Source organism: Oncorhynchus clarkii, chromosome 7 (assembly GCF_045791955.1).
Source record: "Oncorhynchus clarkii lewisi isolate Uvic-CL-2024 chromosome 7, UVic_Ocla_1.0, whole genome shotgun sequence".
Lineage (NCBI taxonomy): Eukaryota > Metazoa > Chordata > Actinopteri > Salmoniformes > Salmonidae > Oncorhynchus > Oncorhynchus clarkii.
In genome coordinates this window covers 83,071,758-83,143,846 of record NC_092153.1, presented here as the reverse complement: position 1 = coordinate 83,143,846, position 72,089 = coordinate 83,071,758, and the positions used below count along the sequence as shown (strand labels likewise).

Genomic DNA, 72,089 nt, shown 5'->3' with positions numbered 1-72,089 from the left:
TCTTTAGTAGGGTATGTGGGGTAACATGGCCAATGTCTATATAATGTGTGGTCTTGTCCGTTCAAATAAATCCATTTGCCTTCTTTCAAACTAAAAATCCAATTCATGTTAATAAATCAGAAAGATTCATGTTCATCGTATTAGATGTACTGTACATACGTATTTACAGGTTAAAAACAATCGGCCTCTCATGCACATCTAAAAAGAAATCAGGCCATATTCTGTGAGTTATATGGTCTAGGCGAGGAGAGGAGTGGGGAGGGGAGGAGAGCGGGGGAGAGAGGAGCAGAGAGGAGGAGAGAGGAGGAGAGGAAAGAGGGGGAGAGCAGAGGAGAAGAGAAGGAGAGGAGGAGAGGGCAGATAAGAGATGTGTGGGCCGTGTTGGGCCGTGTTGGACTGTGTTGGACTGTGTTGGGCTACTAGCATTTCATCCAGTGTTGTTGTTATGCAGAGGAGAGCAGAGAGAGACACAGTCCTGTGCCAGGCAGCCAGGACCGAGAGGAGAGCAGAACAGAGAGAGCAGGGAAACAGATTTAGCTAGCCCCTTTAGTCTGGAGCAGATTACCTCTGCTCGACTGAATCTGTCATTGTCACTACGCTGATGGCTCCTAAGAGGCTCTCTCTCTCTCTGTCTCTCTGTCTCTCTCTCTCTCTCTCTCTCTCTCTCTCTCTCTCTCTGTCTCTCTCTCTCTCTCTCTCTCTCTCTCTCTCTCTCTCTCTCTCTCTCTCTCTCTCTCTCTCTCTCTCTCTCTCTCTCTCTCTCTCTCTCTCTCTCTCTCTCTCTCTCTCTCTCTCTGCGTCATCCACCGTCACTGCTTTGCATGGCTTGGACCCCCCCCAGTCAGAGACTAATTTCAATGCAATCTCTTACCCTGCACATCACAGGGCATTTACAGACTGCTAATCTGTTAATAAATGCCATGAAGTAATTGGCATTTGAGATTTGTGCGTTCTAGTGACTGATAGTCATGCAATACCGAAAACAAGATTTCCTCTGTAACGTGAAGTTTCCATGCACCAGATTATTTTGTGACATTTCTCTCTCTCTCTCTCTCTCTCTGTCTCTCTCTCTCTCTCTCTCTCTCTCTCTCTCTCTCTCTGTCTCTCTCTCTCTCTCTCTCTCTCTGTCTCTGTCTCTCCTCTCTCTCTCTCTCTGTCTGTCTCTCTCTCTGTCTCTCTCTGTCTCTCTCTCTCTCTCTCTCTCTGTCTCTCTCTCTCTCTGTCTCTCTCTCTCTCTGTCTCTCTGTCTCTCTATCTCTCTGTCTCTCTCTCTCTGTGTCTCTCTCTGTCTCTCTCTCTCTCTCTCTCAATGTTTTATGAATAATTTGAACAAATTGTCATCTGCAGTATACAGTACCACAGAGTGAGGAGATCCAATCCAATACGAGGACAACGGCTATGATGACAGAGGCCATACTGGCAAGAGACTGCACCCGCAGGCTGTGAATCACTGATTCATTCTACATTATAATAACTAAGCCATGGCCGCAGTTCATATGTGTATTTTTGAACGTTTAAGGACTTACACTACCGGTCAAAAGTTTTTCGAACACCTACTCATTCAAGGGTTTTTCTTTTTCTTCCCAAACCAGATGGGATGGTGTATCGCTGCAGAATGCTGTGCTAGCCATGATGATTAAGTGTGCTTTGAATTCTAAATAAATCACAGACAGTGTCACCAGCAAAGCACCAGAACACCTCCTCCTCCAAGCTTCACGGTGGGAAATACACATGCTGAGACCATCCGTTCACCTGCTCTACGTCTCGCAAAGACACACAGTGGTTGGAACCAAACACCTCAAATTTGGACTCCAGACCAAAGGACAGATTTCCACTGGTCTAATGTCCATTGCTCATGTTTCTTGGCCCAAGCAAGACTCTTATTGGTGTCCTCTATTAGTGGTTTCTTTGCAGCAATTCGACCATGAAGGCCTGATTCTCCTCTGAACAGTTGATGTTGAGATGTGTCTGTTACTTGAACATTGTGAAGCATTTATTTGGACTGCAATATTAGGTGTAGTTCACTCTAATGAACTTATCCTCTGCAGCAGAGGTAACTCTGGGTCTTCCTTTCACGTGGCGGTCCTCATGAGCCAGTTTCATCATAGCGCTTGATGGTTTTTGCTACTGCACTTGAAGGAATTTTAAAAGTTCTTGAAATGTTCCTTATTGGCTGACTTTCATGTCTTAGAGTAATGATGGACTGTCATTTCTCTTTGCTTATATGAGCTGTTCTTGCCATAATATGGACTTGGTCTTTTACCAAATAGCGGTATCTTTTGTATACCACCCATACCTTGTCACAACACAGCTGATAGGCTCAAATGCATTAAGAAGGAAAACAATTAACTTAAGGCACACCTGTTAATTGAAATGCATTTCAGGTGACTACTTCATGAAAAGGTCTGAGAGAATGCCAAGAGTGTGCAAAGTGGTCATCAAGGCAAAGGGAGGCTACTTAGAAGAATCTCAAATATAAAATATATTTTAATTTGTTTAGCACTGTTTTGGTTACTACATGATTCCATATGTGTTATTTCGTAGTGTTGATGTCTTCACTCTTATTATACAATGTAGAAAATAGTAAAAATAAAGAAAAACCCTTGAATGAGTAGGTGTTCTAACACTTTTGACTGGTAATATACATGAAAACCTCCTGCACTAACCTGTTACAGTACATAACATACCTCCTGCATTAACCTGTTACAGTACATAACATACCTCCTGCATTAACCTGTTACAGTACATAACATACCTCCTGCACTAACCTGTTACAGTACATAACATACCTCCTGCACTAACCTGTTACAGTACATAACATACCTCCTGCATTAACCTGTTACAGTACATAACATACCTCCTGCACTAACCTGTTACAGTACATAGCATACCTCCTGCACTAACCTGTTACAGTACATAGCATACCTCCTGCACTAACCTGTTACAGTACATAGCATACCTCCTGCACTAACCTGTTACAGTACATAACATACCTCCTGCATTAACCTGTTACAGTACATAACATACCTCCTGCACTAACCTGTTACAGTACATAGCATACCTCCTGCACTAACCTGTTACAGTACATAGCATACCTCCTGCACTAACCTGTTACAGTACATAACATACCTCCTGCATTAACCTGTTACAGTACATAACATACCTCCTGCACTAACCTGTTACAGTACATAACATACCTCCTGCACTAACCTGTTACAGTACATAACATACCTCCTGCATTAACCTGTTACAGTACATAATATACCTCCTGCACTAACCTGTTACAGTACATAACATACCTCCTGCACTAACCTGTTACAGTACATCCTGTACTAACCTGTTACAGTACATAACATACCTCCTGTACTAACCTGTTACAGTACATCCTGCACTAACCTGTTACAGTACATAACATACCTCCTGCATTAACCTGTTACAGTACATAATATACCTCCTGCACTAACCTGTTACAGTACATCCTGTACTAACCTGCTACAGTACATAACATACCTCCTGTACTAATCTTCCTCCTGCACTAACCTGTGTTACGAAACCCTTTGGCCCGGCAGCCTAGGGGGGGGGGGTGGTATCGAGACCCGTAACATAGTGTAATAGTGACAAAGTAACGGTGAGAACGAAATAACCACCGACAACTAAAATCTACCGTCAAACACTCAGGGTTTATTTGCATACACACGGTAAGGGGGCTGAGCTGGCCCCAAGGAAAGAAACAAATATTTTAAAAAATACCCCTAAGCTAGCCTAGCCTACTTCAATACAGCTAACTAACTATCCAAAAATACAGTGGGTGGTCCGCCCAGTTCTAACTAGTGTATTTAAACAACATTTACCTACGGGTAGTGTTTGCCCATGGGCAACTTGTCTTAGTACCCCCTTTTCCCACCAACAAACAACATAACAAAAACAACACTCACAGGTGGGGACAACGTGACATGTAGTAGTGAAAACAAAACAAGAGAACTACCGAGAGATTGACATAGAGATGGAGCTCATGAGAAAACTGACAGTGTTTTTAAACCAAGAGAAAGGGGGGAGAGTGTCTTCTGATTAGTGACTGATTGATGACTGATTGGGGATTGATGATTGCCGCCTGTGAGGAGGGGGAAGGAGAGAAAATAAATACACACACAGAATACTTGTATCCGTAACACTCCCACCCTTAAAAGAGCAACCCTAGGGGGGGGATTGCGACCACAATATTTACAAAACATACAAAAATCATTATTTTGTTACACACGAGACAAAGCATCTACTAATGCATTATCAGAACCCTTTTTGTGGCGGATCTCCAACTTATAATTCTGTACAATCAGCGCCCAACGCATAAGGTGCTGGTTCTGGTTGTACATCCGGTGGAGAAACACTAAGGGGTTGTGGTCAGTATATACAATCACTGGTAGGGCACTGGAACCAATATATACCTCAAAGCATTGCAGAGCCAACAACAAAGCAAGAGCTTCTTGTTCAATAGTTGCATAGTTTGTCTGACATTTGTTAAACTTACGTGAAAAATAACAAACGGGATGATCCACTCCACTCTTGTCCTGCTGCAGTAGAACAGCACCAGCACCTCTGGCACTAGCATCTACCTCAAGTTTGAACGGTTGTTCAAAATCCGGAGAGGCAAGTACAGGGATATTACATAAGAGTGCTTTAGCAGATTCAAAAGCTTACAATCAGGGGACCACTCAAACGCTCTGAGCAAATCAGTCAATGGAGCAACTACTGCAGAGACATTTTTACATAAACTACAGTAGTAGTCAACCATCCCTAAAAAGCGGTGTCGCGAATGCAGTTATAGCCAAGACCTTGGCATCAACAGGGCGCACCTGTCCATGGCTGACCTCTTTGCCGAGATGGGTAACAGTAGCCTTCCCAAACTCTCACTTTGCCAAGTTCAGGGTTAGAGAAGCAGCTGCCAACCGTTCACATACTACCCTTAAAGAGTCAACATGATCTGACCGCTCAGACAAATAAATCACTAGGTCATCAGGGTATGCACTACAATTGGGAACGTCAGCTAATAAGGAGTTAACCAGTCGTTGGAAAGTGTCTGGTGCATTTCGCATTCCAAAAGCCATGACTGAGTACTGTAGGAAGTTGTCTGGGGTTACAAAGGCAGAAATCTCAGAAGCACGTGAGGTTAACGGAACCTGCCAGTAACCTTTTAAAAGGTCCAACTCAGTTACATAAGTAGCAGCACCAACAATGTCAATACAGTCGTCCAGTCTGGGTAACGGGAACGAATCTGGCATTGTGACAGAATTTACCTTTCGACAATCCGTACATAACCTGGACGTACCATCAGGTTTAGGAACCAGAATGCAAGGAGAACTCCAAGGGCTGGAACTTGGCGTAGCCAGGTCATTCTCCAACAAATATTTCACTTCATCCCTCATTATCTTCCTCTAAGAAGCATTGGCACGATATAGATGTTGCTTGATAGGGGCAGCATTTCCAACATCAATGTCATGTTCCAACACGTTTGTGCGAGTAGGAACGTCATTAAAGAGACATGGAAAACTGTAGCAGCCTCACAATATCATCGGCCTGTCCGTCCGTTAAATACCAGACCTGATTGGATAGACAGCAGCATTTCTGAGTTGGGCAATCTAACACACTGCTGCTGAGTATTGAGCAACTCCAATCCATCTCCATCAACATCATCAATATGACAGTCCACTATCATCGCAGTAGTAGCAGAAGAGACAGCAGTAACTGCCTCTGTTTTTGAACTATCTACCTGGGTGATGGGTCGGGTGTGGTATGCTTTCAACATGTTAATGTGGCGACACACGAGATTGGAGGTTTCTCTCAGGAGTTTGAAGCACATAGTCAGTTTCACTTCATTAATTTTCAATGAAATAAGGACCAGAGAAACGAGCTGACAGCGAAGATCCTGGAACAGGCAATAACACCAGTACTTGGTCACCTGGCTGTAGTGGACGAGAAACAGCCTCTTTACCATAGTGACTTTTCATACTCTTCTGTGAGGAAGACAGAGCTTCCTTTGCGAGAGCACAGGCTTGGTGTAGGCGCTCACGAAAGCGACTAACATAGTCCAACACATTCTCATCTCTTCTCATTCTCAAAACTGTTCCTTAAGGACTTTTCATTGGTCCTCTCACTGTGTGACCAAACATTAGTTCAGCCGGGGTGAGCCCTAGGGACTCCTGCACAGTTTCACGAGCAGCAAACAAAACTAGAGGAACTCCCTCATCCCAATCTTTCTCAGATTCCAAACAATATTTACGTAGCATAGACTTCAGTGTCAACCACCACATGTTTGAATGGTTCACCTATGACAGGTATTGGACAAAGAGGAGCGGGAGGAATAACCTGATTTAGTTTTCCTGTTATCTGACGTGTGGCATGTCCGACAGAACTGAGCCCCATATTGTTTTAAACCTGGCCAAAAGAAATGTCGAAAGATCCGATCATAAGTCTTGGTGATTCCTAAATGACCAGACCACTGGTCATCATGAGCAAGGGATAACACATTTTGTCGAAAGGCTGTAGGAATCACTATTTGGTAAACAGCATTCCAATCTCCGTCCACGTCAACATGGGATGTCCATTTACGCATGAGGAGATTATCATCAATGAAGCACGCCACGTTCTTCTTCGTTACCTCTTCCAATGAGACAACATTAGAAAAACATTTAGCCAGCTTGTTGTCAACCTTTTGGTTAGCAATCAGCTGCTCACGAGTGACTGGTAACTGTATTGCATCAGCAATAAGTTCAACATTCTTTGATTCTTCCCAGAGCTGTTTGTCAGAGGTGATCAGCTTCCCAGAGGTATCACACAACCCATCCTCTTGATCAACATCTTTGAACAGAACAGTGTTCGACAAATCTATCTCATCACCCTCTTGTCGTGCCTGAGCACGAGTGACAGCACAAGCGGGGAACACATGTGGATAACTCTTTGCCAGCTCATTCGAGAGAGAGTGGTCACTTTTATCCAATACTTCCAATACGGGTACTACCTTTTCTCCGGCAATATCGTTACCCATTATAAAGGTCACACCTTTCACTGGCAACATAGGACATACCCCCACCCTGAATATTCCACTGATTAACTCAGAGTGTACTTTCACTGGGACAAAACCCATTTCAATACCCTGCACTAACACACTGGAACCACAGTATGTATCGTCAGATAAGGGCAACACATCAGACAATATAAACGACTGCTCTGCACCTAACCTGTTACAGTACATAATATACCTCCTGCACTAACCTGTTACAGTACATAATCTACCTCCTGCACTAACCTGTTACAGTACATAATCTACCTCCTGCACTAACCTGTTACAGTACATACAAAAATATGTTGTCTTTAACTTCTTGCGGATTAGTGGGAAATTGCAGAGCGCCAAATACAAATTAAATTACTATAAATATTAAACTTTCATGAAATCACAAGTGCAATATATAAAAATAAAGTTTAACTTTTTGTTAATCCAGCCGCTGTGTCAGATTTCAAAAAGGCTTTACGGCGAAAGCAAACCATGCGATTATCTGAGGACAGTGTCCATTTGTCCAGCACACACATGCATAACAAATCATTTTCAACCAGGGAGTTGTGACACAAAAGTCAGAAATAGCGATATAATATATGCCTTACCTTTGAAGATTTTCTTCTGTTGGCACTCCAAAGCGTCCCAGTTACATTACAAATGGTCCTTTTGTTCGATAAAATCCTTCTTTATATCCATAACTTGGTTTAGCTGGCGCACTTCAGTCAATAATCCACTCGGTTTCCCCTCCTTCAAAATGCATACAAAATGAATCCCAAACATTACCAATAAACTTAATAAATAAATCCAAACAAGTCAATCAACGTTTATAATCAAACCGTAGATACCCTAAATACACACATTTTTATTTTATTTTTATTTATTTCACCTTTATTTAACCAGGTAGGCTAGTTGAGAACAAGTTCTCATTTGCAACTGCGACCTGGCCAAGATAAAGCAAAGCAGTGCGACACATACAACGACACAGAGTTACACATGGAATAAACAAAACATACAGTCAATAATACAGTAGAACAAACAAAAACAAAAAGTCTATATACAGTGAGTGCAAATGATGTAAGATAAGGAAATAAATAGGCCATGGTGGCGAAGTAATTACAATATAGCAATTAAACACTGGAATGGTAGATCGGCAGAAGATGAATGTGCAAGTAGAGATACTGGGGTGCAAAGGAGCAAGATAAATAAATACCCGTATGGGGATGAGGTAGGTAGATAGATGGGCTGTTTACAGATGGGCTATGTACAGGTGCAGTGATCTGTAAGCTGCTCTGACAGCTGGTGCTTAAAGCTAGTGAATGAGATGTGAGTCTCCAGCTTCAGAGATTTTTGCAATTCATTCCAGTCATGGGCAGCAGAGAACTGGAAGGAAAGACGACCAAAGGAGGAATTGGCTTTGGGGCTGACCAGTGAGATATATCTGCTGGAGTGCGTGCTACGAGTGGGTGCTGCTATGGTGACCAGTGAGCTGAGATAAGGCGGGGCTTTACCTAGCAAAGACTTATAGATGACCTGTAGCCAGTGGATTTGGCGACGAGTATGAAGCGAGGGCCAACTAACGAGAGCGTACAGGTCGCAATGGTGGGTAGTGTATGGGGCTTTGGTGACAAAATGGATGGCACTGTGATAGACTGCATCCAGCCGATACAATTGAAGACGGAGAATCTTTATTGTCTTTATCGGAGAAAAATACCAAAGAACACGCTCTCTTCCACGCGCTTGGAAACACTAGAGCCAAAATGGGAGCCACCTAGAAAAACTACAATCTCTGACTCATTTTTCCAAAACACAGCATGAAACTCTTTCTAAAGACTGACATCTAGTGGAAGCCCTAGGAACTGCAATCTGTGAGGATTTTGCCCTATTATAAAAGTGCCAGCCATTGAAATCAGTGTTATTTTTTTTTTTTTTGGGGGGGGGGGGGGTTATTCCTCTGGGTTTCGCCTGACATTTCAGTTCTGTTATACTCACAGACATTATTTTAACAGTTTTAGAAACTTTAGAGTGTTTTCTATCCAAATCCACCAATTATATACATATCCTAGCTTCTAGGCCTGAGTAGCAGGCAGTTTACTTTGGGCACGCTTTTCATCCAGACATCAAAATACCGCCCCCTATCTCAAAGACGTTAACCACTAGCATTGTCTTTGCTGATAGCTACTTTATTGAGGAGATGTGTAGCTGCTACAATTGTGATATGTGGTTGTCCCACCTAGCTATCTGAAGATGAATGTACTGACTATGACTGTGATATGTGGTTGTCCCACCTAGCTATCTAAAGATGAATGTACTGACTTGTAAGTCGCTATGGATATGAGCCTCTGCTAAATGACTAAAATGTGACGTTCTCAGGGAAACAATTGGAGATTTTAGGGGCTTGTAACTGAACAATGTAAAAACCTCTTAACATCTTAAAATGTCTAAATAAATTGTGTTCCCCCCCCCAATTCCTGCCCCTCGCTACGGTATATTTTGGAAGGATGTTCTTTATCATTAACAATGAATTAATATCTTGTTATTAAGTCAAGGTTGCTCAAGTCTTGTAAGACGATTTAATAATAAGCAGGAGTTGTATCAATGGTAATTTTGGAGTATTAAGACAATTTAGACGCAAGTCTACAATAGTCGTCCGCTTGCTAATTTTAGTGCTCACTCAAAATTATTTAATGTTTAAAAAAAATATTTTATTATTCAAAGTAAAGGTCACCAATATATTAATATATCATATTAATTTATAATGTGTATTAAAAAGGACAGGATTCCATTCTTCACTATGTAGAAGAATCCCATTGTTCATGTGCATTGTGATGAAACTAAAAATCTGTCATTTAAAATCCAAATGACATGTTCCCAATATTGTCTGATGGATCTAATTTTTGTACTCTGGGCTTTTAAAGGTGAGAGATGCAGTTATTGTGTCAAGCGTTTACTGTACTGTTCTCCGGTCTCAGTGTCATGCCATAATATCCCTTTACTGATTTATAAAACACAGTCCCTACTTACTCTTTGTAATACTACTGTCACGAACCTCGCCGAAGATGGTGCCTCTTCCTGTTCGGGCGGTGCTCGACGGTCGTCGTCGCCGGCCTATTAGCTGCCATCGATTCCCTTTCTGTTTGTTTTGGGTTATTGGGTAATTGGGTACACCTGTTTTGTATTAGGGTTTGTTTGTAGGGTATTTAAGGACACTAGGCCCGCTGGGTATTTGTGCGGGCTTGTTTCTTGTTACTCTGTGTTTGATGGTGTGATTTATTCGAGTCTTTATTCTCCGGACTATTTTTGTCCTGTTGTTTGGACTGGCAACTTATATACATACGCCCTGTGTGTTGGCGTGACTGTTTTGTTGCGCTGGTGAATAAATTTGACAAACGACAGAACTCTGCTCTCTGCGCCTGATTCCACCCACCACTCCTAGTTGATCGTAACAACTACATCTAACAACATTTTACATCTGATTTAAATACATTTGTTTGAAATAAATCAGCTGTAAAATATATATATATATATTTATAAATATAAAATACAAATATTTCCCCCATAAAAAAAATATACATGATGAAAGCACACGTTATAATCTATAGTTCTTTATTTACTTCTGCAGATAACATATATGGCAATCATGCTTTTTCATATAACACCATCTAACGACATGTATTATATATTGTACATAGAATATTTTACATTAGGCCCATGAGACTGGTAGAAATATACAAAACAAGATTCTTTGACTAGACAAGTGTATCTATGATTTAATTATTCTACTATTATTGTTATTGCCATCTATTATTTTTTTTACATTTCAGAAAGATATATATAATATAAGATATATGTGCTTTAGTTTCTGAAATAATCCTATTATTGCAGAAAACAGCAAATAATAGCAGATTTTTTTCAACATTTAGACAAAAAAACTCATCTGGACATTCACAGTTACATGTATAACACAGTAGAGTTTTACAACACCATTTAAGACAGAAAACTGCAGTATGGTAACTTTATACAAAATTAATGGGAACCTTAATTCATTGCACATTTTAGTTTTATATTCTTTGCAGAGACTAAAATGACTCATTTAAACCAGATCCTTGTCATTTGTCGCTGCCATGGAAACAAACTAGTTTAATCTTTATAGAAATACAACTTTGATAATTTGTTTGGATTACTATATAATCGGTCTATATATGTATATGCATATATACAGTACTAATCGGTCTTCACAGTGGGGAGAACAAGTATTTGATACACTGCCGATTTTGCAGGTTTTCCTACTTACAAAGCACGTAGAGGTCTGTAATTTTTTTATCATAGGTACACTACAATTGTGAGAGACGGAATCTAAAACAAAAATCCAGAAAATCACTAAACTAATTCATTTGCATTTGCCCAACTGTATATGTATATGTATATATACAGTACTAATCAACAGTTTGGACAAATCTATTAATTTCAGGGTTTTTTCTTTATTTGTACTATTTTCGACATTGTAGAATAAAAGTGAAGGCAGAAAAACTATGAAATAACACATATGGAATCATGTAGTAACCAAAAAAGTGTTAAACAAATATATAAATAGTCACCCTTCGCCTTGGCATTCTCTCAACCAGTTTCACCTGGAATGATTTTCCAACCGTCTTGAAGTTCCCACATGTGCTGAGCACTTGTTGGCTTCTTTTCCTTCACTCTGTGGTCCAACTCCTCCCAAATCATCTCAGTTTGGTTACTACATGATTCCATATGTGTTACTTCATAGTTTTGACGTCTTCACTATTAATATACAATGTAAAAAATAAAGAAAAACCTTTGAATGAGTAGGTGTGTGCATATTTTTGATTGATACTATATATATATTTATTTATTGAAAAAAACTTGATAATTAATGTTTCCTCTTTCAAAAAAATGAAAAATAAAAGTATAATTTCAGTAGTAATATTGGCCTATGTTTTCGGGACCAGGGTAGGTTGTGGTCCATCTATAACACTTCTCTTACAGAACCTGACATAGGAAACCTGCACAGTCAGACTAGGACTAGAATGATTGACTAACAACAGACGACTGGCTATCATCTCAGTAGTTTCATCTGATAATTTGGTCACTTTTCACGACTGTTCCTGAGGTCTGGACTAATGTGGGAAACAAGTTTGAAGTTAAACAGTATCTCTGGGTTGTTAGAAGGAATTGTCATGCAGTCACTGCTCAAATGCTACTTCTGTGATAATAATGCTTATAGTACTGTGTTATCTGGATTGACGGGATGGGAGGGATATGTCTCATGTCAATAGGTTGGTAATCTTTTTTATTTATTTTTTATTGACATGTGTATGATTTTGGTCCATCTCACTCTTACATAGAACACATCCTACAAAATGATTCTTAAAAAAAAAAGAAGTTATTGTTCTTTAGAAAACAAAGATACAATTGTAACAGTCTCTGGTATGATAATGTTAATCTGCATTTTGTAATAGTCATACCGAATGGGAAGCTTTGAGATCCACACTGGAACTTTGTGCTCCGGGAAAATAAGTAAAAATGACCGGATCTTGGAAAACAGTGATAATATTATATACATAGATATGGAGATTTGGCCTTTTCAGGTTGCACTTTCCCATAATGGTCATTGCTTATAATTGGTCAATATTCAATTCCACTATGCATCTTTCATTTTGCATTAATTTCACTACTTTCTGTAACACATTCCATTCCTTTTTCTATATTTATTTTAAATACAAACACATATGAATTATAATCTATATATAACCTTTTTACAATAATTGTATTTTTAATAGATTAATTTAAGTAAATATCTTAAATTAGCACAGTAGTGTTGAATCATATTGGGCCTCCAAATTTAAATTACAATTCAAATTACAGTAATTTTCTAGGTAATAATTTCAGAAAAGACTGTTTTGCATATGAAATAGAACCGTTGACAATAACATCATGCATGTCCTGTAACATAGCTTTTCTTCATTCTGATCTGGCTAGTTAATCTACCTTTCTTCATTCTGATCTGGCTAGTTAATCTACCTTTCTTCATTCTGATCTGGCTAGTTAATCTACCTTTCTTCATTCTGATCTGGCTAGTTAATCTACCTTTCTTCATTCTGATCTGGCTAGTTAATCTACCTTTCTTCATTCTGATCTGGCTAGTTAATCTACCTTTCTTCATTCTGATCTGGCTAGTTAATCTACCTTTCTTCATTCTGATCTGGCTAGTTAATCTACCTTTCTTCATTCTGATCTGGCTAGTTAATCTACTTTTCTTCTTTCTGATCTGGCTAGTTAATCTACCTTTCTTCATTCTGATCTGGCTAGTTAATCTACCTTTCTTCATTCTGATCTGGCTAGTTAATCTACCTTTCTTCATTCTGATCTGGCTAGTTAATCTACCTTTCTTCATTCTGATCTGGCTAGTTAATCTACTTTTCTTCTTTCTGATCTGGCTAGTTAATCTACCTTTCTTCATTCTGATCTGGCTAGTTAATCTACTTTTCTTCTTTCTGATCTGGCTAGTTAATCTACCTTTCTTCATTCTGATCTGGCTAGTTAATCTACCTTTCTTCATTCTGATCTGGCTAGTTAATCTACCTTTCCTCATTCTGATCTGGCTAGTTAATCTACCTTTCTTCATTCTGATCTGGCTAGTTAATCTACCTTTCCTCATTCTGATCTGGCTAGTTAATCTACCTTTCCTCATTCTGATCTGGCTAGTTAATCTACCTTTCTTCATTCTGATCTGGCTAGTTAATCTACCTTTCTTCATTCTGATCTGGCTAGTTAATCTACCTTTCTTCATTCTGATCTGGCTAGTTAATCTACCTTTCTTCATTCTGATCTGGCTAGTTAATCTACTTTTCTTCTTTCTGATCTGGCTAGTTAATCTACCTTTCTTCATTCTGATCTGGCTAGTTAATCTACCTTTCTTCATTCTGATCTGGCTAGTTAATCTACCTTTCTTCATTCTGATCTGGCTAGTTAATCTACCTTTCTTCATTCTGATCTGGCTAGTTAATCTACTTTTCTTCTTTCTGATCTGGCTAGTTAATCTACCTTTCTTCATTCTGATCTGGCTAGTTAATCTACCTTTCTTCATTCTGATCTGGCTAGTTAATCTACCTTTCTTCATTCTGATCTGGCTAGTTAATCTACTTTTCTTCTTTCTGATCTGGCTAGTTAATCTACTTTTCTTCATTCTGATCTGGCTAGTTAATCTACCTTTCTTCATTCTGATCTGGCTAGTTAATCTACCTTTCTTCATTCTGATCTGGCTAGTTAATCTACCTTTCTTCATTCTGATCTGGCTAGTTAATCTACCTTTCTTCATTCTGATCTGGCTAGTTAATCTACCTTTCTTCTTTCTGTTTTACTCCTTTTTTTTTTTTTACAAACCAACAAAAAGAAAATAAAAACATTTTTAAAGAAAAAAAAGAAAACAAAATAGTAATCAGGTTGGTCACATGTTTCCCCTGGAGGTAGGTGATTAGATAGACATCGAAGTCATTTTTTTTCCATCTCAAATAGAACACTTTTCCCTATGTAGTGCACTACTTTAGACCAGGACCCATAGGGAATAGGGTTCCATTTGACCAGGGCCCAGAGGGAATAGGGTATCATTTGACCAGGGCCCAGAGGGAATAGGGTTCCATTTGACCAGGGCCCAGAGGGAATAGGGTTCCATTTGACCAGGGCCCATAGGGAATAGGGTTCCATTTGACCAGGGCCCATAGGGAATAGGGTTCCATTTGACCAGGGCCCAGAGGGAATAGGGTTCCATTTGACCAGGGCCCATATGGAATAGGGTTTCATTTGACCAGGGCCCATAGGGAATAGGGTACCATTTGACCAGGGCCCAGAGGGAATAGGGTTCCATTTGACCAGGGCCCAGAGGGAATAGGGTACCATTTGACCAGGGCCCAGAGGGAATAGGGTACCATTTGACCAGGGCCCATAGGGAATAGGGTACCCTTTGACCAGGGCCCAGAGGGAATAGGGTACCATTGGACCAGGGCCCAGAGGGAATAGGGTACCATTTGACCAGGGCCCAGGGGGAATAGGGTACCATTTGACCAGGGCCCAGAAGGACTAGTACCTATATGAAACACTATCTATATTGGCCCTGGTCAAAAGCAGTGTAACTACATAGGTAATTGTGTGCCATTTGAGACGAATCCCTTGGTTGCGTTTCACCTTGATTACGTTGTTTTCTGCAGAGAGTTTGCCCTCGAGGGTTTAGGATGTAGTAACAAGGTTTAGATGTAAGCCTCTTCAGTGGCCAGGTTCTCTGCTTCTGCTGCAGTCTGCTCAGGGCCGTTCTCCTGGCGTTCTCCTTTCACCATCATCGGGGGCTGGATCATTATCCGCAGACGCTGTAATGTGCGAGAGAACGATACATTTTTTTTTTTAAACGCCCGTGGTGCTGGATTCTTTAGGCTTTCACATTGTTGAGTTACAACGTTACCATGCAAACGCTGCAAAGAAACGATACGATTCAACAACAACAACAACAACAACTGCAGTCTGCTTGTTGACATTTGTAGCCCTTTCCTGCAGTCAAATTATCTACTGGCCTCATGGGTGGAATGTTATTCATATTTTTTTTATAATTTAATAAGAAAGAAAAAACATTATTTAAAAAAAAAGGACGCAAAAAATCCAGTGTTTCTATGGCAAACGGTGTTGTTATATTTCAGTCTTCTGTGATGTATATAAAGTGTAACATTGGGAGGCAAACTCAAAATGTAATACATTTCAACTCTGTATCTGACATGGTACAGGTATCTTCTTCCTTTTTTTAGGCACATAAACCATGTGTAGATTTGTTTAGGACTACCAAGAAACACTCTGCGTGACCCTGATTTAGCCCACTGCAGTAAATTAAGCTTTCACATTGCTACCATCGAATATCATGTTATTATGCTACACATTGTATCATGATCCACTAGATAGCTAGCTGTCTCAGTGTCTGCCAGAACCTACTTCCATCTGTTGCTTGACACATACTAATCAAGTGAACTGATTGCTACAATTTAGGCAATCAAGACTCCACTGACTGACACAAAAGGGGCTGACAGCTGCTCGTCTCGTTGCAAGTGACGACTGCAGCGGCGCCTCCAACCGAACCGACAATTACTGATCAGCCTTTCACTGCAAGCTGCAGCTGAACAGCGATCACGTGACTGACCGGACTCATACTCCTCCCTGTGACCTTTTTCAACTGAATATCTATGTCTATTTCTATGTCTATCTGTCTGTCTATGTCTCTTTCTCTATGTCTGTCTATGTCTATGTCTACATGTCTATTTCTATGTATATATGTCTATTTCTCTGTCTATTTCTCTATGTCTATTTCCCTGTCTGTCGATTTCCCTGTCTATTTCTGTCTATTTCTATGTCAATGTCTCTTTCTCTATGTCTGTCTGTCTATGTCTACATGTCTATGTCTATATGTCTATTTCTCTGTCTATTTCTCTATGTCTATTTCCCTGTCTGTCGATTTCCCTGTCTATTTCTATGTCAGTGTCTATTTCTCTATGCCTATTTCTATAGCTATGTTTATTTATATGTCTATTTCTATGTCTATGTCTGTTTCTATCTCTATTTCTCTGTCTATTTCTCTATGTCTATTACCCCTGTCTATTTCTATGTCTATTTCTACGTCAATTTCTGTCGATTTCTATGCCTATTTCTGTCTATTTCTATGTCAATGTCTATTTCGATGTCAATTTCTATGTCTATTTCTCTATGTTTAATTCTGTCTATTTCTACAGTGCATTCGGAAAGTATTCAGACCCCTTGACTTTTTCCACATTTTGTTATGTTTCAGGCTTATTCTATATTGATTAAATAATCATTTCCCTCATCAATCTGCACACATTACCCCATAATGACAAAGCGAAAACAGCTTTTTAGAATTTTTGTAAATGTATTTAAAATAAAAAAACAGAACTTATTTACATAAGTATTCAGAACCGTTGCTATGAGACTTGCAGGTGCATCCTGTTTCCATTGATCATCTTTGAGATGTTTCTACAACTTGATTGGAGTCCACCTTTGGTCAATTCAATTGATTGGACATGGTTTGGAAAGGCACACATCTGTCTATATAAGGACCCACAGTTGATAGCGCATGTCAGAGCAAAAACCAAACCACGAGGTTGAAGGAGTTGTCCGTAGAGCTATGAGACAGGATTGTGTCGAGGCACAGATCTGGGAAGGGTACCCCCAAAAAAAGATTCTCTGATCTGAAAATAGCTGTGCAGTGACGCTCGCCATCAAACCTGACAGAGCATATTTTAGGTGTGCAAAGCTTGTAGCGTCATACCCAAGAAGACTCGTGGCTGTAATCACTGCCAAAGGTGCTTCAACAAATTACTGAGTAAAGGGTCTGAATACTTATGTAAATGTGATTTCAGTTTTTTATTTTGTATAAATTTGCGAACATTTCTAAACCTGTTTTTGCTTTGTCATTATGGGGTATTTTTTGACCTGAAAACGTCTGTCTAGCAATGATCAAAATCCAAGAATTTTGAAAAAGAATAATGGGCAAAGGGAGTGGGAAGCTCTTAGAGATTTACCCAGAAAGAGTAACATCTGTAATCTCTGGCCAAAAGTGATCCTCTTTAAATTATTGACTCAGGGGTGTGAATACTTATGCAAATTAGATATTTCTGTATTTCATTTTCAATACATTTTTAAACATGTTTTCCATTTGGGGGATTGAAGGAAAAAAAACAAGATATTTAATACATTTTGAATTCAAGCTGTAACACTACAAAACATGGAATAAGTCAAGGAGTTAATAATTTCTGAAGTAATTTCTGAAGGCACTGTATAGGTCCAAGTCTAATGTCATGCTCAAGACATAACGCTCAAGCCATAATGGGAAACATTTGCTGTCCTCAAACTGGGCTTTTACTATGTCTGTGAGAAGGCGACGATTATTTATGCAGATTAAGATAAAAACAGTAATCGCCAGCAGCAATATTCCAAACTTGTTTTTGGATTAAGTGCCTTCCCATCTACTTAAAATACTACAAAATCCAAACTCTGCTGCAGGCCATTGGTCCTTCGAGCCGGATCTCTTTCGGAATCACATGATATGGTTATTTTGGGAAGCTTTTTTGGATTTGTGAGGGCTGAGCTGTTTTGTGGACACAAAATGGCCACCCCATGACTCTGAATATACAGTATGTGAGCTCTTGTAACGCCAGAATAGTGGGTTCGATTCCAGGGAACACCCGGATTGCGAAATACAAAAAAATGTCAAAGTTGATTTGGATAAAAGTGTCTCCTTTTTAAAATCTTTACTAATGACAACTAAAAGTTACATCACTTCCGGTTAAAGCCACTGGCTTTGAATAAAAGCAGAGTTTCTATGTATGTGGATAACTCAACACTATACACGTCAGCTACTACAGCGACTGAAATGACTGCAACACTTAACAAAGAGCTGCTGTTAGTGTCAGAATGGGTGGTAAGAAATGCACTTGTTCTAAATATTTCCAAAACTAAAAGCATTGAATTTGGGACTATTCATTCATTAAACCCTAAACCTCAACTAAATCTTGTAATGATTAATGTGGAAATTGAGCCAGGTGAGATGACTAAACTGCTTGGAGTAACCCTGGATTGTAAACTGTCATGGTCGAAACATATTGACACAACAGTAGCTAAGATGGGGAGAAGTCTGTCCATAATAAAGCACTGCTCTGCCTTCTTAACAACACTATCGACAAGGCAGGTCCTACAGGTCCTAGTTTCTACCTTCTTAACAACACTATCAACAAGGCAGGTCCTACAGGCCCTAGTTTCTACCTTCTTAACAGCACTATCAACAAGGCAGGTCCTACAGGCCCTAGTGTCTACCTTCTTAACAACACTATCAACAAGGCAGGTCCTACAGGCCCTAGTTTTGTCACACCTGGACTACTGTCCAGTTGTGTGGTCTGGTACCACAAAGAGGGACTTTACAATTGGCTCAGAACAGGGCAGCACGGCTGGCCCTTAAATGTACACAGAGAGCTAACATTAATAATATGCATGTCAATCTCTCATGGCTCAAAGTGGACGAGAAATTAAACAGACAGCTCGGTGCATTCAACATGTCAATACCTCTCACAAATACAAGTATTAATGAATTCAAACTACTGGCACACAGCTCGAACACCCATGCATATCCCACAAGACATGCCACCAGAGGTCTCTTCACAGATCCCAAGTCCAGAACAGACTATGGGAGGCGCACAGTACTACATAGAGCCATGACCACATAAAGTATCTGCATGCAAGCAGTACAATCAGATTTATAAAAACAGATACAAATACACCTTATGGAACAGTGGGGACTGTGAAGCAACACAAATATAGGCACAGACACATGCTAACACACACGCACTGTACACACACGTCAACATGGATTGTGTATTGTAGATCTGTGGTAGTAGAGCAGTGGCCTGAGCTGCTGCATTTGGCAGGAACTAATGGGGATCCATAATAAACCCCAGGAAGAGTAGCTGCTGCATTTGGCAGGAACTAATGGGGATCCATAATAAACCCCAGGAAGAGTAGCTGCTGCATTTGGCAGGAACTAATGGGGATCCATAATAAACCCCAGGAAGAGTAGCTGCTGCCTTGGCAGGAACTAATGGGGATCCATAATAAACCCCAGGAAGAGTAGCTGCTGCCTTGGCAGGAACTAATGGGGATCCATAATAAACCCCAGGAAGAGTAACTGCTTCCTTGGCAGGAACTAATGGGGATCCATAATAAACCCCAGGAAGAGTAACTGCTGCCTTGGCAGGAACTAATGGGGATCCATAATAAACCCCAGGAAGAGTAACTGCTGCCTTGGTAGGAACTAATGAAGATCCATATTAAACCCCAGGAAGAGTAGCTGCTGCCAAGGCAGGAACTAATGGGGATCCATAATAAACCCCAGGAAGAGTAGCTGCTGCATTGTCAGGAACTAATGGGGATCCATAATAAACCCCAGGAAGAGTAACTGCTGCCTTGGCAGGAACTAATGGGGATCCATAATAAACCCCAGGAAGAGTAACTGCTGCCTTGGTAGGAACTAATGAAGATCCATATTAAACCCCAGGAAGAGTAGCTGCTGCCTAGGCAGGAACTAATGGGGATCCATAATAAACCCCAGGAAGAGTAGCTGCTGCCTTGTCAGGAACTAATGGGGATCCATAATAAACCCCAGGAAGAGTAACTGCTGCCTTGGCAGGAACTAATGGGGATCCATAATAAACCCCAGGAAGAGTAACTGCTGCCTTGGTAGGAACTAATGAAGATCCATATTAAACCCCAGGAAGAGTAGCTGCTGCCTTGGCAGGAACTAATGGAGATCCATAATAAACCCCAGGAAGAGTAGCTGCTGCCTTGGCAGGAACTAATGGGGATCCATAATAAACCCCAGGAAGAGTAGCTGCTGCCTTGGCAGGAACTAATGGGGATCCATAATAAATACAATATATATATATATATATATAGTGATTGGCAGCATCTGAGGAAGAAAGAAGAAGATGTCCATACCTCTTTGTAATCCCCCTTGAGGTTGAGGAACATATAGACCATGTATCCAGGTATCAGGAGCATGGAGGACAGCGCCATGCACCAGCCTACTCCCTGTCCCCAGGCCGGGAACACGTAGTTGTTCATGGTGAGAGGAACCATCTGGACAGCACTGAACAGGAACACTCCCTGGAAGAGAAGACAGAAGAACAACCTGGTCACGAAACAACGGAAGCCTTAGTGCTTTATTTTGTTTATTGTCCTCTATATTGTTTATATATCATCGTTTTTTAAATTATCTACTAAATTCAAATCAATCAATCGACCTGGTTACATCCCAGACACAAACCAAAATCGAGCTGTTTTTTTTTCTATACGTCGGAAAGAACGGCAGCGTCCTGTAAACTCAAGTGGGGTGGTGATGTCTCTGTTAACAGCTGGTGCACGGTCTCTAATATTAAGGAAGTAATTGAAGTTCCCCTCGCCTGAGTTAGAATACCTCACGATAAACTGTAAACCATACTATTTATGAAAAATATTTATCTATAATATTCTTAGCTGTCTATTTACCACCACAAACCGATGCTGGCACTAAGACCACAATCAATGAGCTGTTATTGGGCCATAAGCAAAGAAGAAAATACTCACCGAGAGGCGGCGCCCCCTAGTGGACGGTGATTTTAACGCAGGAAAACTGAAATCCGTTTTACCTCATTTCTACCAGGTGAAAAAAACTCTAGATCCCCTTCACTCCACACACAGAGATGTATACAAAGCTCACCCTCCATTTGGCAAATCTAACTAGTTTCAACTGTTCTTCCTGCGGCTATGGAACCCTGACCTGTTCACCGGACGTGCTATCTGTCCCAGATCTGCTGTTTTCAACTCTCTAGAGACAGCAGGAGCGGTAGAGATACTCTCAATGATCGGCTATGAAAAGCCAACTGACGTTTACTCCTGAGGTGTTGACCTGTCACACCCTCGACATCCACTGTGATTATTATTATTTGACCCTGCTGGTCATCTATGAACATTTGGTACCTCTCTTGGTTTTGCTAATTTGAGTTTTTAGGCTGGGTTTCTGTACAGCACTTTGAGATATCAGCTGATCTAAGAAGGGCTTCATAAATTAATTTGATTTGATTTTGATTTGATGAACTGTAGCAGGAAGTAGCAGTGACTCGCTCAATACAGATGAAGCGGATGCTAGGCTACAGGACTGTTTCGCACAGAATGGAATGTGTTCCTGGATTCATCCGATAACATTGAGGAGTTTTACCACATCAGTCACCGGATTCATTTAATAAGTGCATCGAAGACGATATAGGTACATTTCCCAACCAGAAGCCATGGATTACAGGCAACATCCGCAACTGAGCTAAAGGGTAGAGCTTCCTCTTACAAGGAGCGGGACACTAATCCGGACGCTTATAAGAAATCCTGCTACACCCTCCGAGGAACCATCAAACAGGCAAAGCTTCAATAAAGGACGGAGATCGAATCCTACTATACCAGCTCTGATGCTCGTCGGATGTGGCAGGGCTTGCAAACGATCACATATTACAAAGGGAAACTCAGCCATGAGTTGCCCAGTGACATGAGCCTACCGGACGAGCTAAATGCCTTGTATGCTCGCTTCGAGGCAAGCAACACAGAACCATGCATGAGAGCATCAGCTGTTCTGGACGACTGTGTGATGACGCTCATTACACAGTCGTTATGATGACGCTCATTACCAATGACGATGAGACAGCCTATAGGGCGGAAGTCAGAGATCTGGCAGGTGATCGTGGACTACAGGAAAATGGGGGCCAAATACGCCCCCATTCACATCAACAGGGCTGTAGTGGAGAGGATCGGGAGCTTCACGTTCCTCTGTGTCCACATCACTAAGGAACTATCACGGTCCAAACACACCAACACATTCGTGAAGAGGGCACGACAACACCTCTTCCCCCTCAGGAGACTGAACATTTTTGGCTTGGGTCCTCAGATTCTCAAAAAAGTTCTACAGCTGCACCATCGAGAGCATCTTGACTGGCTTCCTCACCTCCTCGTATGGCAACTGCTCGGCATCTGACTGTAAGGAGCTACAGAGGGTAGTGTGTACGGCCCAGTACATCACTGGGGCCAAGCTTCCTGCCATACAGGACCTCGATACCAGGCGGTGTCAGAGGAAAGCCCTAAATATTGCCAAACACTTCAGCCACCGTAGTCATAGACTGTTCTCTCTGCTACCACACAACAAGCGATACCAGAGCGCCAAGGCTCCTGAAGGCTCCTGAAAGGCTCCTGAACAGCTGCTACCCCCAAGCCATTAGACTGCTGAACAGTTCATCAAATGGCTACCCGGACTATTTACATTGACCCCCCTTTTTTTGCATTGGTTCTATCTACACTCACTGGACTCTACCCACACACTTACACATACTACACTGACAAGCTCACACACACGCTCACACTTTAATACTCTCACACCCTTCACATGCGCTGCTGCTACTCTGTAAACTCGGTAAAGTCTATACCTGTTGTATTCGGTGCATGTGACAAATACAATTTGATTTGATTTGATTTGACCGAGGTTGTAGGAATATAGAGAGTTGTTAATGACAAAAATAGACTGTATAGTTTGGTCTTTATTTTTGGCATTAAAAGCCCTCCATATAATAACACCAGACAGACAGCTGTATTCAGTGTGGTAGTTGGCCAAAATTCATGAATTTACATTGATTTGTAGTGCTGTGCTTTGAGAGGGTAGACAGAAAAAAGACAGAGACAGGGGAGGAGATATAGAGCGAAGGAGAGAGGCGGGAGGAAGATAGAGAAGGGGGAGGAAGAGAGAGAGAAGGAGAGAGAGGGCGAAAGGAGAGAGAAGGAGAGAGAGGGGGAGGGAGAGAGAGAAGGAGAGAGGGGGGAGAGAGAGAAGGAGAGAGGGGGAAGAGAGAGAGGAGATAGAGGGGGGAGGAAGAGAGAGAGGGGGGTGAGAAGGAGAGAGAGGGGAGAGGAAGGGAGAGAGAAGGAGAGAGAGGGGGAGGAAGGAAGAGAGAAAAGGAGAGAGAGGGGGAGGAAGGAAGAGAGAAGGAGAGCGAGGGGGAGGAAGGAAGATAGAAGGAGAGAGAAGGGGGGGAAGAGAGAGAAGGAGAGAGGGGGGAAGAGAGAGAGGAGATAGAGGGGGGAGGAAGAGAGCGAGAAGGAGAGAGATGGGGGTGAGAAGGAGAGAGAGGGGGTGAGAAGGAGAGAGAGGGGGAGAGGAAGGGAGAGAGAAGGAGAGAGAGGGGGAGAGGAAGGGAGAGAGAAGGAGAGAGAGGGGGAGGAAGGAAGAGAGAAGGAGAGCGAGGGGGAGGAAGGAAGAGAGAAGGAGAGAAAAGGGGAGGAAGAGAAAGAGAAGGAGAGAGGAGGTGGGAAGAGAGAGAGGGGGAGGAAGGGAGAGAGGAAGAGAGAGAGGAGGAGGAAAGGAAGAGAGAATGAGAGAGATGTACTTACAGCCACAATAAGAGGAGTGAACACGACCCAACAGAGCTTCCACCACAGGCAGGGCTTGTGGCCAATCATCTCCTCAATGTTGGCAAGGAACTTATCGGCACCTACAACATACATAAGACATTGTAGGTCAAAGGTCCTATGATGGAAGACAAGAAGCTGCACTCACTGGAAGCAGTCTTTAGATATGGAATTTGGTAGCAGTATCAGAAGCCCAGCACCCAAACCTTTTACCCAATGTCTATTACGTTGAGTACACCCCAAAGACTATTACGTTGAGAACACCCCAAAGACTATTACGTTGAGAACACCCCAAAGACTATTACGTTGAGAACACCCCAAAGACTATTACGTTGAGAACACCCCAAAGACTATTACGTTGAGTACACCCCAAAGACTATTACGTTGAGTACACCCCAAAGACTATTACGTTGAGTACACCCCAAATACTATTACGTTGAGTACACCCCAAAGACTATTACGTTGAGAACACCCCAAAGACTATTACGTTGAGTACACCCCAAAGACTATTACGTTGAGTACACCCCAAATACTATTACGTTGAGTACACCCCAAAGACTATTACGTTGAGAACACCCCAAAGACTATTACGTTGAGAACACCCCAAAGACTATTACGTTGAGAACACCCCAAAGACTATTACGTTGAGAACATCCCAAAGACTATTACGTTGAGAACACCCCAAAGACTATTACGTTGAGAACACCCCAAAGACTATTACGTTGAGTACACCCCAAAGACTATTACGTTGAGTACACCCCAAATACTATTACGTTGAGTACACCCCAAAGACTATTACGTTGAGAACACCCCAAAGACTATTACGTTGAGAACACCCCAATACTTTTACACAAAGAATATTGAGATGCGCCGGACAATTCTTTGTGTATCCTTTACACATCAGTCTGAAGACATTGTTATTGGTGTCAAGTTAGTGATGTCACCGTAGCTTTAACAGGAAGTGATGTAACTGACTTACCGTAGAACCAGGATATGGAGACGCACTCAAAGAAGACCAGGAAGAGCAGGCACATTCCGCTGGCTGAGTAGTAGTCAAACAGCTTGAACACATACAGCCCACCCTATTGGATGAAACAGGAGAGGAGAGGAGAGGAGAGGAGAGGAGAGGAGAGGAGAGGAGAGGAGAGGAGAGGAGAGGAGAGGAGAGGAGAGGAGAGGAGAGGAGAGGAGTGTTAGAGACTCAATCATTTGTTTCCTCATTTATATAATACTCTTTGTTTTAATCATTTGGGCGGCACACATACAACTGGTGGTGGCATAGAGTGGTGGCATAGAGTGGTGGCATAGAGTGGTGGCATAGAGTGGTGGCAAAGAACTGGTGGTGGCATAGAACTGGTGGTGGCATAGAGCTGGTGGCATAGAACTGGTGGTGGCATAGAGCTGGTGGTGGCATAGAGCTGGTGGTGGCATAGAGTGGTGGCATAGAGCTGATGGCATAGAACTGGTGGCATAGAGCTGGTGGCATAGAGCTGGTGGTGGCATAGAATTGGTGGCATAGAGTGGCGGCATAGAGTGGTGGCATAGAGTGGTGGCATAGAGTGGTGGCATAGAGCTGATGGTGGCATAGAGTGGTGGCATAGAGTGGTGGCATAGAGCTGGTGGCATAGAGCTGGTGGTGGCATAGAGCTCGTGGTGGCATAGCACTGGTGGCATAGAACTGGTGGCATAGAGCTGGTGGCATAGAACTGGTGACATAGAGCTGGTGGCATAGAGTGGTGGCATAGAACTGGTGGTGGCATAGAATTGGTGGCATAGAGTGGCGGCATAGAGTGGTGGCATAGAGTGGTGGCATAGAGCTGATGGTGGCATAGAGTGGTGGCATAGAGTGGTGGCATAGAGTGGTGGCAGAGAGCTGGTGGTGGCAGAGAGCTGGTGGTGGCAGAGAGCTGGTGGCATAGAACTGGTGGTGGCATAGAGCTGGTGCATAGAGCTGGTGGTGGCATAGAGTGGTGGCATAGAACTGGTGGTGACATAGAATTGGTAGCATAGAGTGGTGGCATAGAGTGGTGGCATAGAGCTGGTGGTGGCATAGAGCTGGTGGTGGCATAGAGCTGGTGGCATAGAACTGGTGGTGGCATAGAGTGGTGGCATAGAGCTGGTGGTGGCATAGAGCTGGTGGTGGAATAGAGCTGGTGGTGGAATAGAGCTGGTGGTGGCATAGAGCTGGTGGCATAGAGCTGGTGGTGGCATAGAGCTGGTGGTGGCATAGAACTGGTGGTGGCATAGAGTGGTGGCATAGAGCTGGTGGTGGCATAGAGCTGGTGGTGGAATAGAGCTGGTGGTGGCATAGAACTGGTGGTGGCATAGAGCTGGTGGCATAGAGCTGGTGGTGGCATAGAGCTGGTGGTGGCATAGAACTGGTGGTGGCATAGAGCTGGTGGTAGAATAGAGCTGGTGGTGGCATAGAGCTGGTGGCATAGAACTGGTGGTGGCATAGAGGCGGTGGTGGCATAGAACTGGTGGTGGAATAGAGCTGGTGGTGGCATAGAGCTGGTGGCATAGAACTGGTGGTGGCATAGAGCTGGTGGTGGAATAGAGCTGGTGGTGGAATAGAACTGGTGGTGGCATAGAGCTGGTGGTGGAATAGAACTGGTGGTGGAATAGAGTCGGTGGTGGAATAGAGCTGGTGGTGGAATAGAGCTGGTGGTGGCATAGAGTGGTGGCATAGAGCTGGTGGTGGCATAGAGCTGGTGGTGGAATAGAGCTGGTGGTGGCATAGAACTGGTGGTGGCATAGAGCTGGTGGCATAGAGCTGGTGGTGGCATAGAGCTGGTGGTGGCATAGAACTGGTGGTGGCATAGAGCTGGTGGTAGAATAGAGCTGGTGGTGGCATAGAGCTGGTGGCATAGAACTGGTGGTGGCATAGAGGCGGTGGTGGCATAGAACTGGTGGTGGAATAGAGCTGGTGGTGGCATAGAGCTGGTGGCATAGAACTGGTGGTGGCATAGAGCTGGTGGTGGAATAGAGCTGGTGGTGGAATAGAACTGGTGGTGGCATAGAGCTGGTGGTGGAATAGAACTGGTGGTGGAATAGAGTCGGTGGTGGAATAGAGCTGGTGGTGGAATAGAGCTGGTGGTGGAATAGAACTGGTGGTGGAATAGAGCTGGTGGTGGAATAGAGCTGGTGGTGGCATAGAGCTGGTCATATGCATAACAACGAAGGCTGGGAAGTTCAGGGCTCAGGAGCCCAGCTCTAGTGCAGGGTGGAGGGTGTTGGGAGACGCTACACTGGACTGGTACTGCAGAGCGGAACAACTGATTTAGGCCGATTGTTTCAATCCAAGAAGAATGCAGACATGAATCTCCAGTGACAGACGATGATAATGCTGTGAAGAGCGGTGCAGTAGGGTAGGGTAGTGTTCCATACAAGCAGGGCACTAGAGGGGGTACTTGGGAGCGTTCAGTGATCGTGTCAGTGACCACAGTACATCAGTGAGTAGACGACGGTTTAAGAGGACAGTTATGGACCTTAAGAGTTTGGGATGTGGAGCTTGAGAAGACATCATCGTTTCCCTGGCTTGATCCTGTGGGGGGGGGGGGGGGGGGTTGCTCGTGGAATTAGTTTGAATGAAGAAGTGGTAGCATGATCAGATACAAGATCAGTTACAGGATCAGATGCCTGACCAGATACAAGATCATATTCAGGATCAGATGCATGACCAGATACAAGATCAGATTCAGGATCAGATGCATGATCAGATACAAGATCAGATTCAGGATCAGATGCATGAACAGATACAAGATCAGATTCAGGATCAGATGCAGGACCAGATACAAGATCAGATTCAGGATCAGATGCAGGACCAGATACAATATCAGATTCAGGATCAGATGCATGATCAGATACAAGATCAGTTACAGGATCAGATGCATGACCAGATGCATGACCAGATACAAGATCAGATTCAGGATCAGATACAAAATCAGATTCAGGAAGAACTTGTAAAGTAAGATGTTTGTACTGATGGAAAATGAACATGGATTCAATGATTATATATTAATTATGTAATGCTGACCCGTCATAAAGGCTACGCAGAGAATACAGACTACCCAGAAAATATAGACTACCCAGGCTACCCAGACAATATAGACTACCCAGAAAATATAGACTACCCAGAAAATATAGATTACCCAGAAAATATAGACTACCCAGAAAATATAGACTACCCAGACAATATAGACCACCCATAAAATATAGACTACCCAGAAAATATAGACTACCCAGAAAATAAAGACAGAAAATAAAGACTACCCAGAAAATAAAGACAGAAAATAAAGACTACCCAGAAAATAAAGACTACCCAGAAAATAAAGACTACCCAGAAAATATAGACTACCCAGAAAATAAAGACAGAAAATAAAGACTACCTAGAAAATAAAGACTACCCAGAAAATATAGACTACCCAGATAATAAAGACAACCCAGATAATAAAGATAAAGTATAAGTACATCTATCTGACTGACAAAGTATAAGTACATATATCTGACTGACAGATAAAGTATAAGTACATCTATCTAACAGACAGATAAAGTATAAGTACATATATCTGACTGACAGATAAAGTATAAGTACATCTATCTAACAGACAGATAAAGTATAAGTACATCTATCTGACTGACAAAGTATAAGTACATCTAACTGACAGATAAAGTATAAGTACATCTATCTGACTAACAGATAAAGTATAAGTACATCTATCTGACAGATAAAGTATAAGTGCATCTAACTGACAGATAAAGTATAAGTACATCTAACTGACAGATAAAGTATAAGTACATCTATCTGACAGATAAAGTATAAGTACATCTATCTGACAGATAAAGTATAAGTACATCTAACTGACAGATAAAGTATAAGTACATCTAACTGACAGATAAAGTATAAGTACATCTAACTGACAGATAAAGTATAAGTACATCTATCTGACTGACAGATAAAGTATAAGTACATCTATCTATCTATAAAGTATAAGTACATCTATCTAACTACAGATAAACAGACAGATAAAGTATAAGTACATATATCTGACAGATAAAGTATAAGTACATCTAACTGACAGATAAAGTATAAGTACATCTATCTATAAAGTATAAGTACATCTATCTAACTGACAGATAAAGTATAAGTACATCTATCTGACTGACAGATAAACAGACAAAGTATAAGTACATCTGTCTAACTGACAGATAAAGTATAAGTACATCTATCTATTAAGTATAAGTACATCTATCTGACAGATCAAGTATAAGTACATCTATCTAACTGACAGATAAAGTATAAGTACATCTATCTGACTGACAAAGTATAAGTACATCTATCTGACTGAAAGATAAACAGGCAGATAAAGTATAAGTACATCTGTCTAACTGACAGATAAAGTATAAGTACATCTATCTATAAAGTATAAGTACATCTATCTGACTGACAGATAAAGTATAAGTACATCTATCTATAAAGTATAACTACACCCCCCCTATACAATACACCATGAAAGAGAAGCACCCCCCCTCCCCCCCCTATACAATACACCATGAAAGAGAAGCACCCCCCCTCCCCCCTATACAGTACACCATGAAAGAGAAGCACCCCCCCTCCCCCCCCCTATACAATACACCATGAAAGAGAAGCACCCCCCCTCCCCCCCCCTATACAATACACCATGAAAGAGAAGCACCCCCCCTCCCCCCCCCTATACAATACACCATGAAAGAGAAGCACCCCCCCTCCCCCCCCCTATACAATACACCATGAAAGAGAAGCACCCCCCCTCCCCCCCCCTATACAATACACCATGAAAGAGAAGCACCCCCCCTCCCCCCCCCTATACAATACACCATGAAAGAGAAGCCCCCCCCCTCCCCCCCCTATACAGTACACCATGAAAGAGAAGCACCCCCCCTCCCCCCCCCTATACAATACACCATGAAAGAGAAGCACCCCCCCTCCCCCCTATACAATACACCATGAAAGAGAAGCCCCCCCCCTCCCCCCCTATACAGTACACCATGAAAGAGAAGCACCCCCCCTCCCCCCCCCTATACAGTACACCATGAAAGAGAAGCACCCCCCCTCCCCCCCCTATACAGTACACCATGAAAGAGAAGCACCCCCCCTCCCCCCCCCTATACAGTACACCATGAAAGAGAAGCACCCCCCCTCCCCCCCCCTATACAGTACACCATGAAAGAGAAGCCCCCCCCCTCCCCCCCCTATACAGTACACCATGAAAGAGCAGCACCCCCCCCCCTATACAGTGCACCATGAAAGAGCAGCACCCCCCCCCCTATACAATACACCATGAAGTCTAGTCTCAGCTGGCAATATCTGGCATGGGACATTAGAGTGACGTTCTTTTCTGGTTGAAATTGGGGTTTTCTGGCTGAAGCAATGTCGAGATGACAACCAGATAAAGACGTATTTTCATGACGACATCAATAGCTTCGGTTGGTTATCTGGTCGAAGCCTGACGTCTTTTCGACCAGTTTTGCCCACTGAGAGGGTGTCAGTCAAACCCAGTGGTGTCAGACCATGTTTTCTATTGTTTGTAGTGTTGTTTTGTATATCATCCTGTGTGTGTGTGTGTGTGTGTGTGTGCAAGCACTGTACCTGTGTGATGTTGGACAGGCCGATGATATAAGAGACCAGGCAGACGGCAGCGATGAAGAGTTCTCTTCGTCCTCTCAGAGCTCTGGGGAACTCATCCACCAACGCAGTAATGAAGCCCTCCACCGTACAGAACTACACAGAAGATAACAAATGTGATAACCCAGCAAACCGGGAACATTCCAAGAACATTAGATTCCCATGAAGTTTCAGTTGTGGTTTTATCTAACGTTAAGATGTTAATAACATCCCAAAAACATTCAAAGAACGTTTTCGATAACAATCTGAATCTGAAATAGATTTTTGTCCGATTTTTTGTTTGTTTGTAATTCAATATCATTAGAATGTTCTCCTAACGTTCACTAAAACTTTTACACCTGTTACAACCACCACAGAACATTCCCCTAACGTTCTCATTAGGTTTCCAAGAAATGTAATAAAACAAACAGACAAAATGTGTTCTGGGAACGTTCTTGCAACATCAGGCGGATGTTTTATACAAACATGGTATAATCATTACCACAACCGAACCGTTTTTGTGATACAAGACCATTTGACGCAACGTAACAAAATGTTCTGGGAACTTTCACAGAAACAATTTTAGTTTGCTGGGAATACTATATCTCCACAGTACACTAATATACAACACATTATATAATACTATACCTCCACAGTACACTACTATACTACACATTATATAATACTATACCTCCTCAGTACACTACTATACAACACATTATATAATGCTATACCTCCACAGTACACTACCTCACAACACATTATATACTACTATACAACACATTATATAATACTATACAACACATTATATAATAATATACCTCCTCAGTACACTACTATACAACACATTATATAATAATATACCTCCTCAGTACACTACTATACAACAGACACTATATTAGATGGATAATACTACTGCATATCCATGGTCCAACACAACAACACAACACAGGACAACACAACAACAAAGGACAACACAACAACACAGGACAACACAACAACACAACAACAAAGGACAACACAACACAACAACACAACACAGGACAACACAACAACACAACACAGGACAACACAACACACAACAACACAACACAGGACAACACAACACAACAACACAACACAGGACAACACAACACAACAACACAACACAGGACAACACAACAACACAACACAGGACAACACAACACACAACAACACAGGACAACACAACACAACAACAACACAGGACAACACAACAACACAACACAGGACAACACAACAACACAACACAGGACAACACAACACACAACAACACAACACAGGACAACACAACAACACAACACACAACAACACAACACAGGACAGGACAACAACACAGGACAACACAACAACACAGGACAACACAACAACACAGGACAACACAACAACACAGGACAACACAACAACACAACAACACAACACAGGACAACACAACAACACAGGACAGGACAACACAACAACACAGGACAACACAACAACACAACAACACAACACAGGACAACACAACAACACAGGACAGGACAACACAACAACACAACAACACAGGACAACACAACAACACAACAACACAGGACAACACAACACAGGACAACACAACAACACAGGACAGGACAACACAGGACAACACAACACAACAAAAACACAACAATACAAACACAAACTCCAAATGGCTGTTGTTTCCTCACCTGACTGTCGATTCCAAGCATCAGCAACATGGAGAAGAAGAGGATCGCCCAGAGAGGAGAGATCGGCAGCTGGGTTACTGCCTCAGGGTAGGCCAAGAACGCCAAGCCAGGACCTGCAACACAACACAGACAGGCAGTTAGAGACGGAATTATGCCTTCCGGTCCTGGTAAAATACACAAAGAGGATGTGTTTTAAAATGTATTTGATGGCCCGTAGGTATAGGCAATTTATGTGTTTATGTGTATAGCATATGCTGAGTTTACACAGGCAGCACAATTCTGATCTTTTTTGTTGTTGATGTTGTCACTAATTGATCTTTTGACCAATCAGATCAGTTCTTTGGCCAATAATTTGGCAAAAGATCAGGTTCCATAGGTATGGTGGAAAGGATATGCTACCGTCCCTCTATGATTTTCTCATATTATTTGCTCAGTAGGCTAATGCTGGACATTATATATTATATATGTAGTTGTATATTTGCTCAGTAGACTAATGCTGGACATTATATATTATATATGTAGTTTTATATTTGCTCAGTAGGCTAATGCTGGACATATATATTATATATTTAGTTATATATTTGCTCAGTAGGCTAATGCTGGACATTATATATTATATATTTAGTTATATATTTGCTCAGTAGACTAATGCTGGACATTATATATTATATATGTAGTTGTATATTTGCTCAGTAGGCTAATGCTGGGCATACGTGACACCACTTCTAAAATCTGAACAACTTGGAGGTGCTCACATTTCCCGATTAACAAATCTTTACCTCCGTCCACCCTCAACCACAGGATGTGTGTGATCACATTACCGATTCCCTAGTTGATCCTGCCCATGCCGACATGCAGACAGCTGTTGTTGTACATTATGTACACAGTTCACATTTCTGTGTGCAGAAACATCCCAAAAAAAAAGAGACAGAGGTGCAAGAATGGATAGGAAGATGTGACCGATATGGACTTTATATTTTACGCGAATAATCGGACTTAATAAAAAAAGGTTTAATATTGAAAAGGCTGCTGGGAAGTTCTCTCCACGGCTACACCAGCCAGTCTTCCATTACCTCAGTTCGGCGCGGCGCTGCTAGTTACCACAGCCACGAAATCCTAATCATGGCTAAACCCTTCCTATTTCTAAAATATGTCTTCTTAAAGTCTGATTTTAAACCGACCCTCTAGAGCCGATGTCCAAAGCCGCACAAGCTAACGGGATTCGTCGGTACGGCCGATCTTCCAACTTCGGTCTGTAGCGTCTGAACCGGTTGGGCTCCCACTGTGGCTCCCGCTGAAAGGTGAGACTCCCACTGTGGCTCCCGCTGAAAGGTGAGACTCCCACTGTGGCTCCCACTGAAAGGTGAGACTCCCACTGTGGCTCCCACTGAAAGGTGAGACTCCCACTGTGGCTCCCACTGAAAGGTGGGACACCCACTGTGGCTCCCACTGAAAGGTGAGACTCCCACTGTGGCTCCCGTTGAAAGGTGAGACTCCCACTGTGGCTCCCACTGAAAGGTGAGACTCCCACTGTGGCTCCCACTGGAAGGTGGGACTCCCACTGTGGCTCCCACTGAAAGGTGAGACTCCCACTGTGGCTCCCACTGAAAGGTGAGACTCCCACTGTGGCTCCCACTGAAAGGTGAGACTCCCACTGTGGCTCCCACTGAAAGGTGAGACTCCCACTGTGGCTCCCACTGAAAGGTGGGACTCCCACTGTGGCTCCCACTGAAAGGTGAGACTCCCACTGTGGCTCCCACTGGAAGGTGGGACTCCCACTGTGGCTCCCACTGAAAGGTGAGACTCCCACTGTGGCTCCCACTGAAAGGTGAGACTACCACTGCGGCTCCCACTGAAAGGTGAGACTCCCACTGTGGCTCCCACTGAAAGGTGAGACTCCCACTGCGGCTCCCACTGAAAGGTGAGACTCCCACTGTGGCTCCCACTGAAAGGTGAGACTCCCACTGTGGCTCCCACTGAAAGGTGAGACTCCCACTGCGGCTCCCACTGAAAGGTGAGACTCCCACTGTGGCTCCCGCTGAAAGGTGAGACTCCCACTGTGGCTCCCACTGAAAGGTGAGACTCCCACTGTGGCTCCCACTGAAAGGTGAGACTCCCACTGCGGCTCCCACTGAAAGGTGAGACTCCCACTGCGGCTCCCACTGAAATGTGAGACTCCCACTGTGGCTCCCACTGAAAGGTGAGACTCCCACTGTGGCTCCCACTGAAAGGTGAGACTCCCACAAACATGTCTATGACTAGGACGCCAACAAGCTTCACAGGACTAGTCTGAAGGAAGCCAGGTACCAGTATAAAAAAGGAATGGAAGTATGGAGATAGTTTAGTGCCTAGAATAAGGGGGTAAAAAAAGTATATATATATAATGATACTAAAGATGTATATATATATATATATGTGTGTACAGTATGTACAGTACCAGTCAAAAGTTTGGAGACACCTACTCTTTCAAGGATTTTTCTTTATTTTTTACTATTTTCTACATTGTAGAATAACAGTGAAGACATCAAAACTATGAAATAACACACATGGAATCATGTAGTAAGTGTTAAACAAATCCAAATATATTTTATATTTGAGATTCTTCTAAGTAGCCACCCTTTGGCTTGATGACAGCTTTGCACACTCTTGGTATTCTCTCAACCCGCTTCATGAGGTAGTCACCTGGAATGCATTTCAATTAAAAGTTGTTAAAAGTTCATTATAGTTAACTTCAACTCAGATTGCACCCCAAATAAACGCTTCACAGAGTTCAAGTAACAGACACATCTCAACATCAACTGTTCAGAGGAGGCTGTGTGAATCAGGCCTTCATGGCCTAATTGTTGTAAAGAAACCTACTAAGGACACCAATAATAAGAAGAGACTTGCTTGGGCAGAAACACGAGAAATGGACATTAGACCGGTGGAAATCTGTCCTTAGGTCTGAAGATTCCAAATGTGATATTTTTGGTTCCAACCGCCGTGTCTTTGTGAGATGCAGAGTAGGTGAACGGATGATCTCCGCATGTGTGGTTCCCACCGTGAAGCATGGAGGAGGAGGGGTGATGGTGCTTTGCTGGTGACACTGTTGGTGATTTATTTTGAATTCAAGGCACACTTAACCAGCATGGCTACCACAGCATTCTGCAGCGATATGCCATCCCATCTGGTTTGCGCTTAGTGGGACTAACACTTATTTTTCTGGACAGTGACCAAACACACCTCCAGGCTGTATAAAGGCTATTTGATCGAGGAGGGTGATGGAGTGCTGCATCAGATGACCTGGCCTCCACAATCACCCGACCTCAACCCAGTTGAGAAGGACCGCAGATTGAAGGAAAAGAGGTCAACAAGTGCTTAGCATATGTGGGAACTCCTTCAAGAGTGTTGGAAAAGCATTTCCTCATGAAGTTGGTTGAGAGAATGACAAGAGTGTGCAAAGCTGTAATCAAGGCAAACGGGGGCTACTTTGAAGAATCAAAAAAATATATTTTGATTTGTTTAACACTTTTTATTGGTTACTACATGATTCCATATGTGTTATTTCACAGTTTTGTTGTCTTCACTATTATTCTACAATGTAGAAAATAGTAAAAAATATATATAAACTTTTGACTGGTACTGTAGTTTCCTGATCTGTGTCATACCTCTCAGATACAGAACAGGAAACTACAGAACAAACTTCCTTGTGATTTGTTTTAGGACCATCTGATTATCCACGTAGTGAATCTGTTACTCACTGCGTTTCTATTGGCTAATAGCAGTTAGACCAAAATTCAATGTTTCGTCAAAAAAAAATATATATATATATGTATATATATATATATGTATATATATTTTGATACCTTAAGGGGTCCTAAAACTTCAAATCAAATAGCTAAATTATCCTTGGTGTGACCATCTATTTAAAAAAAAAAGTTAATCGATTTTCACTTTAGTCATAAAAATTAGTTTGGGATGGCAAAAATGAGGCGAGCTCGCGGCGAAATCGTGTATGCACGGCATCAATGCTGTATTGTCCCATTAAGATCTATATCAATAGTGAACGGTAATTACCTGAGGCTGCTACTTCTATTATAGGCCTCTTAGTCACGTTGGCCATGAAGCCCACAATGGAGAAGATGACTAAGCCAGCGAACATGCTGGTGAACGAGTTGATGCAGCACACAATGACAGAATCTCTGCAGGGAGATGGAGAGAAAGACAAAAAGCATGGGGTTTGGAATGGCTGTTGTCACACTGATATGGAAGCCTTATCAAACCACAGCACATTTGCTTTGGGAGGGAGGGAGGGAGGGAGGGAGGGAAGGGAGGGTTTTGCATTCTATAGCCGAGCCTTACTGCAATGTCAATGGATTGGCCCATTCATTTTAGAGATGGGGTATTTGTTCGTTCATTTCCAGGATATAAAATGGAGAGAGACAGAGATGAAGTGGCAGCTGACAGATGTGTGTTCTCTCTCTCTCTCTCTCTCTCTCTCTGTCTCTCTCTCTCTCTCTCTCTCTCTCTCTCTCTCTCTCTCTCTCTCTCTCTCTCTCTCTCTCTCTCTCTGTCTCTCTCTCTCTCTCTCTCTCCGTCTCTCTCTCTCTCTCTCTCTCTCTCTCTCTCTCTCTCTCCATCGTCTCTCTCTCTCTCTCTCTCTCTCTCTCTCTCTCTCTCTCTCTCTCTCATCGTCTCTCTCTCTCTCTCTCTCTCTCTCTCTCTCTCTCTCTCTCTCTCTCTCTCTCTCTCTCTCTCTCTCTCTCTCTCTCTCTCTCTCTCTCATCGTCTCTCTCTCTCTCTCTCTCTCTCTCTCTCTCTCTCTCTCTCTCTCTCTCTCTCTCTCCATCGTCTCTCTCTCTCTCTCTCTCTCTCTCTCTCTCTCTCTCTCTCTCTCTCTCTCTCTGTCTCTCTCTCTCTCTCTCTCTCCGTCTCTCTCTCTCTCTCCGTCTCTCTCTCTCTCTCTCTCTCTCTCTCTCTCTCTCTCTCTCTCTCTCTCTCTCTCTCTCTCTCTCTCTCTCTCTCTCTCTCTCTCTCACACACACACACAGCAGAATCCATCGACATAGGTCCACACATCATTGGCAGAATATAAGCTGCAGTGAAGAGCTAGATTGAGTGGTATTAAAGATATAAACCTACCTGTAAACATTATTATTGAATGGGTTGTAGCTTCCCAGAGCAATCAGTGATCCCAGCCCCAGCCCATAGGAGAAAAAGATCTGAGTGGCAGCATCCAACCACACCTTACAAGAACAGAGAGACAGAGTCAAAACACACTGCAAGTCCAAACGCACTGCAAGTCCAAATGCACTGCAAGTCAGAACACACTGCAAGTCAGAACAAACTGCAAGTCAGAACAAACTACAAGTCAGAACAAACTACAAGTCAGAACAAACTGCAACTCACAGCATCACACGCAGCAATCAGCATCAAATTCTCCCTCTGAATCTGTTCACTGATAAAGCCGAGCTACTTCTGAATCTGCTCACTGATAAAGGCTAGCTACCTCTGAATCTGTTCACTGATAAAGGCTAGCTACCTCTGAATCTGCTCACTGATAAAGGCTAGCTACCTCTGAATCTGTTCACTGATAAAGGCGAGCTACTTCTGAATCTGTTCACTGATAAAGGCTAGCTACCTCTGAATCTGTTCACTGATAAAGGCGAGCTACTTCTGAATCTGTTCACTGATAAAGGCTAGCTACCTCTGAATCTGTTCACTGATAAAGGCGAGCTACTTCTGAATCTGTTCACTGATAAAGGCTAGCTACCTCTGAATCTGTTCACTGATAAAGGCGAGCTACTTCTGAATCTGTTCACTGATAAAGGCTAGCTACCTCTGATTCCTTGAGCTTCTCGAAGTTGGGCGTGATATAGAAGAGGATTCCATCGATGGCTCCGGGCAGAGTGATGCCGCGGCAGAAGAGGATGAAGAGCATAAAGTAGGGGTACGTCGCTGAGAAGTACACCACCTGAAACAGGGAGGGAGGGAGGGAGACTCTCGTTAGAATATAAAACAATGGAATTATGCAAAAACCTGACTTCAAGGGTGACTGCACTTCCTGTTGTGGCCTAGTTTTGAAGATTGCTCATTAATTTATTGCAGTGGGCTATATCTGGGTGACACCGTGTTTCTTGGTAGTGTTAAACAAATCTACTTCGAAACATAAGTATACACCTCACACACATGGTTATGGGCTTAAAAATAAGAAGATACCCTTACCATTTTTTTTTAACTAGGCAAGTCAGTTAAGAACAAATTCTTATTTTCAATGAGGGCCTAGGAACAGTGGGTTAACTGGTCTAGGAACAGTGGGTTAACTGGTCTAGGAACAGTGGGTTAACTGGTCTAGGAACAGTGGGTTAACTAACTGGTCTAGGAACAGTGGGTTAACTGGTCTAGGAACAGTGGGTTAACTGCCTTGCAGAACAACAGATTTTTACCCTGTCAGCTCAGAGGATTCGATCCATCAACCGTTCAGGTACTAGTCCAACACTCTAACCACTAGGATACCTGCCACCTCTACACTCTAACCACTAGGATACCTGCCACCTCTACACTCTAACCACTAGGATACCTGCCACCTCTACACTCTAACCACTAGGATACCTGCCACCTCTACACTCTAACCACTAGGATACCTGCCACCTCTACACTCTAACCACTAGGATACCTGCCACCTCTACACTCTAACCACTAGGATACCTGCCACCTCTACACTCTAACCACTAGGATACCTGCCACCTCTACACTCTAACCACTAGGATACCTGTCACCTACCATGTTTGATACAGAGTTCAAATGTATTACGTTTTGAGTTACAGAAGACTGAAATATAACAAAACCGTTTGACAAAGTAACACCAGATTTTCAAAGTATTTTATTTATTTTATTTTTTTATTTTATTTATTATTAATTATGAAAAATATGAATAACATTCTACCCATGAGGGCGATTTGGTCATTTGTCTGCAGGCTACGGAAAGGCCATGACTGAAGCCAAATGAGACCCTGGCAGTTACTGTTGTTTGACCCTCCTGATTCAACGTAGCCACTTCCTCAAAATAGTCAGTTCTTTAAAATACTCAATAGCTAGCAGGCACAATTAAACAGCCAGGCCACAATCAGCTTATTAAGTCACTGGCGAATGGTGACTTGTGTACTGGTGCCATTTTATGAATTTTTTTACAACTTTCTCACTATTACCAGAGTGTGAGTCTGTCTGTGTTTCATAGGGAATCATATTACAAAACGAGTTGCAGTTAGGATACAAGTGCGCTCTGATCGTCTCAATTCTCATTTTTTGCCCAGAAAAGTAACAGACTTGAGTGATTGACACTATCAAACACACATCAGGAAGTGACCACTCCATATTAAAGGGCTTTGGGGTCAAAGGTTATTTCAACATAGCATTGGTGACGTGTTGTCTTCTGTAAAAGTCTGAAGAGCTGCGTACTGGGCAAGTCCGTGTCACTGTCTGGATGTTCTGGGCGCTATATGATTGGATAGAGCACAACCAGCTGATTACAGTAGGAGGGCAACCAGCACAGCTGCTTCTCTCATGTCAGTGGACACTGGGCAAGTGGCATGATCCTACTCCATAGCCAACCCTCCAGTAGGTCGCGACGAACTCACTTACAAAACTCTGTTTTGGACGAGAGTGACTTTATGACCAAAATTATCCTATTTACACTTTGAAGTCAATTTTGACACTAATATGAATGTTTCTGACTCATAACGATGTTATATAGGCTGTTTAAAACAAGACAAGTTGGTTCTAAGGGACAGTTGACATTTAACAGATGCATTTAATGACTTAACACTCATTATTAGAGACAGGGCCCAGGCGCAGATCAACTGTTGTTTTTTCCAGTCAAAGGTTTCTCTGTGGATTTTGAATCTATACGGCGGGCAAAATCCAAAATGGCGGCCACAATCCAATACGGTGGCCAAAATCAAATGTCACAATTCCCCCGGTGGGTTTAGCATCTTAAGCCCTAAATCTATCAATTTGGTATAGTTACCTTCCCAGTCCAGGCGACACCTTTCCAGATACAGAAATAGACAAGGACCCAGGCGATGGCCAGCGTGATGGCTAGAGGCGCTCTGATCTCCCCAGGCTTCTCCAGACCGTCTGTTAACTGGTGCATGTTACGCCTATAGGACGACACAATCAATCAATCAACCAATCAATCAATCAACCAATCAATCAACCAATCAACCAATAAATCAATCAATCAACCAACCAATCAATCAATCAATCAATCAATCAACCAACCAGTCAATGAAATGTATTTTATAAATCCTCTTTCAACCCCGTGACTTATTTATTTATTATTTAGAACAAATTAGCAGATTGAAAGGTTAGTAACACTGCATGGTCCAACCACAGCCAAAAAACAACTAAATAACATGTAAATAAAAAATAATTGTTCTTACTCCCAGAATTCCTGAACAGCACTGGTGAGGTTGGCAGCGTTCAGGATGCTGTAGTTGGTGTAACATCGCTCTGTGTTCCAAGAATTTCCACATGATTGCCATGGCAACTCCTGCAACAACAAAGACACGTTTTTTTTCTCTCCTTCTCTCTCTCTCTCTCTCTCCCTCTCTCTCTCTCTCCTTATCTTTCTCTCTCCCTCTCATTTTTGTAAATGTTGCCAATCTCTTTCAAACATCATGCACCTCATTTGTTGTATTTTATGATCAAACTGCCCCGACATTTGCAATGTCATGCCACTTAAAGATATTCATTTGGGAAATGTGTTTTCCTTTTTTTAAACCTTCAATTGAATTCATTCATCTTTTCTTTTTTTTACCTGACTATCATACTCACGGTAGTAAAGGAGGACCACAAATAGTATATGGCCCAGGCAATGATGACGATGTAATAAATATTTAGCCAGAAAGACAGCACTGCAGCGGCCAGACCAACACCTAGAAAATGGAGATTAGGAATGAGGTATTTATATACTGTGATTTAATACAAAATGAAATAATTTGAGAAAAATATAGATATAATTAGCATTAGCTAAATATAAAGTTTGATCTGTTAAAACGATCGGGACAGGAGACATGCACAGAAATACAAATTGTTCTGGCGTTTATGGTCAACCGGCAAGAAGAGTATTTGAGGACATCTATTTGTCTTACATAACGTGATGTATTTCCGGTTAACCTAAACACGGGGCTTTGATTTACCTTTAAACATGGGAGCCAGTTTCCACACCCCAAGCCCTCCAATCGATGTGTACTGACCGAGGGACGTTTCAAGCAGAAACAGGGGCATACCAGCAAATATGAGCGTCAAAAAGTAGGGAATCAAGAAGGCCCCTGAAAAGAATATAAAAGGCAAGAAAACAACAAATATAGTCGTGAATAAAAGTGAACCATTGCATTGATATTAAACCATTAACATTTCAAATTATCCAAAAAGATACAGTGATAAACCCACTATTTTGTTTCACACTACAGCGACTCAAATGAATGATCTCGTAGCGTTGCCTATAAATGTGCGCGTAATTACGCACAATCTGGAGAGAAAAGGAGCTCTCGAGCCATTGAGATTATTTAAGTGAGCGCCCCAGAACAAATTTGCCGATTGAAAGGTCAAATTTAGCCTCCTTTTGTTTTTTCGAAAAACACGGAAAAGTTCCGACATCTTGATTACCTCCTCCATTCTTCCCACATAGATAAGGGAATCTCCAGACATTTCCCAGTCCAATTGCGTACCCGACGCAAGACAGGAGAAAGTCAAATTTTCCAGTCCAGTTCTCTCTTTCGGGAAGTTCCTTTTTCTGGACTTTGACGACCAAGGTTTTGGGTTTGTCGTTAGGCTCGGCATTCACCTCCGTTAAAACGTGTCCATCAGAGCCTTTAGTACCGTTCGTCGCCATGTCTCTGTCTCTCTGTTTAGATTTAGATTTCCTGACAAGACTGGAAGGCGGACGGAAGATTTTAACCCCACCGGTCCACGTAGACAGCAGCTTCGCGGTTCGTTACCCAGCCAAGGGAAGGTTAGATGGGCAGGAAATCAGGAGAAGAAGCGGGAACACCGAGCCAGTTGGGGAAACCGCACCTGGAAAAAAAAGCGCAAGAGAATAATGTTACCAAATAGGTAATTAAAATAATGATTGGACCCTAAATGTTTAGTAAATATTGATTTACCATGGGGAAGAACCAAATTGATGCATTAATAGCGCTGAAAATGAGCTGTTCTGAAGAGTTTTCAGTGATTCGTATTGTTGGCGCTTGGGACAATAGATGTTTTATGGCAATGGACCTGTGATGTTTATTTTCTATTTAACCTTTATTTAACTAGGCAATTATTATTAACAATGACCGCCCTACCCCGGCCAAACCTGGACGACGCTGGGCCAATTGTGCGCTGCCCTATGGGACTCCCAATCACGGCCAGATGTGATACAGCCTGGATTCGAACCACTGAGATGCAGTGCCTTAGACCGCTGCGCCACTCGGGAGCCCAAGTGATGATTTACAGCGTTGTTACTCTAAAAGTCTTCGCACATTTAGCAGGTTCTTCAACACTGTTAAAGAGCAGGAGGCGATCATCACCATACAATGAATCAGTATTTGGAGGGTTAATTGCTGTGCAACGCAACCATTAATAAAATAAAAATGGAAATGGAATTCATTAACACTTATGCACACAAATAAATATAAATTATAAATAAAAACGATGATAAATGGGAAGTATAAAAATTACCACATATTAATACAAATGAGTGTTAATTATTAAATCAATCAATCAAATGTATCGTATAAAACCATTTTTACATCAGCAGAACGGAAACCCAGCCCAATGAGCAAGCAATGTAGAAACAGAATCATATTCAACGTTAAATATATAGGCCTAGTCGTTCTTTAATTATTCATAATACACGTCGGGAGACAGTCGTTTGGTTGATTTAAAAAGATGTGCGTAATACGGGATACATTGGGCTTGGCAACGTCATGCTTTTGGTATTTTTCTGCATTTATCTTTAGAATAGTACCGTGCCTCTATTGCTGTAGTACAAAGGGGAGGGGGGGGGGGGATCTCCCGTTTTTCCCCTCAGCTATTTGATATTTATGAGATGAGACGGCATGGAGAAAGAGAAGTCAAACAAAAGGACCCTGTAAGCGCCAAGCTTTGGGCATCATCCCTCTCTTACGTTTCATTTGCTTATGATCATGAATTATGGAGCTTCAAAAACGAGTCAAGTGTAGACTGATGTGCAGCTTTTGGGGGCTAAGCGAGATTTGGTTGGGGGGGGGGGGGGGGGCTATAGAAGGAAATGTTTTAGTTATAAAGTTAAGTTCGTGCAACTACACATATTGTGATGGGGTGTAGATCATTTGTTGCAGTTTTAAAGCTAATTTCCTGCAGTTCTACACATTTTATAATGACTTATGTCATGTTAATGATATCTGAGTGAGAATGACTAACAACATCAATGGGGCCCCCCTGGAGATCAGGGCACCTGACCATTCGGGATTTGGCCATAGTTTAGATAGTTGGCTAATCTAAAAATGTGTTCGCTGACATGGCTACTTGCGTGACCGTCAGCAGTTTCAATTGGTTTATTCAACAAAAGCGATGTTGCAACAACAACAAAAATTGAGAGATGTGTAATGAAAACGGCAGAGATAGGAGACATTTGCTAAAGGGCGACAATTGTTTTATCCGTTCCAACAGGGGTTGATTTCTATTTTATCTACCTTTCATTATTGCGACAAATTATGATTGAAACAGTTAAAAAATATGTATATATATATTATGAGTCCCGAATCATTTTTATAATTATAAAAAAAAATCATTGTCAAGAATGCCTGAATTACTTATCCTTGCTTTTCTGGTTAGCTGGCAAGTTTCACCATCCAATTTATTTCACATCTACAACAGCGCAAATTTCACCTATGGCGATACGTCTGCACATGAGATTTATTAGAATATGGCAAATATTAGTCAATTATTCTATCCAAGCTGACTTTTGAAGGCTACCTGAGACATGAAACAAATAGGTGGGAGAGGATGTAGGCTATCACTAATTTATTATATGCACAATTTGCCTAAATGGGTAATGGAAACGATTTTACAAACCCCTTCCTTTTTATCCGACATTGTAGGGGTTTTTTTGCGGACAAGTTTCATTTAAATGTATGACGTCATTACTTCCAGCCGTTTTAATCGACACTGGATAGTTCAATCTATTTTCTATGCAAACTTTCTAAATGTCGGCAACAAATCAGTGGACAAGTTCATGGAAAAATGGGTACTGATTGACATAACAAGATAAGACATGCTGAACATCCAAATTTCGAAAATGCCCCCGGTGTATTCTTACTCTCAATAGTACGTTTCTGGGGAAGGATGGGGGGGGATCGGGGCCCCCTAGTGGCCGGGGACCCTAAGCAACCGCTCATGTCGCTTATGCCTGGAACCTGCCCCGATGAAGGAACTAATCACTGGCTTTCTGGTGGAATTCATTGTTTTGGTAAAATATCACAGTTATGCCTGGAACCTGCCCTGATGAAATTATTCATCACGGTTTTTCTATTGTTTTGGTAAAACACCAGAGTTGCGATGTATCCAATCCAATAGACTAAGACAAGGCTACTCCGTTTGCAAGATCTGAAATCCCGTTTTTTTCCCACCGAGACACAACTCCGTATCCCCAAACGGGTCCACACGATTTTGTTCAATGTTCTGATCATTGCGCTGAAGTTTACCCACACTATTAAAAGTAAAATCAGTACTTACAATCAAACTTCTATACCAGACAGAATGTTTAGCGATGGTATAGTATCCGTACGTTCATCTAAAAGTTGTGTCCTTACAGATTCTCCCGGAGCAGACCGAAGAAAAGATTTTCCATTTGAAGATAAAGAGAAGCAGAACCAAACTAGGATCCGGAGGGGAAAGGTGAGTGGTGCTGTCCGTTAGCTCGGTGGTGCTGAAGGAGAGAGCCAAGCAGAGCAGAGCGGGGAAACAACGCAGCGAAAAGGGAGCAGCTTCACCTCGAAGCACCGTCTAACTTCGGCCAGGGATGTTCCACGGAGCACAAATCCCCGCTCTCATCTACATAGCGTCAATGTCATCTGAAAGTCGACCCTCCCCGTGTCCAACATTTCCACCACTGAGATCGCTGCGGGTTTGAGGCAGGAGCATCCTCTTGTCTCACGGTTTTATATGCTTAGTGTTTTTTCATCAACTTGGGGGGTGGAGGGGGGGGGGGGGGGGGGGGGGGGGGGGGGGGGTTTCTACACGAATTGATTGTGCCACTCACACAGAAACACAGTTTGATACGTAATAACCTCCAACATTTTGTCAGCTATGCGTGACTGTTGAAATCTCATCCTTGATTCACTAGCAACAAATGCCTTTTTTCTCTCCTATTAATCCACTTAATTTGAAACATGATTGGAACATGTTTTTCACACTTAGTATTCGTTTTATGGTATTAAAATGAATGCTTCCTTTGTAAACCGATGGAGGTTTGGACTGAGGTGGTGGACTTACTGTGTCCTATTTGAACCAAATGGTTGTATCAATATTCATATTCTCCTTTTTAGCTCTTTACCCGCACCTAACCCCTTTGACCCCGCCTCCCCCTTCCAGCCCCGAATCCCCCCTTTACCCCCGCCTCCCCCCTTCGACCCGGCTCCCCCTTTCGACCCGGCTCCCCCCTTCGACCCCGGCTCTTTCCAAAAAGCTAGAGAAACTGGCCAATCAAACAACAGCCCAGAGTGAACATGTTAAGGTCGAAACCGTAAAGACATTTAACTTGAGGAAAACCAAACGTTCCAGAGACTAGCAGTTCAAATAAAATAATGTTGGCTGTGGTCGCTGGCGAACTGAAACAATAAGAGTCAGTCAATAAAGAGTCTGGGGAGGAGACATTTAGCTCACTGTCTCCTGTCTTTAAACCCCCCCCGTGGGTCTGCATGAAGACCATGCAGACCAAACTGCAATAATAAGAGTTAGTCAATAAGGGGTCTGGGGGTGGGGGAGACATTTAGCTCACTGTCTCCTGTCTTTAAACCCCCCCCCCCCCGTGGGTCTGCATGAAGACCATGCAGACCAAACTGCAATAATAAGAGTTAGTCAATAAGGGGTCTGGGGGTGGGGGAGACATTTAGCTCACTGTCTCCTGTCTTTAAACCCCCCCCGTGGGTCTGCATGAAGACCATGCAGACCAAACTGCAATAATAAGAGTTAGTCAATAAGGGGTCTGGGGGTGGGGGAGACATTTAGCTCACTGTCTCCTGTCTTTAAACCCCCCCCGTGGGTCTGCATGAAGACCATGCAGACCAAACTGCAATAATAAGAGTTAGTCAATAAGGGGTCTGGGGGTGGGGGAGACATTTAGCTCACTGTCTCCTGTCTTTAAACCCCCCCCGTGGGTCTGCATGAAGACCATGCAGACCAAACTGCAATAATAAGAGTTAGTCAATAAGGGGTCTGGGGGTGGGGGAGACATTTAGCTCACTGTCTCCTGTCTTTAAACCCCCCCCCGTGGGTCTGCATGAAGACCATGCAGACCAAACTGCAATAATAAGAGTTAGTCAATAAGGGGTCTGGGGGTGGGGGAGACATTTAGCTCACTGTCTCCTGTCTTTAAACCCTCATGAAGACCATGCAGACCAAACTGCAACAATAAGAGTCAGTCAATAAGGGGTCTGGGGGGGAGACATTTAGCTCACTGTCTCCTGTCTTTAAACCCTCATGAAGACCATGCAGACCAAACTGCAACAATAAGAGTCAGTCAATAAGGGGTCTGGGGAGGAGACATTTAGCTCACTGTCTCCTGTCTTTAAACCCCCCCCGTGGGTCTGCATGAAGACCATGCAGACCAAACTGCAATAATAAGAGTCAGTCAATAAGGGGTCTGGGGGGGAGACATTTAGCTCACTGTCTCCTGTCTTTAAACCCCCCCCGTGGGTCTGCATGAAGACCATGCAGACCAAACTGCAATAATAAGAGTTAGTCAATAAGGGGTCTGGGGGTGGGGGAGACATTTAGCTCACTGTCTCCTGTCTTTAAACCCTCCCCCCCCCGTGGGTCTGCATGAAGACCATGCAGACCAAACTGCAATAATAAGAGTTAGTCAATAAGGGGTCTGGGGGTGGGGGAGACATTTAGCTCACTGTCTCCTGTCTTTAAACCCCCCCCCGTGGGTCTGCATGAAGACCATGCCTGCATGAAGACCATGCAGACCAAACTGCAATAATAAGAGTTAGTCAATAAGGGGTCTGGGGGTGGGGGAGACATTTAGCTCACTGTCTCCTGTCCCCCCCACCCCACCCCGTGCAGACCAAAATGGTGAATAGGTGATTCAATTTGCTCTTCCACCAAAATCCCCATTGTGCCAACAATGTTTATTATGTCCCACTCATGGTCGCCAATACATGTAATTTTTTTGTGAGGCCTTATTCTACCGTTCACCGCTCGTTCTGCTATCACCAAACCTTATCTTCAAAGCACAGATAGAAGACAACTTGAAACCTCTTGTGGATAGACCTATAATAACATTGTCATGATCAAATCAAATCAAATCAAATTTATTTATATAGCCCTTCGTACATCAGCTGATATCTCAAAGTGCTGTACAGAAACCCAGCCTAAAACCCCAAACAGCAAGCAATGCAGGTGTAGAAGCACGGTGGCTAGGAAAAACTCCCTAGAAAGGCCAAAACCTAGGAAGAAACCTAGAGAGGAACCAGGCTATGTGGGGTGGCCAGTCCTCTTCTGGCTGTGCCGGGTGGAGATTATAACAGAACATGGCCAAGATGTTCAAATGTTCATAAATGACCAGCATGGTCGAATAATAATAAGGCAGAACAGTTGAAACTGGAGCAGCAGCACGGTCAGGTGGACTGGGGACAGCAAGGAGTCATCATGTCAGGTAGTCCTGGGGCATGGTCCCAGGGCTCAGGTCCTCCGAGAGAGAGAAAGAAAGAGAGAGAGAATTAGAGAGAGCCTACACCACCGCCACCACACGCCTACACCACCACCACCACCACACGCCTACACCACCACCACACGCCTACACCACCGCCGCCACACGCGGACACCACCACCGCCACACGCAGGGACCACCACAGCCACACGCCGACACCAAAGCCGCCACACGCCGGGACCACCACCGCCACACGCCGACACCACCACCGCCACACGCCTACACCACTGCCACCACACGCCTATACCACCGCCAACACACGCCTACACCACCGCCACCACACGCCGACACCACCGACACCACACGCCGACACCACCACCACCACACGCCTACACCACCACCACCACACGCCTACACCACCACCACCACACGCCTACACCACCACCACCACACGCCTACATCACCGCCACCACACGCCTACACCACCACCACCACACGCCTACACCACCACCACCACACGCCTACACCACCACCACCACACGCCTACACCACCACCACCACACGCCTACACCACCAGCACCACACGCCTACACCACCGCCACCACACGCCGACATCACCGCCACCACACGCCTACACCACCACCACCACACGCCTACACCACCACCACCACACGCCTACACCACCACCACCACACGCCTACACCACCGCCACCACACGCCGACATCACCGCCACCACACGCCTACACCACCACCACCACACGCCTACACCACCACCGCCACACGCCGACACCACCACCACACGTCGACACCACCCTGCACTACTTTGGACCAGGGCCCTATTCCCTGTATAGTGCACTACTTTAGACCAGAGCCCTATTCCCTATATAGTGCACTACTTTAGACCAGAGCCCTATTCCCTATATAGTGCACTACTTTAGACCAGAGCCCTATTTCCTATATAGTGCACTACTTTAGACCAGAGCCCTATTCCCTGTATAGTGCACTACTTTAGACCAGAGCCCTATTCCCTATATAGTGCACTACTTTAGACCAGAGCCTATTCCCTATATAGTGCACTACTTTAGACCAGAGCCCTATTCCCTGTATAGTGCACTACTTTAGACCAGAGCCCTATTCCCTATATAGTGCACTACTTTAGACCAGAGCCCTATTCCCTATATAGTGCACTAGTAAATTCTCCCTGCCATTTCCATCTGCGTGCGAAATGACAGACAACATCATCGGTGGGATCGTTACCCACAAATTACGTTTAAAAGCCGAACATCAAGAAGTCCTCAGAGATCTGAAATGATCACCACTCTCTGTAATTATACTGATGGTGTTATCAGGTGACCACCGATGTAGTGCACTACTTTAGACCAAAGCCCTATTCCCTATATAGTGCACTACTTTAGACTCTCTGTAATTATACGGATGGTGTTATCAGGTGACCACCGATGTAGTGCACTACTTTAGACCAGGGCCCTATTCCCTATATAGTGCACTACTTTAGACTCTCTGTAATTATACGGATGGTGTTATCAGGTGACCACCGATGTAGTGCACTACTTTAGACCAGGACCCTATTCCCTATATAGTGCACTACTTTAGACTCTCCGTAATTATACGGATGGTGCTATCAGGTGACCACCGATGTTTTCCTAACTGTTTCTGTCCCAAATGGCACCCTATTCCCTACATAGGACTCTCTCAACTTTCAATGGCTTAAATATGTTGTACTCTGCAAGGCACGTTCTGTATTTTTGTGTTTAAATGTTTTATTTAACCTTTATTTAAGTTGGCAAGTCAGTTAAGAACAAATTATTATCTACAGTGACGGCCTAAAAAAAAGGAAAAACGGCCTCCTCCTAAAAATACAATATAAATCAAATCTAAATATAGGACAAAACACACATCACCACAAGAGAGACAACACAACACTACATAAAGAGAGACACAACACAACACTACATAAAGAGAGACCTAAGACAACACAACACTACATAAAGAGAGACAACACAACACTACATAAAGAGAGACAACACAACACTACATAAAGAGAGACCTGAGACAACACTACATAAAGAGAGACAACACAACACTACATAAAGAGAGACAACACTACATAAAGAGAGACCTGAGACAACACAACACTACATAAAGAGAGACCTGAGACAACACAACACTACATAAAGAGAGACCTGAGACAACACAACACTACATAAAGAGAGACCTGAGACAACACTACATAAAGAGAGACCTAAGACAACACAACACTACATAAAGAGAGACCTGAGACACCACAACACTACATAAAGAGAGACAACACAACACTACATAAAGAGAGACCTGAGACAACACAACACTACATAAAGAGAGACCTGAGACAACACAACACTACATAAAGAGACAACACAACACTACATAAAGAGAGACCTGAGACAACACAACACTACATAAAGAGAGACCTAAGACAACACAACACTACATAAAGAGACAACACAACACTACATAAAGAGAGACCTAAGACAACACAACACTACATAAAGAGAGACAACACAACACTACATAAAGAGACAACACTACATAAAGAGAGACCTAAGACACCACTACACTACATAAAGAGAGACCTAAGACAACACAACACTACATAAAGAGACAACACAACACTACATAAAGAGACAACACAACACTACATAAAGAGAGACCTGAGACAACACAACACTACATAAAGAGAGACCTAAGACAACACAACACTACATAAAGAGAGACAACACAACACTACATAAAGAGAGACCTAAGACAACACAACACTACATAAAGAGAGACAACACAACACTACATAAAGAGAGACCTAAGACAACACTACACTACATAAAGAGAGACAACACAACACTACATAAAGAGAGACCTGAGACAACAACATGGCAAGGCAGCAACACATGACAACAGTATGGTAGCAACACAACATGGCAACAACATGGTAGCAACACAACATGACAACACAACATGGTAGCAACACAACATGGCAACAACATGGTAGCAGCACAAAACATGGTACAAACATTGTTGGGCACAGACAACAGCACAAAGGGCAAGAAGGTAGAGACAACAATACATCACAACAAAGCAGCCACAACTGTCAGTAAAAGTGTCCATGATTGAGTCTTTGAATGAAGAGATTGAGATAAAACTGTCCAGTTTGAGTGTTTGTTGCAGCTCGTTCCAGTCGCTAGCTGAAGCGAACTGAAAAGAGGAGCGACCAGGGATGTGTGTGCTTTGGGGACTTTTAACAGAATGTGACTGGCAGAACGGATGTTGTATGTGGAGGATGAGGGCTGCAGTAGATATCTCAGATAGGGGGGAGTGAGGCCTAAGAGGGTTTTATAAATAAGCACCAACCAGTGGGTCTTGCGACGGGTATACAGAGATGATCAGTTTACAGAGGAGTATAGTGTGCAGTGATGTGTCCTACAAGGAGCATTGGTGGAAAATCTGATGGCCGAATGGTAAAGAACATCTAGCCGCTTGAGAGCACCCTTACCTGCTGATCTATAAATTATGTCTCCGTAATCTAGCATGGGTAGGATGGTCATCTGAATCAGGGTTAGTTTGGCAGCTGGGGTGGAAGAGGAGCGATTACGATAGAGGAAACCAAGTCTAGATTTAACTTTAGCCTGCAGCTTTGATATGTGCTGAGAGAAGGACAGTGTACCGTCTAGCCATACTCCCAAGTACTTGTATGAGGTGACTACCTCAAGCTCTAAACCCTCAGAGGTAGTAGACACACCTGTAGGGGAGAGGGGCATTCTTCTTACCAAACCACATGACCTTAGTTTTGGAGATGTTCAGAGCAAGGTTAAGGGGCAGAGAAAGCCTGTTTGAACACTAGGAAAGCTTTGTTGTCGAGCGTTTAACATAAAATCTAAGCCTACCAATCTCAATGATGTTCTATAATGATATGATAATTATTCTGAATACACAAATAAACAAAATACTTAAAAAAAACAATATCCACTCAATCTCAAAAGAAAACACCACCCCGAACCATAACTGCAGCAACAGAGATATGGTATGGCCCAGCCATTTTAATAATGGAGTGTTGGGCCGTCTGTAGATAATGGAGTGTTGGGCCGTCTCTAGATTATGGAGTGTTGGGCCGTCTCTAGATTAAGGAGTTTTGGGCCGTCTGTAGATAATGGAGTGTTGGGCCGTCTGTAGATTATGGAGTGTTGGGCCGTCTCTAGATTATGGAGTGTTGGGCCGTCTGTAGATTATAGAGTGTTGGGCCGTCTGTAGATAATGGAGTGTTGGGCCGTCTCTAGATTAAGGAGTTTTGGGCCGTCTGTAGATTATAGAGTGTTGGGCCGTCTGTAGATAATGGAGTGTTGGGCCGTCTGTAGATTAAGGAGTTTTGGGCCGTCTGTAGATTATAGAGTGTTGGGCCGTCTGTAGATAATGGAGTGTTGGGCCGTCTCTAGATTAAGGAGTTTTGGGCCGTCTGTAGATAATGGAGTGTTGGGCCGTCTGTAGATTATGGAGTGTTGGGCCGTCTCTAGATTATGGAGTGTTGGGCCGTCTGTAGATTAAGGAGTGTTGGGCCGTCTGTAGATAATGGAGTGTTGGGCCGTCTGTAGATTAAGGAGTTTTGGGCCGTCTGTAGATTATGGAGTGTTGGGCCGTCTGTAGATTAAGGAGTGTTGGGCCGTCTGTAGATTATGGAGTGTTGGGCCGTCTGTAGATTATGGAGTGTTGGGCCGTCTGTAGATTATGGAGTGTTGGGCCGTCTCTAGATTATGGAGTGTTGGGCCGTCTCTAGATTAAGGAGTGTTGGGCCGTCTCTAGATTAAGGAGTTTTGGGCCGTCTGTAGATAATGGAGTGTTGGGAAGTCTGTAGATTATAGAGTGTTGGGCCGTCTGTAGATTATGGAGTGTTGGGCCGTCTCTAGATTATGGAGTGTTGGGCCGTCTCTAGATTATGGAGTGTTGGGCCGTCTGTAGATTATAGAGTGTTGGGCCGTCTGTAGATAATGGAGTGTTGGGCCGTCTCTAGATTATGGAGTGTTGGGCCGTCTGTAGATTATAGAGTGTTGGGCCGTCTGTAGATAATGGAGTGTTGGGCCGTCTCTAGATTAAGGAGTTTTGGGCCGTCTGTAGATAATGGAGTGTTGGGAAGTCTGTAGATTATAGAGTGTTGGGCCGTCTGTAGATAATGGAGTGTTGGGCCGTCTCTAGATTAAGGAGTTTTGGGCCGTCTGTAGATAATGGAGTGTTAGGCCGTCTGTAGATTATGGAGTGTTGGGCCGTCTCTAGATTATGGAGTGTTGGGCCGTCTGTAGATAATGGAGTGTTGGGCCGTCTGTAGATTAAGGAGTTTTGGGCCGTCTGTAGATTATGGAGTGTTGGGCCGTCTGTAGATTAAGGAGTGTTGGGCCGTCTGTAGATAATGGAGTGTTGGGCCGTCTCTAGATTATGGAGTGTTGGGCCGTCTGTAGATTATGGAGTGTTGGGCCGTCTGTAGATTAAGGAGTTTTGGGCCGTCTGTAGATTAAGGAGTGTTGGGCCGTCTGTAGATTATGGAGTGTTGGGCCGTCTGTAGATTATGGAGTGTTGGGCCGTCTCTAGATTATGGAGTGTTGGGCCGTCTGTAGATTATGGAGTGTTGGGCCGTCTGTAGATAATGGAGTGTTGGGCCGTCTGTAGATTATGGAGTGTTGGGCTGTCTGTAGATAATGGAGTTTTGGGCCGTCTGTAGATTAAGGAGTGTTGGGCCGTCTGTAGATAATGGAGTTTTGGGCCGTCTGTAGATTAAGGAGTTTTGGGCCGTCTGTAGATAATGGAGTGTTGGGCCGTCTGTAGATTAAGGAGTGTTGGGCCGTCTGTAGATAATGGAGTGTTGGGCCGTCTGTAGATAATGGAGTTTTGGGCCGTCTGTAGATTAAGGAGTTTTGGGCCGTCTGTAGATAATGGAGTGTTGGGCCGTCTGTAGATAATGGAGTGTTGGGCCGTCTCTAGATTATGGAGTGTTTGGATTGATTAATTAAGGCATATTTTTAAGTTTAGGAATTCATTCCGAGATTTTGGTTAATTTCAGGCATTACGTTTAACCTTAGGCATATATTTATTTCCGAGTGTTAAGGTTTGGGATAGGGTAAACAAAGAGAAAGCGTGTACCTAGCACTGGGAGTGAATTTGCGATCCTCGTAGTTTAATTAAGGCCATCCTCAAACCCCTTCCCTGACACCTTCGTCATGAGCCTACTAGATGGCATTAACCGCTTGCGTTGCCCCCTAGTGGACAGTGGGGGACATTTCCATGCATATAAAAATGACAACCCGTGTCATAATTTTACCATTTCAAATATGACGAAAATACTCCGGAATCCACTAGAGTTGGCCTGTAAATTATAGACACGTAGGTTAGATATGGAAAAGTAACTCTGTTCAGAAGGAGAGTCTATGAGCTAGCCACACTTAAATGGAGAGAAGTTTGGGACAAGTATCCTGATTTTCCCCTGTGCTAACAATACCGATATTTACTCTGTGACTGTCTAGATGAGTACACATTTGACCAAAGTATCGTGTCATTTATTGCTCAAGGCATGAGACATGACGAGAGAGAGCACTGACAGGACATAAACAGGCTATGAGTAAGATCAGGCTAGGGTATGAATCCCAAACGGCACCCTATTCCCTATATAGTGCACTACTTAGCACCCTATTCCCCATATAGTGCACTAGGGCCCTTGTCAAAAGTAGTGCACTTATGTAGGGAATAGGGTGCCGTTTTGGGATACACACCGGGTCTCAAGAAGCAGAGAACGGAGGGAAACAAACACAGTGTTCTCATTAGTTCACTGCAGTAGACCATGGCTAAAGCAAAGAGTTAGTCCTGTATTTCGGTCATTTTCTACCATCATTACATTTCCCTGAGATGTCTGTGGCACGTATCTCTCTCTCTGTGTGTCTCCATCTTGCTCTTAAAAAGAGAAAATAAACAAACTCATTATTCATTGTGTTCCCAAATTAAATGTTTTTTATTTTTTTTTATTCCATGTTTCACTTTATTCTCATTCTAATAAAGTGTATTTTCCCCTTCAATAATCCCCATTGGTTCAGGTTAGGATGAAACGCTGTGGGAGAACCGGAGATACAACCCAACCTTCACCTTTCCATCCCCCAGCCAGTCTTCCTCCCAACACCATCCAGCCATTCTCCATTCTTCCTCCCTGGCCAGGGGAAATGGGTGTCACAAACAGTTATGCGTGACACTGGCAGCCAGCCACACACAGCCAAAAGCAGAGAATGCAGTAGATGTTCATTGGTAAAGCAGTCAGAGCAAGGCAGAGAGAGAGAGAGAGAGAGACACACTACTCTATGCTATGGGTGGATGTGTGTTCATTGGTAAGTTGGTCAGGTAGGCAGCAGGCAGCAGGCTCTTCTAGAAGAGCCTCAGTACTCAGTCTCCTGTTTCTCTGAATGGCCGAGAGACAGACCAGCGTGTCCGTTGCCTGGCGACCAGCTAAAGTAGTCCGGGGCCACTTGTATAGAGAGGGGGAACACAGGCAAAACACACAGGCGAAACACACAGGCGAAACACACAGGCAAAACACACAGGCGAAAAACACAGGCAAAACACACAGGAAAAACACACAGGAAAAACACACAGGGGAACACACAGGGAAAACACACAGGGAAAACACACAGGCAAAACACACAGGGGAACACACAGGGGAACACACAGGCGAAACACACAGGCGAAACACACAGGCAAAACACACAGGGGAACCCTCAGGGGAACACACAGGCGAAACACACAGGCGAAACACACAGGCGAAACACACAGGCAAAACACACAGGCAAAACACACAGGCAAAACACACAGGCAAAACACACAGGGGAACACACAGGGAAAACACTCAGAAAACACACAGGCAAAACACTCAGAAAACACACAGGCAAAACACACAGGGAAAACACACAGGGGAACACACAGGGAAAACACTCAGAAAACACACAGGCAAAACACACAGGGAAAACACACAGGGGAACACACAGGGAAAACACTCAGAAAACACACAGGCAAAACACTCCGAAAACACACAGGCAAAACACACAGGCAAAACACTCCGAAAACACACAGGGAAAACACAGGAAAAACACACAGGGAAAACACAGGAAAAACACACAGGGAAACACACAGGAAAACACAGGGAAACACACAGGGAAAACACACAGGGAAACACACAGGAAACACACAGGGAAAACACACAGGCAAAAACAACCCCCGAAAACACACAGGGGAAACACACAGGGAAACACACAGGGAAACATACAGGGAAACACAGGGAAACACAGGGAAAACACACAGAAAAACACACAGGGAAACACACAGGGAAACACACAGGGAAAACACACAGGGAAAACACACAGGGAAAACACTCTGAAAACACACAGGGAAACACACAGGGAAACACACAGGGAAACACACAGGGAAACACACAGGGAAATACACAGGGAAACACACAGGGAAAACATTCTGAAAACACACAGGGAAACACACAGGGAAACACACAGGGAAAACACACAGGGAAACACACAGGGAAAACACTCTGAAAACACACAGGGAAACACACAGGGAAACACACAGGGAAAACACACAGGGAAAACACACAGGGAAACACACAGGAAAAAACACTCTGAAAACACACAGGGAAACACACAGGGAAAACACACAGGGAAAACACACAGGGAAACACACAGGGAAACACACAGGGGAAACACACAGGGAAAACACACAGGGAAAACACACAGGGAAACACACAGGGAAACACACAGGGGAAACACACAGGGAAAACACACAGGGAAAACACACAGGGAAACACACAGGGAAACACACAGGGAAAACACACAGGGAAACACAGGGAAAACACACAGGGAAACACACAGGGAAACACACAGGGAAAACACATAGGGAAAACACACAGGGAAAACACACAGGGAAAACACACAGAGAAAACACACAGGGAAACACACAGGGAAACACACAGGGAAAACACACAGGGAAAACACAGAGGTGCCTCTACTCACAGCACAACCCACAAAGGTAATCTATTGGAGAATACGGATATGTTACCCAGCAAGAAAACCAAAAACTTGTTGCTCAAATAGAAGGGGGAACTAACAAAGAGTCACTGACAACAACCAGAACTAAACAGGAGGGGTTCTGAAAGACACTCATGGGGGTGTCCACTGAAAGTTGACTAGCAACAACTGGGACCTAAAAGACACACATCATGAGACCCACTAAATCTGCCCACTAAGAGGCAAACAAAAGAGAAACCCACCCCAAAGTTAGACAGGAAGTTAACCAAAGAATGGAGCAAAATGAAAACAGGGAAGATCAGATAAAGGAATGTTTGTCTAGAAATGAAAATAGGGAGAGACTAAAGGAGTTAACCCTTCACATCTCAGTAACACATATCGACTAACGAGGTGACTAACCAGCACAGGAGTAACACATAGTGACTAACGAGGTGGCCAACCAGCACAGGAGTAACACATAGTGACTAACGAGGTGACCAACCAGCACAGGAGTAACACATAGTGACTAACGAGGTGACCAACCAGCACAGGAGTAACACATAGTGACTAACGAGGTGACCAACCAGCACAAGAATAACACATACTGACTAACGAGGTGACCAACCAGCACAGGAGTAACACATACTGACTAACGAGGTGACCAACCAGCACAGGAATAACACATAGTGACTAACGAGGTGACCAACCAGCACAGGAGTAACACATAGTGACTAACGAGGTGACCAACCAGCACAGGAGTAATACATACTAGCTAACGAGGTGACCAACCAGCACAGGAGTAACAAATACCGACTAACGAGGTGACCAACCAGACCAAGTGTAATACATACTGACTAACGAGGTGACCAACCAGCACATGAGTTACACATACTGACTAACGAGGTGACCAACCAGCACAGGAGTAACACATACTGACTAACGAGGTGACCAACCAGCACATGAGTAACACATACTGACTAACGAGATGAGCAACCAGCACAGGAGTTATATATACCGACTAACGAGGTGACCAACCAGCACATGAGTAACACATACTGACTAACGAGGTAACCAACCAGCACAGTAGTAGCACATACTGACTAACGAGGTGACCAACCAGCACAGGAGTAACACATACTGACTAACGAGGTGACCAACCAGCACAGTAGTAACACATATTGACTAACGAGGTGACCAACCAGCACAGGAGTAACACATACTGACTAACAAGGTGACCAACCAGCACAGGAGTAACACATACTGACTAACGAGGTGACCAACCAGCACAGTAGTAACACATATTGACTAACGAGGTGACCAACCAGCACAGGTGTAACACATACTGACTAACGAGGTGACCAACCAACACAGGAGTAACACATACTGACTAACGAGGTGACCAACCAGCACAGGAGTAACACAGACCGACTAACGAGGTGACCAACCAGCACAGGAGTACCACATAGTGACTAACGAGGTGACCAACCAACACAGGAGTAACACATACCGACTAACGAGGTGACCAACCAGCACAGTAGTAACACATATTGACTAACGAGGTGACCAACCAGCACAGGTGTAACACATACTGACTAACGAGGTGACCAACCAACACAGGAGTAACACATACTGACTAACGAGGTGACCAACCAGCACAGGAGTAACACAGACCGACTAACGAGGTGACCAACCAGCACAGGAGTACCACATAGTGACTAACGAGGTGACCAACCAACACAGGAGTAACACATACCGACTAACGAGGTGACCAACCAACACAGCCCTACCACATTCACAGATTTCACAGCACACTGTGTTCCCCCAGCTATTGTGAGGTTGTGTTGGTCCATCTATCTTTCTCTGTCTAGCTGTGGTAGGACTATGTTATTCTCTGTCTGTCTAGCTGTGGTAGGACTATGTTATTCTCTCTCTGTCTAGCTGTGGTAGAGCTGTGTTGGTCTCTCTCTCTGTCTAGCTGTGGTACGGCTGTGTTGATCTCTCTCTCTGTCTAGCTGTGGTAGGGCTGTGTTGGTCTCTCTCTGTTTTGCTGTGGTAGAGCTGTGTTGGTCTCTCTCTCTGTCTAGCTCTGGTACGGCTGTGTTGGTCTCTCTCTCTGTCTAGCTGTGGTAGGACTGTGTTGGTCTCTCTCTCTGTCTAGCTGTGGTAGGACTGTGTTGGTCTCTCTCTCTGTCTAGCTGTGTCAGGGCTGTGTTGGTCTCTCTCTCTCTCTGTCTAGCTGTGGTAGGGCTGTGTTGGTCTCTTTCTCTCTGTCTAGCTGTGGTAGACCTGTGTTGGTCTCTCTCCGGTCCAGTTGTAACTCCTTTCGACATGTACTATGCCAGCCCTACGTAGGATGTGTTGATCTTTGTCTGGACCAGGCAGCACCTGCAGCGCCTGGTTCCCCCACCAGTCAGAATAATGAAGGCTGTAAGACAGACCAGCAGTCAGGCCTAATATTCACCGCTAATAGCTTTTCCACCCTCATCCACCCTCCGCCTCCCCTCAGCCTCCCCTCAGCCTCCCCTCAACCACCTCTCAGCCTCCCCTCAGCCACCTCTCAGCCTCCCTAACACTCTCAGCCTCCCCTCAACCACCTCTCAGCCTCCCTAACACTCAGCCTCCCCTCAGCCTCCCCTCAGCCTTCCTAACACTCTCAGCCTCATTTCAGCCTCCCCTCAGCCTCCTCTCAGCCTCCCTAACACACGCAGTCTCATTTCAGCCTCCCCTCAGCCTCCTCTCAGCCTCCCTAACACTCTCAGCCTAATTTCAGCCTCCCTAACACTCTCAGACTCATTTCAGCCTCCCTTCAGCCTCCCTAACCCCCCCTCAACCCCCCCACAGCCTCCCCTCAGCCTCCCTAACACTCTCAGACTCATTTCAGCCTCCCTTCAGCCTCCCTAGCCTCCCCTCAACCTCTCCACAGCCTCCCCTCAACCTCCCTAACACTCTCAGACTCATTTCAGCCTGCCTTCAGCCTCCCCTCAACCTCCCCTCAGCCTCCCCTCAGCCTCCCTAACACTCTCAGACTCATTTCAGCCTCCCTTCAGCCTCCCTAGCCTCCCCTCAACCTCCCCACAGCCTCCCCTCAACCTCCCTAACACTCTCAGACTCATTTCAGCCTGCCTTCAGCCTCCCCTCAACCTCCCCTCAGCCTCCCCCAGCCTCCCTAACACTCTCAGCCTCATTTCAGACTCATTTCAGCCTCCCTTCAGCCTCCCTAATCTCCCCTCAGCCACCCCTCAGCCACCCCAGCATCCCTCAGCCACCCTGAGTGGAGAAAGCGTCAACAAATTGCTGTAATGCAAGTGGTATTATTTGCAGATGTGTTGCTAGGCAACAGCAAGGTAGGTATGGCCATGTGACTCCCCTTTCTGCTATTCCGACTACAGATGCCGTAAACTCTCCAAATCAGGATGGTTCGTACGAGGCCAGAATATAACTTGTCGTGGTATTCAAGATTTGTAAAAGGGCTTTAAAGTTTGTCATTTCCACTTTTAAATTCCAGACCTGATTTTCCCGAACTAATGTATCATCCTCTAAAAAAAAATGTTTTTCCATTCATTATAAGGGAAATAATAATTCACATTTCCGGGTTATTTCTGCAGGATTATTTCCGTGCTGTGAGAAATTGGGTCAAATTAAGATACGGCATCTGTACACAGTCTCTCTTTGAACTCTGCTGACTGTAGTCTACACGTCCCAGCTGTAAGGGGCTTACTTATGTGGCTGTAGTCTACACGTCCCAGCTGTAAGGGGCTTCCTTATGTGGCTGTAGTCTACACGTCCCAGCTGTAAGGGGCTTCCTTATGTGGCTGTAGTCTACACGTCCCAGCTGTAAGGGGCTTCCTTATGTGGCTGTAGTCTACACGTCCCAGCTGTAAGGGGCTTCCTTATGTGGCTGTAGTCTACACGTCCCAGCTGTAAAGGGCTTCCTTATGTGGCTGTAGTCTACACGTCCCAGCTGTAAGGGGCTTCCTTATGTGGCTGTAGTCTACACGTCCCAGCTGTAAGGGGCTTCCTTATGTGACTGTAGTCTACACGTCCCAGCTGTAAGGGGCTTCCTTATGTGGCTGTAGTCTACACGTCCCAGCTGTAAGGGGCTTCCTTATGTGGCTGTAGTCTACACGTCCCAGCTGTAAGGGGCTTCCTTATGTGGCTGTAGTCTACACGTCCCAGCTGTAAGGGGCTTCCTTATGTGACTGTAGTCTACACGTCCCAGCTGTAAGGGGCTTCCTTATGTGGCTGTAGTCTACACGTCCCAGCTGTAAGGGGCTTCCTTATGTGACTGTAGTCTACACGTCCCAGCTGTAAGGGGCTTCCTTATGTGACTGTAGTCTACACGTCCCAGCTGTAAGGGGATTCCTTATGTGGCTGTAGTCTACACGTCCCAGCTGTAAGGGGCTTCCTTATGTGACTGTAGTCTACACGTCCCAGCTGTAAGGGGCTTCCTTATGTGGCTGTAGTCTACACGTCCCAGCTGTAAAGGGCTTCCTTATGTGGCTGTAGTCTACACGTCCCAGCTGTAAGGGGCTTACTTATGTGGCTGTAGTCTACACGTCCCAGCTGTAAGGGGCTTCCTTATGTGACTGTAGTCTACACGTCCCAGCTGTAAGGGGCTTCCTTATGTGGCTGTAGTCTACACGTCCCAGCTGTAAAGGGCTTCCTTATGTGGCTGTAGTCTACACGTCCCAGCTGTAAGGGGCTTCCTTATGTGGCTGTAGTCTACACGTCCCAGCTGTAAGGGGCTTCCTTATGTGACTGTAGTCTACACGTCCCAGCTGTAAGGGGCTTCCTTATGTGGCTGTAGTCTACACGTCCCAGCTGTAAGGGGCTTCCTTATGTGGCTGTAGTCTACACGTCCCAGCTGTAAGGGGCTTCCTTATGTGGCTGTAGTCTACACGTCCCAGCTGTAAGGGGCTTCCTTATGTGGCTGTAGTCTACACGTCCCAGCTGTAAGGGGCTTCCTTATGTGGCTGTAGTCTACACGTCCCAGCTGTAAAGGGCTTCCTTATGTGGCTGTAGTCTACACGTCCCAGCTGTAAGGGGCTTCCTTATGTGGCTGTAGCAGTAGTTGATGTGATCTCTACTGCCTCTATCGCAGCAGGTTCATTAACTTTAAGGGAATCTCCACGAAGGCCTCCGGGTTTAATGTGAATTCTGTTAAATGCTTATTTGAAGCCCTTTTCCTGTAGTCAATTACCAAAAGCTCCGTCTTTTGGCCTCGTGGAAGGAATGTTCTTAATATTCTTCATAATTTCATAATTAATCAAGATTCATTTTTGGGGGGGGGAAACGGACAAATCCGGTGTTTCTATGTCAAACTGTTTTGTTATATTCCAGTCTTCTTCGATGTATATAAAGTCTAATATTGGAATGAAAATTCTAAATGCAATGCATTTCAACTCTATATCTGACATGGTACACGGTGTCTTCTTTAATTTAAGAATACCAAGATACACTCTGTGTTTTCGCTGATTTAGCCCACTGCGGTAAAAAGTTAAAATGCTTTGTATTGTTTTGAATCAAAGTCAGACAGACAGACAGACAGACAGACAGACAGACAGACAGGTCCCAGGATTTCAACAAGGTATTATTGTACCATTACTATTTATTACTAAGTTATTATTACTATTATTATTATTATTAGTTATTAGTTAGTTATTATTATTGTACCACACAAGTGTTACAGAATTTATTTATCAAAACAATTCATTAATTTATCTGATGACTGTATGGAGATTGGTCTTTATTGAAGTTCTAGGTATTCATTATATAATATTATAGTTACCCTTGGATACATATTGACTGTGTATCAAACCTCCTCATCATTTGTTATAGAAGGTTTATTTCCTTGTTCAAATCTGACAGATTTCCATCCCAAGTCTCTTGTTAAAGTCCTGTAAAAAAAAAATATATATATATATATATACAACGATTCCCACACTATCTACCTCTTGACAGCAAACTGTACTGTCACTGAGTGTAAATGACAATCTCTCTCTGAATTAAACAACCGCTTTCCCCATAGTGACAGGGTTAGGGAAGGGCTGTCTATACAGACCGGAGAGAGGTGGCTCAAAAGGCCAGGGTACGGTCAGGTTAACACATCTCTCTATCGCTCTCTCTCTCTCTGTCTGTCTGTCTGTCTGTTTCTCTGTCTGTCTGTCTGTCTCTCTCTCTCTCTCTCTCTGTCTCTCTCTCTCTCTATCTCTCTCTCTCTCTCTCTGTCTGTCTGTCTGTCTGTTTCTCTGTCTGTCTGTCTGTCTCTCTCTCTCTCTGTGTCTGTCTGTCTGTCTGTCTGTCTGTCTGTCTGTCTGTCTCTCTCTCTCTCACTCTCTCTCTCTGATCTCTCCAGACAAGGGTTGCGTCCTAAATGGCACTCCGTTCCCTTGTTAGTGCACTACGATTAACCAGGGCTCATAGGGCTTTATTCAAAAGAGGTGCACTATATAGGGTTCTAACTGGGACATTGCGTAGATAAAACCTCTCCTCATCTTTAATCTGCTCCACGGTTACATCAGCCTCCAGTCTCCTGCTCGATTTCAGATCAAATGTTATATAGGTTTCAGAGAAGTGTTCAGCCCTTAAAATGATCTGGTTATGTGGCATCGATTTTAAAAAATAAAAATAAATAAAAAATGGACTAAGAGCATGTTCTCATTTACAGCAAACATCTGGGGAATAGTTACAGGGGAGAGAGGGGGTGAATGAGACAATTGGAAGCTGGGGGATGATTAGGTGGCCATGATGGTAGGAGGGACGGACTAGGAATGTAGAATAGGGTACCCGGGTTAACACCCCCTACTCTTAAGATGGGATCGTTAGTGACCACAGGGCCCCTCAATCACTGGCCTGAAATGGGATTTTAAGACCAGAGGAAAGAGTGCCTCCTACTGGCCCTACAACACCACTTCCAGCAGCACCTGTGGAGGGAGCGAGGGAGGGAGGGAGGGAGGGAGGGAGGGAGGGAGGGAGGGAGGGAGGGAGGGAGGGAGGGAGGGAGGGAGGGAGGGAGGGAGGGAAGTTATAACCCCCTCAGGAAGATAAAGTTTAAAACATTTGAATGCCTAGAGACCAACAACAAAAAATAAATGATTGTGTGTGTGTGTGTGTGTGTGTGTGTGTGTGTGTGTGTGTGTGTGTGTGTGTGTGTGTGTGTGTGTGTGTGTGTGTGTGTGTGTGTGTGTGTGTGAATGAATGAATGGATGTGTGTAATAATGTATGTGGATGTGTGTGTGTGTGTGATCAAGCTGTGGTGTGTGTGTGTCTGGATGTGTGTATGTGTGTCTTCACCAACGTGTGTGTGTGTGTGTGTATGTGTGTGTGTGTGTGTGTGTGTGTGTGTGTGTGTGTGTGTGTGTGTGTGTGTGTGTGTGTGTGTGAGAGAGAGAAGCAGATGGAAAACAGCTAACTCTAATTAGCCTGTTAAAGTCTGTGTGTGGAAGACGACTGCACGTGTCTGCGATCTCCTCCCTCCCCTTACCCCCTATTCACCTTCTCCGTCACTATGGTAACGGCCTGGTTGGGGTACTGAAGTGGCTGATTTGGTCGAACACCATTCATGTTCACACACACACACACACACACACACACACAAACGACGTGTAATCAGAGACACATTACTGAAATATAAATTATATTTGATTTCATACAGTAATGATTGCACACACACACACACACACAAAAAAAAAAGAGAGAGAGAGAGAGACAGAAAGAGAGAGAGAGAGACAGAGAGAGAGAATAAGTGGACTTGGCACTCCGGTACCGCTTGCCGCTAGGGTGGCTGGAATCTTTGGCAATTGGCCCTGGTGACGTACTGGGCCGTTCGCACTACCCTCTGTAGTGCCTTGTGGTCAGAGGTCAAGCAGTTGCCATATGTGATGCAGCTAGTCAGAGTCAGTTAGTCCCAGTCAGAATGCTCTCGATGGTGTAGCTGTAGAAGTTTTTCAGAATCTAAGGACCCATGCCAAATCTTTTCAGTCTCTTTAGGGGGAATAGGCATTGTGGTGCCCTCTTCACGACTATCTTGGTGTGTTTGGACCATGATAGATTGTTGGTGATGGAGACAGCAAGGAACTGATGCTGGATGGGCGGGCGGGTGCGGGCAGCGATCGGTTGAAGAGCAAGCATTTAGTTTTGCTTGCATTTAAGAGCAGTTGGAGGCCACAGAAGGAGAGCTCGCCACTACCAGCCCCGTCGATGAGAAGGGGGTCATGCTCTGTCCTCTTTTTCCTGTAGTCCACAATTATGTCCTTTCTCTTGATTTTATTTATTTATTTATTTTACCTTTATTTAAGTAGTCAAATCAGTTAAGAACAAATTCTTATTTTCAATGACGGAACAGGAACAGTGGGTTAACTTCCTTGTTCAGGGGGTGAACGATTTGTACCTTGTCAGCTCGGGGATTCGATCTTGCAACATTTCGGTTACTAGTCCAACACTCTAACCACTAGGCTACGCTGCCGCCCCAATTACGTTGAGGGAGAGGTTGTTGTCCTGGCAGCACACTGCCAGGTCTTTGACCTCCTCCCTATAGGCTGTCTTGTTGTTGTAGCTGATCAGGCCTACCACTGTTGTGTCGTCTGAAAACTTAATGATGGTGTTGGAGTCGTGTTGGAGTCGTACCTGGCCGTGCAGGCATGAGTGAAGAGGGAGTACAGGAGGGGACTGAGCACGCACCCCTGAGGGATCCAGGATGTCCAGGATCCAGTTGCAGAGGGAGGTGTTTAGTCCCAGGATCCTTAGCTTAGTGATGAACTTTGAGGTCACTATGGTGTAGAACGCTGTGCTGTAGTCAATGTATAGCATTCTCACGTAGGTGTTCCTTTTGTCCAGGTGGGAAAATACAGTGTGGAGTGCAATAGAGATTGCGTCATCTGTGGATCTGTTGGTGCGGTATGCAAATTGGAGTGGGCCTAGGGTTTCTGGGATAATGGTGTTGATGTGAGCCATGACCAGTCTTTCAATGCACTTGGCTATAGACGTGAGTGCTACGGGGCGGTAGTCATTTAGGAAGGTTAACTTGGTGTTCTAGGGCACAAGGACTATGTCTGCTTAAAACATGTTGGTATTACAGACCTGGTCAGGAACAGGTTGAAAATATCAGTGAAGACACTTAACAGTTGGTCAGCGCATGCTCGGAGTACACGTCCTGGTAATCCGTCTGGCCCTGCGGCCTTGTGAAAGTTGACATGTTTAAAGGTCTTACTCACATTGGCTATGGAGAGCGTGAACACACAGTCGTCCCGAACAGCCGGTGCTCTCATGCATGCTTCAGTGTTGCTTGCCTCAAAGAGAGCATATAAGTCATTTAGCTCGTCTGGTAGGCTCGTGTCGCTGGGCATCTTGTGGCTTTGCTTCCCTTTGTAGTCTGTAATAGTTTGCAAGCCCTGCCACATCCGACGAGCGTCAGAGCCAGTGTAGTATGATTCACTCTAGTCCTGTATTGACTCTTTGCCTGTTTGATGGTTCGTCGGAAGGCATAGTGGGATTTCTTATAAGCTTCTGGGTTAGACTCCCGCTCCTTGAAAGCGGCAGCTCTACCCTTTAGGTCAGTGCGGATGTCCCATGTAATCCATGTCTTCTGGTTTGGGTAGGTACGTACAGTCACTGTGGGGATGACGTCATCGATGCACTTATTGATGAAGCCAGTGACTGATGTGGTGTACTCCTCAATGCCATTGAAAGACGGCCTTAACATATTCCAGTCTGTGCTAGCAAAACAATCCTGTAGCTTAGCATCTAAATAATCTGACCAGTTCCGTATTGAGCGAGTCACTGGCACTTCCTGTTTAAGTTTTTGCTTGTAAGCAGGAATCAGTTATGGTCAGATTTGACAACAATTTGGGCGAGAAAGAGCTTTGTACGCGTCTCTATCTGTGGAGTAAAGGTGGCCTACGTTTTGTTCCCCTCTGGTTGCACATTTAACATGCTGTTAGAAATGAGGTAAAACTGATTTAAGTTTCCCTGCATTAAAGTCTCCGACCACTAGGAGGCGCCGCCTCTGGATGAGCTTTTTTGCTTATGGCCTTATACAGCTCATTGAGTGGGGTCTTAATGCCAGCATCGGTTTGTGGTGGTAAATAGACAGCTACGGAAAATATAGATGGAATCTCTCTTGGTAAATAGTGTGGTCTACAGCTTATCATGAGATACTCTTACCTCAGGTGAGCAAAATCTAGAGACATCCTTAATATTAGGTTTCCTGCACCAGCTGTTATTAACAAATAGACACAGACCTCCACCCCTTGTCTTACTGTTGTCCTATCTTGCTGATGCAGCGTAAACTGTATTTTATCCTTGTCGTCGTTCAGCCACGACTCTGTGAAACATAAGATATTACTGTTTTAACAGGTAAAGTATTTGAAATAGTATTTGAACCCAGGTCTGAAGAAGACCAGGCATCACAGATGCAGAAACACTGCTTGGACTCTCAAGTGCAAGGCCAGGGTACAACCACTTGGTCTGGCTACTCAGACTCATTGCTACGTAATCCCAGCCAGCTGTATGTTATCCATGTTGTCGTTCAGCCACGACTCAGTGAAACATAAGATATTACAGTTATTAATGTCCCGTTGGTAGGATAGTCTTGATTGGAACTCATCCATTTTATTATGGATCTAAAATCAAATCTAGAGTCAGCTTTCTATTCCGCAACAAAGCATCCTTCACTCATGCTGCCAAACATACCCTCGTAAAACTGACTATCCTACCGATCCTTGACTTTGGCGATGTCATCTACAAAATAGCCCCGAACACTCTGCTCAACAAACTGGATGTAGTCTATCACAGTGCCATCCGTTTTGTCACCAAAGCCCCATATACTACCCACAACTGCGACCTGTATGGTCTCGTTGGCTGGCCCTCGCTTCATATTCGTCACCAAACCCACTGGCTCCAGATCATCTGTAAGTCTTTGCTAGGTAAAGACCCGCCTTATCTCATGGTCTAATGAACAGCCCACTTCCTGAATCAGCACCTCCCTCTGGACTCCCCCCACAACAACTTGTCAAAGGTGTTCATTCCACAGATTCCACAGACTCCACAGACTCCACAGATTCCACAGACTCCACAGAAGCCACAGACTCCACAGATAATAATTGTCACTGTTTTTTTCACACACACACACACACACACACACACACACATACACACACACACACACACTCACACACACACACACGATTCTAATAATTGACCACGTCTTCAGTAGTTAATTACAGTTTGTCTGCGTTCGTCTGTTTGTTGCACTCCACTCCACTCAACTGCGTTGCCAGGGACAATTGTAGTCGTCGTCAGGGTGACAATCTATCGTCTGTAAGACAGGGAGACAAGCGGAAGAGAATAGCTGTGTGTGTGTGTATGTGTGTGTGTGTGTGTATGTGTGTATATGTGTGTGTGTGTGTGTGTGTGTGTGTGTGTGTGTGTGTGTGTGTGTGCGTGCGTGCGTGCGTGCGTGCGTGTGCGTGCGTGTGTGTGAGAGAGAAGCAGATGGAAAACAGCTAACTCTAATTAGCCTGTTAAAGTCTGTTAAATCTAGAGGAATGCAATCATCACCATCCATCACCTGTTTGTCACAACAACCAGTCCACACTGAACAGACCCTAGTATATCACTGACTGAACCAGTCCACACTGAACAGAACCTAGTATATCACTGACTGAACCAGTCCACACTGAACAGAACCTAGTATATCACTGACTGAACAGAACCTAGCTGACTGAACCAGTCCACACTGAACAGAACCTAGCTGACTGGACCAGTCTACACTGAACAGAACCTAGTATATCACTGACTGGACCAGTCCACAATGAACATAACCTAGCTGACTGGACCAGTCCACACTGAACAGAACCTAGCTGTGCTGTGCAGCCGTCTTCATTGACCTGGCTAAGGCTTTCGACTCTGTCAATCACAACATTCGTTTTTTTTTTTTTGTGTGAATTTTACCCCTTTTTCTCCCCAATTTCGTGGTATCCAATTGTTGTAGTAGCTACTATCTTGTCTCATCGCTACAACTCCCGTACGGGCTCGGGAGAGACGAACCAACCAAGCCGCACTGCTTCTTAACACAGCGCGCATCCAACCCGGAAGCCAGCCGCACCAATGCGCCGGAGGAAACACCGTGCACCTGGCCACCTTGGTTAGCGTACACTGCGCCCAGCCCGCCACAGGAGTCGCTGGTGCGCGATGAGACAAGGACACCCCTACCGACCAAGCCCTCCCTAACCCGGGCGACGCTAGGCCAATTGTGCGTCGCCCCACGGACCTCCCGGTAGAGGCCGGTTACGACAGAGCCTGGGCGCGAACCCAGGGACTGCAGTACAGCGCCCTTAACCACTGCACCACCCGGGAGGCCCCAATCACAACATTCTTATCGGCAGACTCAACTGTCTTGGTTTCTCAAATGACTGCCTCGCCTGATTCACCATCTACTTCTCTGATAGAGTTCAGTGTGTCAAACCGTAGAGGGCCTGTTGTCCGGACCTCTGGCAGCCTCTATGGGGGTGCCAAAGGGTTCAATTCTCGGGCCGATTCTCTTCTCTGCATACATCAATGATTTCGCTCTTGCTGCTGGTGATTCTCTGATTCACCTACACGCAGACGACACCATTCTGTATACATCTGGCCCTTTTTTGGACACTGTGTTAACGAACCTCCAGACGAGCTTCAATGCCATACAACTCTCCTTCAGTGGTCTCCAACTGCTCTTAAATGCAAGTAAAACTAAATGCATGCTCTTCAACCAATCGCTACCCGTACCCACCCGCCCGTCCAGCATCACTACTCTGGATGGCTCCAACTTAGAATATGTGGACAACTACAAATACCTAGGTGTCTGGTTAGACTGTAAACTCTCCTTCCAGACTCACATTAAGCATCTACAATCAAAAATTAAATCTAGAATCGACTTCCTATTTCGCAACAAAGCATCCTTCACTCATGCTGCCAAACATACCCTCGTAAAACTGACTATTCTACCGATCCTCAACTTCAGCGATGTCATTTACAAAATAGCCTCCAACACTCTACTCAACAAATTGGATGCAGTCTATCACAGTGCCATCCGTTTTGTCACCAAAGCCCCATATACTACCCACCACTGCGACCTGTAGGCTCTCGTTGGCTGGCCCTCGCTTCATATTCGTCGCCAAACCCACTGGCTCCAGGTCATCTATATATCTTTGCTAGGTAAAGCCCCGCCTTATCTCAGCTCACTGGTCACCATAGCAGCACCCACCCGTAGCACGCGCTCCAGCAAGTATGTTTCACTGGTTACCCCCAAAGCCAATTCCTCAATTGGCCACCTTTCCTTCCAGTTCTCTGCTACCAATGACTGGAAAAGTCTCTGAAGCTGGAGACTCATATCTCCCTCAATAACTTTAAGCACCAGCTGTCAGAGCAGCTCACAGATCACTGCACCTCTACATAGCCCATCTGTAAATTGCCCATCCAACTACCTCATCCCCATACTGTATTTATTTATTTTACTCCTTTGCACCTCAGTATCTCTACTTGCACATTCATCTTCTGCACATCTATCACAACAGTGTTTAATTGCTATAGTGTAATTACTTCGCCACTATGGCCTATTTATTGCCTTACCTCCCTTATCTTACCTCATTTGCACACACTCTTTATAGACTTTAGCTACTGTGTTATTGACTGTACAGTGCCTTGCGAAAGTATTCGGCCCCCTTGAACTTTGCGACCTTTTGCCACATTTCAGGCTTCAAACATAAAGATATAAAACTGTATTTTTTTGTGAAGAATCAACAACAAGTGGGACACAATCATGAAGTGGAACGACATTTATTGGATATTTCAAACTTTTTTAACAAATCAAAAACTGAAAAATTGGGCGTGCAAAATTATTCAGCCAACTTAAGTTAATAGTTTGTAGCGCCACCTTTTGCTGCGATTACAGCTGTAAGTCGCTTGGGGTATGTCTCTATCAGTTTTGCACATCGAGAGACTGACATTTTTTCCCATTCCTCCTTGCAAAACAGCTCGAGCTCAGTGAGGTTGGATGGAGAGCATTTGTGAACAGCAGTTTTCAGTTCTTTCCACAGATTCTCGATTGGATTCAGGTCTGGACTTTGACTTGGCCATTCTAACACCTGGATATGTTTATTTTTGAACCATTCCATTGTAGATTTTGCTTTATGTTTTGGATCATTGTCTTGTTGGAAGACAAATCTCCGTCCCAGTTTCAGGTCTTTTGCAGACTGCATCAGGTTTTCTTCCAGAATGGTCCTGTATTTGGCTCCATCCATCTTCCCATCAATTTTAACCATCTTCCCTGTCCCTGCTGAAGAAAAGCAGGCCCAAACCATGATGCTGCCACCACCATGTTTGACAGTGGGGATGGTGTGTTCAGCTGTGTTGCTTTTACGCCAAACATAACGTTTTGCATTGTTGCCAAAAAGTTCAATTTTGGTTTCATTGGTGTGTCTCCCAGGTGGCTTGTGGCAAACTTTAAACACTTTTTATGGATATCTTTAAGAAATGGCTTTCTTCTTGCCACTCTTCCATAAAGGCCAGATTTGTGCAATATACGACTGATTGTTGTCCTATGGACAGAGTCTCCCACCTCAGCTGTAGATCTCTGCAGTTCATCCAGAGTGATCATGGGCCTCTTGGCTGCATCTCTGATCAGTCTTCTCCTTGTATGAGCTGAAAGTTTAGAGGGACGGC

At 44.0% G+C, this 72,089-nt stretch overlaps 1 protein-coding gene across 1 annotated transcript; it reads right to left on the bottom strand.

The window, feature by feature from the left end:
* Positions 1–15,031: 15,031 nt before the first annotated feature.
* Positions 15,032–42,478, bottom strand: LOC139414487 (solute carrier family 6 member 1b). Its single transcript, XM_071162398.1, has 14 exons — positions 42,077–42,478; positions 41,608–41,739; positions 41,243–41,343; positions 40,849–40,958; positions 40,434–40,566; positions 38,247–38,381; positions 37,550–37,653; positions 36,485–36,609; positions 32,429–32,541; positions 30,711–30,842; positions 25,062–25,164; positions 24,065–24,165; positions 20,603–20,770; positions 15,032–15,429 (listed from the first exon to the last, which is right to left on the bottom strand). The coding sequence occupies exons 1-14, from the start codon at positions 42,300–42,302 to the stop codon at positions 15,313–15,315; spliced, it is 1,800 nt and encodes a 599-aa protein (XP_071018499.1). The 5' UTR covers positions 42,303–42,478; the 3' UTR covers positions 15,032–15,312.
* Between the last annotated feature and the right edge of the window lie 29,611 nt (positions 42,479–72,089).

Coding starts and splice junctions, on each gene's coding strand:
- LOC139414487 (XM_071162398.1), bottom strand. CDS start 42,302: ATGGCGACGAACGGTACTAAAGGCTCTGATGGACACGTTTTAACGGAG. Junction 25,165..30,710: donor GCCTGTCCAACATCACACAG/GTACAGTGCTTG, acceptor TTCATCCAATAG/GGTGGGCTGTATGTGTTCAA. Junction 15,430..20,602: donor TCAAGGGGGATTACAAAGAG/GTATGGACATCT, acceptor CGCACATTACAG/CGTCTGCGGATAATGATCCA.